Raw genomic sequence first — 72089 nt, 5'->3', positions numbered from 1 at the left:
TTCGGCAGCATGCTTTAGTGATATAGTATTATAAAAAGGGCAAAATGAATGTCTATGTTTTGGGAGGCTGTAGTATATTGTGTTGTACCTCCCTGTAGTAGTGAAACGCTTGCCCTTGTGTTTACTTGGGAATAGTTTCCACTACTACAAGGAGACACATTATGGTCAAATCCTTGTTAATTTCAAAACTGTTTCGTGATCTTGGCACCTTATCTCATTTTCTTAACCACACCCAAAGTGGTGTTTCCGCCTTGCATCTTCTTTAGCCGTTTAGGCTTGAAGTAGCTACACAAAATCCTCAATATTAAACAAAAGTTCCATATCCAAAAAATCTGATGATACAAAGCTACAAAATTGAAATTATACCCTCTTCACATTTATTCTATTTTCGTGTCACTAGGTTGTAACTGCGTTCGTCTTTGAGAGTTTTCAGAAAACATGAAGATTAAAGTTGTCAAAACTAACCAAGGTGCATACTTTAATGCTCCTTTTTATATTTTTCAATGCATTTTTCCGTTTCAGACATATTTCTAAATCAGTGCTGTGTTTTATTGCGTTCATTTCCTCGATATTATCGATTGGTGTCTTGTTTGATTAATTTATCTCACTGAAAACCTCTTCCGTTTTTTATGTTCTGATGATCCGCGACGAGATCCTGGCATAATCACCTTACAAAAATGACATCCGCAATACCTTCGCATACGGATTCATATTCGCGAGTCTTCTGACATATCACAGTTGAAATTAAATAAAACTGGGACGTATCGTGCGAATATTTCTTGAGAGTGTTTCCGCCAGCATCCGAGGTGTCCAATGCAATACCTTTTGTACTTAACCTAATATTGGTCACCATTACGACTTTACGGGGGGTCGTTTCCCCCAACACGAATCTGTCCAGTGGGACTTGAAAACCTAATTGTTAGAAAATAACTTGGCTGATGAGTTCGAGATGGCTTCCCCCTCCCCCTACCCTTCTTCTATCCCCAATGTCAGCATCGAGGCGATATACCGGGCCGGTGCCGTTCGGAAGTACTCTCAAGGGATTCCGAAGAGCAGCAAATGTTCTTACCAATTATTTCCTTATTCTGTGTGTTATGTTGGTTGTACTGCCATTCAAAGTCTACATTGATAAATAAAAACTGCTAACATAAGCTAGTTATCGTACAGTTCTTGATTATTTCCAATTCACTGCTGAGAATTTTTAGTTTCCAAGAGCATTGTAGCCGAATGTCGCAAAAAAACATTTATTTGTACATCCAATCGTGTAGGCGCTGTTAAGGCGCAGACCATAGCCACTTCCTTACAATTTGTCTCAAATTGAAATTAAACATATTTCATTTTGATATTTGACGATTTTTTTCTTGATTCCTGCATATGACGTCCTAAGAGGGCGATTTTTTCACAATATGCGAAATGCGAATATTTTCTAAAACACTCCCTAATGATTAATAAATCTCGGGAAGCATTTTTTATTCTTACTTTATTATTCTTTATATTGGTCCAACTTTAATGTGTGAAGTATTTATCTACGCTTGATGGAAATTAAGCAAAATTAATGACCAGATTGTGTACTACAAGATTGGGTAGGGTCATCCCACAGACTATAACAATGAAACTTGATCAGCCATATTTACATTGGAAGGTTGGTAATTATAGGGCTACAGCACCAGAAACCTTAAATCTGTCTGGCTGTTTTTGTCTTTATCACGGAATGGGGTTCTAAGGAGGCTTTATAAGACTCACACAAACATCAATACCAATTTGAAATACGTTTGTTACAATAACGAGACAAAATAGTGAAACAATTAAAAGTTTTTAGACATTTAATACGATTCCCATGTATACCCGTTTTGTTTCTTTATAGCAAATTGCTGTTGATATTATCAGATTATGTAAAATAAATTCAAAGACAGATATGTTTAAATATAATTTTTGACTATAATAAAGGTAAAACAATGACTGGACTGTTTTGTGAATACCATTGTCTGTTTGCCCATACATACTGACATTTCCTAGTTAATATGGAGGACACACGAATCTGCTTACCCATTGAAATAAGTTGAAGCATGTTTACATATGTTCGTTTGGGTCGGTAGTATATACTTATCAATTATATATCTTTGTTGAAGGTTCACGACACAAACGCATCACATTGCATTCAAGGTTGGCTGTCCATAAATAACATATTTTTCAGTGTAAATCTTCTACTGAAAACAGACATATTTTCAGTGTAGTAAAAACAGGCATATTTTCAGTGTAAAACTCCTTCTGAAAACAGACATATTTTCAGTGTAAATCTTTTACTGAAAACAGACATAACACCAGTGTAAATATTCTACTGAAAACAGACATATTTTCAATATAAAACTTCTACTGAAAACAGACATATTTTCAGTGTAGTGAAAACAGACATATTTTCAGTGTAGTGAAAACAGACATATTTTCAGTGTAGTGAAAACAGACATATTTTCAGTGTAGTGAAAACCAACATATTTTCAGTGTAGTGAAAACAGACATATTTTCAGTGTAGTGAAAACAGACATATTTTCAGTGTAGTGAAAACCGACATATTTTCAGTGTAAAACTTCTACTGAAAACAGACATAACACCAGTGTAAATTTCCTGCTGAAAACAGACATATTACCAGTGTAAATATTCTACTGAAAACAGACATATTTTCAGTGTAGTGAAAACAGACATATTTTCAGTGTAGTGAAAACAGACATATTTTCAGTGTAGTGAAAACAGACATATTTTCAGTGTAGTGAAAACAGACATATTTTCAGTGTAGTGAAAACCGACATATTTTCAGTGTAAAACTTCTACTGAAAACAGACATAACACCAGTGTAAATTTCCTGCTGAAAACAGACATATTACCATAAATATTCTACTGAAAACCGACATATTTTCAGTGTAGTGAAAACAGACATATTTTCAGTGTAGTGAAAACAGACATATTTTTCAGTGTAGTGAAAACAGACATATTTTCAGTGTAGTGAAAACAGACATATTTTCAGTGTAGTGAAAACCGACATATTTTCAGTGTAGTGAAAACAGACATATTTTCAGTGTAGTGAAAACAGACATATTTTCAGTGTAGTGAAAACAGACATATTTTCAGTGTAGTGAAAACAGACATATTTTCAGTGTAGTGAAAACAGACATATTTTCAGTGTAAAACTTCTACTGAAAACAGACATAACACCAGTGTAAATTTCCTGCTGAAAACAGACATATTACCAGTGTAAATATTCTACTGAAAACCGACATATTTTCAGTGTAGTGAAAACAGACATATTTTCAGTGTAGTGAAAACAGACATATTTTCAGTGTAGTGAAAACAGACATATTTTCAGTGTAGTGAAAACCGACATATTTTCAGTGTAAATCTTCAACTGAAAACAGACATATTTTCAGTGTAGTGAAAACAGACATATTTTCAGTGTAGTGAAAACAGACATATTTTCAGTGTTGTGAAAACCGACATATTTTCAGTGTAGTGAAAACAGACATATTACCACGACGACTAAAGTGAACGTTAAACCAATAAATAAACAATAACTCAAGTGTATAATTGTTTTTATCAATATAAAAGTAAGCCAAAATTTCGTACACTATTACTCAAAAACGTAAAATATGGTCAAAGACTTATAAATTGACTCGTATATCATATTAAAATCAATGAAAATTCAATACTGCGTTCGTAACCCACAACGGTAACCTATTGTTATTTCAAGGATATCGTTATCGAGAACGAAAAATACTTCGTGATATTTGGGATACTAAAACCCTCTCTGAGAAAGCCAGATTTAATGTTTGTAATCAGGGATTCAGGAAAGTCATGTTATCACGAAATCCATACTAAATATATGCATAACATTTTTTCTGTCATTATAATGAAACCGTGACCTTTGGAGATGTTTTTTTTTCATTGTTTAGATCAAGAGTATTTTTCTGGCATGGCGGCGAAGGGCCCATGGTATTTTCTTTGTGGATATAGAAAGGAAATAATCCTGGTGAATTTTTGTTTGAAGTGTATTCTTTATTAACTGACCGCGAAGGATACATTTGAAATTCTAATTTTGGTTAATGACTATGAAGCATTGTGTCAGAAGTGAATCACAAGTGATATAGTATTCTTTTTCATGTCTTTAATTAATTCCAAGCGGAGTATCAAGTGGATTAAGAATTCTGAAATGAAAATTAAAATCCGTGATTAAAACACTTCGCAATTTTATTTTTTCTTGTTATTTAGATTTTATTTTACTCTCATATTAAAATGATCAACTCGTCATTGCCTATTGTATTCCTAAATTAGAGCGATAAGACAAATAAAGCATACAACACTTAACATTATTTAATCAAGATTTCGATATAATCCTATAATTTGTGATAATCTTCACATTTTAATTTAAGATACACACTTGATTGGATTGCAAATCAATAGAAAAGAAGGTCAAATTAGTCTCTGTTTTCCTACTCAATCAGCCTTAGTTGAAACATTATAATGACACCAATATATCTTTATAATTACTCTTAGACAAAGTTTCAGATATGTATGGGTTAGTGTCTTTATTTCTAATCAAAAGAAGTTGTTTTACATGAAGAGTGTCAAAACTTGACGTCGACAATTAAAGGGTATTTACATATACATTTGTATGATCAACCGTCCAAGTGTACAATGATCTTCAAGAGTATTGCAGTTTCCCATGAAAAAATCAAAATCTGTTCAGTTTATAGGCATTTCTTACATGGTGTACATATAATGTTTTTTATCTTTTCATTTTGTCCTCTAAAGTTTTAGCAGGTTATTATTTTTCAATTTTAGCGACTTTTCGTCCTGTATTTTTGTTGTTTTTTGCCTTTTCGTGTCTTGGTTTTTTTTTTAAATGTATAATGAGCTTTTGTGTTTTGTGTTATGATACAAAATTCCTATATCTTGGCGATTTGTAGTATTAGTAACAGATTCATAGATTGTGTATTTAACCTGAAGTTCCGTGTGTTAATGGTACTGGTCAGTAGGTGTACACTGAGACGCTGTATGACGTATCAAGTGTCATTCGTCCGCGCTCCTGGCACGTGCCAACGCGCGCTCAATTTGTACGGACGTGCGAAACGAATGCGAGGGAGTTGGGGCTCGATAGGGGGTACACAGTATAGACTTCAGACAAATTAGAATATGATTAGTAAATACTTCTAGAAAGGCAATCAGTCGGCTTTATACATATACTTATAGATTGAATACCGCCATGACTGCCGCGAGGCGACAACACATTTAGATTCCGTAAGAGTATTTCTACATTGAATGAAGTAACAATTTTAAAATGATACCCAACTATAATAGGTAATCTCAAGTTATAGTGATACAAAGGAAAAGTTATAATCAGAATAAAGCAGGTGAAGCATTCAGTGTTTCTTTCATTTTTGTCTGTAGTATACAAATGATAAATGTTGTATGCCATGGGTATGTGACCGCTGGTGGCCAGCAAATTGCCGAAGTCTGACCGGAGTGTCAATTTGTTTTCTACATGTTTTCTACATCGTGAGACTTGACCATGTTCTATGACCACCTAGCTAATACATTACATCATGATTGTAAACTAAACCCGCATGACACGAAAACCGTACACAGTAAAACAGACATCTACTGTAGTCAGTATAATCTAATCTGGGGCTCTCATTTAGGTCATAAAGCTGTCGTAGATCACACTCCTCCCCCGGACTATACCCCCTCCTCGGCTCCTCCCACCGCCGGACACCTCCCGGCTGGACAGTCTGTTACTCCCGTCAACAGTATACACAACAGCTGTAACCATCACGGCGACAAGCACTGCAGTAAATTTAAAATTACTCCATAACATATCAAGTGTCCATGAATCCTGAGCCTTTTGTGAAAAGTCACCATTGTTTTGTTTTTCCTTTTCATAGACCTGACAGATATTTGTTTAACTTTACAGTTTGTTAATGCAGTGTAGGTATTCCTGTAATTTTGAACCAATTAATGTTCATTAAATGGCGTCATTACGAGCTTTATCACCCCTCTTATCTCTTCACCGATAGAGGGAGCTGCTGTGATATTATACAAGTTCAAAAAGTCCGAGAAAATGTAATAAATTTTGAAAGTTTGTAAAGGTATCAATTTAAAACTATGGCTCAGAAGAGCTGCTGTCGTATCGGGAATTTAAATCTCATTTATAAACTTGGGATAGTAAACATGGACAGTTGCGGCCTGTTTCCTAAATATGTAATGTATGTTCTTGCTTATGAACAATGCCGACTATAGAAATATTCTAATAGTTATCTATTTAAGAAGTCCATTAAAACGTATTTGATGGGTTAGAAAATCGAGTAGCCTATAATACTACAATAAAAAAGACCACAAAGTTATGTTTGACATTAATCTATCACTTTAGTCCATCTGGGAGTTTTGAACACATAAATTGCTAATCGATTATGTATACGGATCATTCACATTTATTCTTTTGTGTAGATTGTTGGTCATTTTCAGTCCACAAGTTTTCTTTTTTTATTATGTCTTCGTCTCAAAAGACGAGAGTTGGGAATCATTGAGAAGCCTATACAAAACATTAGCAGCATTGTGAAACGGAAAGGCGAACTCTCAAGCTCAAAAAGTTCGATATACATTACTATTAATAATAAGCCTCCTTAATCTTCGTCTTTTCGTGGCGTTCAAAATGTCTCCTACCCCGTCTTTTACTATTTTAGTACCTAGGTTGGTTTAATCCCGTGTTTTGGTGGCTGAAAAAATATTAATGAACGTCTTTTCTCGGGCATTTTTGGACAGAATTGAGGAATTCAGAAAGGATACACAATGATTGTTGTATTGATGAACTCGAGGGGAGGGTATATAATGAAAGTTGTATTGAGGACCCCAGGGGAGAGGGTACACAATGATAGTTGTATTGAGGACTTCAAGGGGAAGGTACACAATGATAGTTGTATTGTGGACTTCAAGGGGAGGGAGCACACGATGAAAGTTGTATTGTGGACCTCGAGGGAAGGATACACAATGATACTTGTATTGAGGACCTCGAGGGGGGAGGGTACACAATGATAGTTGTATTGAGGACCTTGAGGGGAGGGTACACAATGATAGTTGTATTGAGGACTTCAAGGGGAGGGAACACACGATGAAAGTTGTATTGTGGACCTCGGGGAAGGATACACAATGATACTTGTATTGAGGACCTCGAGGAGAGAGTACACAGTGATAGTTGTATTGAGGACCCCAGAAGAGAGGGTACACAATGATAGTTGTATTGAGGACCTCGAGGGGAGGGTACACAATGATAGTTGTATTGAGGACCTCGAGGGGAGGGTACACAATGATAGTTGTATTGAGGACCTCGAGGGAAGGGTACACAATGATTGTTGTATTGAGGACCTCGAGGGGAGGGTACACAATGATAGTTGTATTGAGGACCTCGAGGGAAGGGTAAACAATGATTGTTGTATTGAGGAACTCGAGGGGAGGGTACACAATGATAGTTGTATTGAGAACCTCGAGGGGAGGGTACACAATGATAGTTGTATTGAGGACATCGAGGGGAGGGGTACACAATGATTGTTGTATTGAGGACCTCGATGGAAGGGTACATAATGATAGTTGTATTGAGGACCTCGAGGGGAGGGTACACAATAATAGCTGTATTTAGGACTTCGAGGGAGGGGGGTTACACAATGATTGTTGCATTGAGGACTTCAAGGGAAGGGACACAAATGATGTTGTATTGGGACATGCGGGGAGGGTACAAAATGATGGTTGTATTGAGGACAGGCGGGGAGGGTACACGATGATATTGTATTGAGGAACTCGAGGGAGGGTACACAATGATAGTTGTATTGAGGACCTCGCGGGGAGGGTAACACAATGATGTTGTATTGAGGACTTCGAGGGGGGGACTCACAATGATAGTTGTATTGAGGACCTCGAGGGGAGGGTACACAATGATAGTTGTATTGAGGACCTCGAGGGGAGGGTACACAATGATAGTTGTATTGAGGACCTCGAGGGGAGGGTACACAATGATAGTTGTATTGAGGACCTCGAGGGGAGGGTACACAATGATAGTTGTATTGAGGACCTCGAGGGGAGGGTACACAATGATAGTTGTATTGAGGACCTCGAGGGGAGGGTACACAATGATAGTTGTATTGAGGACCTCGAGGGGAGGGTACACAATGATAGTTGTATTGAGGACCTCGAGGGGAGGGTACACAATGATAGTTGTATTGAGGACCTCGAGGGGAGGGTACACAATGATTGTTGTATTGAGGACCTCGAGGGGAGGGTACACAATGATAGTTGTATTGAGGACCTCGAGGGGAGGGTACACAATGATAGTTGTATTGAGGACCTCGAGGGGAGGGTACACAATGATAGTTGTATTGAGGACCTCGAGGGGAGGGTACACAATGATTGTTGTATTGAGGACCTCGAGGGGAGGGTACACAATGATAGTTGTATTGAGGATCTCGAGGGAGGACCTCGAGTGGAGGGTACACAATGATTGTTGTATTGAGGACCTCGAGGGGAGGGTACACAATGATAGTTGTATTGAGGACCTCGAGGGGAGGGTACACAATGATAGTTGTATTGAGGACCTCGAGGGGAGGGTACACAATGATAGTTGTATTGAGGACCTCGAGGGGAGGGTACACAATGATAGTTGTATTGAGGACCTCGAGGGAGGGTACACAATGATTGTTGTATTGAGGACCTCGAGGGGAGGGTACACAATGATAGTTGTATTGAGGACCTCGAGGGGAGGGTACACAATGATGTTGTATTGAGGACCTCGAGGGGAGGGTACACAATGATAGTTGTATTGAGGACCTCGAGGGGAGGGTACACAATGATAGTTGTATTGAGGACCTCGAGGGGAGGGTACACAATGATAGTTGTATTGAGGACCTCGAGGGGAGGGTACACAATGATTGTTGTATTGAGGACCTTGAGGGGAGGGTACACAATGATAGTTGTATTGAGGACCTCGAGGGGAGGGTACACAATGATAGTTGTATTGAGGACCTCGAGGGGAGGGTACACAATGATAGTTGTATTGAGGACCTCGAGGGGAGGGTACACAATGATAGTTGTATTGAGGACCTTGAGGGGAGGGTACACAATGATAGTTGTATTGAGGACCTCGAGGGAGGGTACACAATGATAGTTGTATTGAGGACCCCAGGGGAGAGGGTACACAATAATAATTGTATTGAGGACCTCGAGGGGAGGGTACACAATGATAGTTGTATTGAGGACCTCGAGGGGAGGGTACACAATGATAGTTGTATTGAGGACCTCGAGGGGAGGGTACACAATGATAGTTGTATTGAGGACCTCGAGGGGAGGGTACACAATGATAGTTGTATTGAGGACCTCGAGGGAGAGGGTACACAATGATAGTTGTATTGAGGACCTCGAGGGGAGGGTACACGGTGATAGTTGTATTGAGGACCCCAGGGGAGAGGGTACACAATAATAATTGTATTGAGGACCTCGAGGGGAGGGTACACAATGATAGTTGTATTGAGGACCTCGAGGAGAGGGTACACAATGATAGTTGTATTGAGGACCTCGAGGGGAGGGTACACAATGATAGTTGTATTGAGGACCTCGAGGGGAGGGTACACAATGATAGTTGTATTGAGGACCTCGAGGGGAGGGTACACAATGATAGTTGTATTGAGGACCTCGAGGGGAGGGTACACATAGTTGTACACACATGATAGTTGTATTGAGGACCTCGAGGGAAGGGTACACAATGATAGTTGTATTGAGGACCTCGAGGGGAGGGGTACACAATGATTGTTGTATTGAGGACCTCGAGGGGAGGGTACACAATGATAGTTGTATTGAGGACCTCGAGGAGAGAGTACACGGTGATAGTTGTATTGAGGACCCCAGGGGAGAGTGTACACAATGTTAGTTGTATTGAGAACCTCGAGGGAAGGGTAAACAATGATTGTTGTATTGAGGATCTCGAGGGGAGGGTACACAATGATAGTTGTATTGAGGGCCTCGAGGGGAGGGTATACAATGATTGTTGTATTGAGGACCTCGAGGGGAGGGTACATAATGATAGTTGTATTGAGGGCCTCGAGGGGAGGGGTATACAATTATAGTTGTATTGAGGACCTCGAGGGAAGGGTAAACAATGATTGTTGTATTGAGGACCTTGAGGGAAGGGTACATAATGATTGTTGTATTGAGGACCTCGAGGGGAGGATACACAATGATAGTTGTATTGAGGACCTCAAGGGGATGGTACACAATGATTTGTTGTATTGAGGACCTTGAGGGGAGGGTATACGATGATAGTTGTATTGAGGCCTTCAAGTGGAGGGTACACAATGATAGTTGTATTGAGGGCCTTGAGGGGAGGGTACACAATGATAGCTGTATTTAGGACTTCGAGGGAGGGGGGGGGGGGGTACACAATGATAGTTTTATTGAGGACCCTCCGGGGGAGGGTAAACAATGATAGTTGTATTGAGGACCCCGCGGGGAGGGTACACAATGATAGTTGAATTGAGGACATCAAGGGGAGGGAACTCAAAATAATAGTTGTATTGAGGACCTCGAAGGGAGAGTACACAATGATAGTTGTATTGAGGACTTCAAGGGGAGGGAACTCAAAATAATAGTTGTATTGAGGACTTCAAGGGGAGGGAACTCAAAATAATAGTTATATTGAGGACCTTGGGGGGAGGGTACACAATGTTAGATGTATTGAGGACCCCAGGGGAGAGGGTACACAATGTTAGTTGTATTGAGAACCTCGAGGGAAGGGTACACAATGATAGTTGTATTTAGGACTTCAAGGGGAGGGAACTCAAAATGATTGCTGTATTGAGGACCTAGAGGGGAAGATACATAATGATAGTTGTATTTGGGATCTCGAGGGAGGGTACACAATGATTGTTGTATTGAGGACCTCGAGGGGAGGGAACTCAAAATGATTGCTGTATTCAGGACCTCGAGGGGAAGATACATAATGATAGTTGTATTGGGGTTCTCGAGGGGAGGGTACACAGCTATAGTTGTATTGAAGACCTCGGGGTGGGAACTCAAATTGATAGTTGTAATGAGGACATCGAGAGGAGGGTAAATAATGATAGTTGTAATGAGGACATCGAGAGGAGGGTAAATAATGATTGTTTTATTGAGGACCTTGAGGGAAGGGAAGTCAAAATGATAGTTGTAATGAGGACATCGAGAGGAGGGTAAATAATTATTGTGGTATTGAGGACCTCGAGGGGAGGGTAAATAATGATTGTTGTATTGAGGACATCGAGGGGAGGGTAAATAATGATTGTTGTATTGAGGACATCGAGAGGAGGGTAAATAATGATAGTTGTATTGAGGACCTTGAGGGAAGGGTACACAATGATAGTTGTATTGAGGATCATGAGATTAGAAAAAAAAATCAGTATATATAGGATTTTTAAATGAAAGTACGTTGTAACAAGGATTTGCTTTGGTTTCTCGATATACTACCACAAGCCCTCCGCCTCTGGATTGGGAGTTTGAAACCTATTTGTGGTAGTTGGCAGGTATTGACCGCTGGTCGGTAGTTTTCCTCCGTGTATTCTGACTTTTCTGAATCTGGCACGTCCTTTGATGACCCTGACTGCTAATAGGACATTAAACCAATTAATCTCCCTTCCAAAAATTGTTATACATGTAGCTACTTTAAGTCTTTTTTGTGACGTGAGGGGAGGGATAACTATATTTTATATAAGGTAACAAGTAAACCAAAAGTTAAAATCACCGACAGGTTTGGGAGTTTTATCATACAGCTTCTGAGATATATCGCAACGTTTTGATCATTGTGTCATTTACTCGTATTACATTAATTTTCCACAGAAACAGAAAAAATGAATGCATATGAAAAATTATAGATAGGTTATTTTAGAAAAAATAGGTTTATTCCCTTGATGGTCAACATACGGTATAAATTATGGGATGTTTCCCTAATATCATGTATCGATTAGATCCACGAGGAACATATTCGTCTGCGGCAATTTAATTTTGTCATTGTTTCAATAAAAAATAAAAATAAGAGATAGATGATTTGTATTGAATGTCGTTCAGCCCAGAGTTCTAGTGTACTGGTAGTGAGTTCGTTATATAAACAAATTACCCCTCACCAAGGTTTATTATAGCAGCTAACGTAACGTTTTTACGCGAGAAAACACTTGTATTGTGTTTCGTTTTAATAATGGAGATATTTCATCGAAACAAAGCCATAGTTAGAAACCAGTAACGGAGAAAATCGGATATTTATATGTTTAATCATTACACTATAGTCTATACTTCAGGCCATCCTGCCGTGAAATATCATTGTGTTTCTATTGTTTTATATCGTCGGCACAGCAAAGTCTAACGTGTACATAACAGATATATACTATATCACCTACTGATAATGTTTTACACCAGAGGGAAATTCATTACGCGTAGATATCGTCTTTTAAAAAGCAGGAAATTATTGAATACCTATGTCTATCTATTCAGTTTTTTTTCATATTCTATTATTTGAAAAAAAAAGTTAATCTCAAGCAATCTAAACCGACGAAACATTACTTCATAATAGATTTCGCGTGAAATGCAATATATACTCACGGAATATATTTTCATTATATACATTCTCAAATGACTGTTTCATAAAAATGGGTATGTTAGGTTACTGTATTATAGTTTTATCTTGATAATATATAATCTACATTGTCAATGTGAGAAAATCTATTAAAATTTTGTAGATCATACAGTTTAGTACAACTCATCCTAAAGTCCATGATAAATCGCTCATAGTATTTAATTTTTTTTTTATTTTAATTATAATGAAAATAATTCGTTTAAAAATATTTATTTAAATTCAGGCAGACAAAATAATGGCACACAAAAAAACGTAAGTGAGAATTTAGTAACCTTTATAGGCGAGAATGGGGACGCAGCTTGTCCATCAATAAAATATGTGTGACATGTATAGAGTCTCCTACAGAAATACTGACCATTTGGTCAGTGATTAGACCAATGGTCATTTGACCTAATTGACCAAAATGGCACAAAAGAAACATGTCTCACAAATGTGTGTAACTAACTAACGGATCCGAACATTGTAACGGTACAGGCCATTTGTATGGTTAGATGTTAAAGGGGGCCCAGGTATCATTACCCACCGCTATCTCACGGTCTCATAAAAGGGTCAAACAATGTCACGTGATATCAATACAAAGCAAACACTCGAGCTAAATCAATAATTCATACCCCACAAGGTGACGTTTAGCATTTTCGAGTAATTCCGGATAATTTTCCGGTCCGTTAATTACACACCTGTTCCGGTAAAAGTAAAGAGTTAATGTGACTCCAATATCCTTTGTTTACAAACAAGTGACACGGAGGAGGTGTTAGAATCAGAGATCTTCATTGCCTGATCATACAGGATTATCTTTCATAATATGATATTGAGATTTTATGACAATAACTGAAATGCTTTGATGTTTTAAAAAATAATTTTCATTTTTAATTGCGTTAAAATCCATTTTGCTAAAATTTTCCAATAAAACAAATTCAAAGATTAACAGATCCTTTTCATAAAATTTCAAATTTTCTATCGTATAATGTCATAAGTTAGTTTTTTCTCTCGGATACTCGTTTTTATAATATATTACCCACTTAAATATCGCTATTATTTTTTTCTTTTTATAGAATTTCAAAGTGATATAGAAATATAAAATCCCGTCATATGTTAAATAAAATAAAGTAATCCAATATGAGTTTATCGAAAAAAAATATACATATTAAAAACTTGTTTTGTATCTATGTATGTTAACATAATAGCATGCCCAACCTTCACTAGATCACTGTTCCGAATCAAAATAAAAACTCTATATACTAGTCGTATCTCAGAGAGAAGGGACCGCTAAGCGTTGATGGAGCTCCAAGGGGCGTGGCCTGTTGTAGTTTGACATGCCGTGATACCACGTGCTATTGTTATGATACTTAGTCGACCTTCCGTAGCTTCAACCGTTCAGAAAATTCACTAAAATATTTCAAATCTCGCCATGAAAAATAACATTTAAGCAGACGTGCATTAAAAACCTCGTAGTTGACGCAGACGTTATAGAGAAATTATCAAGAGAAATTCATTTTTCAAAACCTGGTATCGTCTGATCGCCGCACAGCGCTAGGATCGATATCCGAGTAATTCCTCCGGCGGCGCGAGTGGATGATGGGAGCATGTGTTAGAAGATATTAGTGCTGACCCGCTGAGCCTTTTGATTGGACTGGGGATTCCCACGATTCAGTCCCGTTGGTCGGGAGGCGGGCGGTTCGCCATCGATGTCTGTATTACGGCATTTGATTGGCTGTTCGGGTGACATCTTCGGAGCAAAAGACTTTCCCGAGGGATATATTCTCTTCCTCTGGGACTAGAGAGTTACACCGTACACATGAATTCAACAAAACGAGTACCCGGGAGAGTTGCAAGCAGAAGCTGTCGAGAGCGCATCCAGAGTAAATGATACCGGTTATAACTTTATATTCGATCTCTGACCCGCATTCCTTCAAAACAAACAACAATTTTACACTGTGATTTTTGAAGAAAAAATATTCGAAAAAATATATATAGAAAAGAAATATATATACATACATATATATATTCTTTGTGAAGTATAATGTGGCAGAGTGTTGTGTGATTATATAGTGTGCAAGGATCACCAGTGACATGAGTTGTGGGTATTGTGTTTACTGAGGGAGATCTTACATGTTTGGGGCGCCAGAAAATAACCCACCGAGAATTCTACCGCCAACAGCATCAACACATATGAAGGAGGAACCGCTGCAGCAGTCTACAGGACAACCTGCCCCTATTAGGAACTGGATGCAGCCCACAGTTGTTGATCAGGGAGGGGGAAGGTAGATATGTATTTAATCAAACAAAAAAACAACTTGATTTGTGACATTTTTATTTCATTTTTCACAGTTTTTTTTTTCGAACCCAATTTTGGATGGCGTTCATTCAATTTTATCTCAATTTTCACACTTGTTTTAAACCGATGTCTGTCGTCTCAATCTCCGGTCAAGTTGTTTGTCTCATATGGGATTCAATTCGTCGATGTTTACTGACAAGACTAGCCGACGATCGGACGCTTATCGCTCTCGCTATCCACGACGAGATGCTATGTTTTTTGTCCCTTGATACCACCATTCTATGTATTACTGGTATGTCCGAAATTCCATCGGGTATTTTCTTTACGTTTCAGTGTTGGGTTTGGACGAGCACACTTTGAGAAACAACCCCCAAGCAATCTACGGAAAAGCAATTTCTTCCATTTTGTTTTAGCTTTATACGACAGACAGGGCCAGCCTATTGAAGTAGAAAGAACAGCTTTCATAGACTTTGTTGAAAAAGAACAAGTAAGTTTGCAGGTCAATATCATTTTCCTTTTTTTACTTATTATTATTATTAGACATACTAGATCAGAACGATTTCTGCGGTTTATATATAGTGACTCATTTCAGTATTGTACAATATGTTTTTAAATAATATATATCTGCTTTAGGTGTTACTATAGTCTGTATTTTATGACGTTTTGCTTTTTATTTACGACATATGGCATTCCCGTGTAGTCAATCTGGAATTCTCGTTAAAACGCAAAAATGGCTTGTTAGGGCGAACCCTTGGAATGAAATATTCATAAACTGTATTCTACTGAAAAACATGGGAAACTCAATGCGGAAACGTGCACAGAATGTCGTATTAAAACTGAGCGAGTATTTCCAATAATTGACCGATATAGACTGCTTCTTTTTGTGTGGGATCCGGTGTTGAATTTATTTTTCAAGGATAAAAATCGTAGTTTTTTATCAAGACTTTCTTAAGATGGGAATAAAAGAGTGTGTTTCTGAAGATATTCTGATTTCCTGTTTCAGGAACCCGAGGGACCTAAGACTAACAATGGGATACACTATCGATTACAACTATTATTTGCAAATGGTAAGTAGAAACTTAATTATTATTTCATTTTATTAATTTTGTTGTTATAAAACTCTATATAATTTATATAGATAAAACATGTTTTGATGAAGTAATGCCCAGTCTCAAAAAGTATTGGACGCTTTCTAAGATTATGAATATATGAAAACTTTATATTTTATATTTACGAATGTGGTGTTTCCAAATATTTGCCGAACAGTGTAATATATAAACAAACGGTAGTTTTATATGATATAACATTTATTAAAACTAAATACTTTTTGATACCTGAAGATCAGCGAATGCATATCACAAACAAATATTTTGTCCAGTTATAAGATATTTATTTTATGTAATATTTACCCACATAAAATGCGACCTAGAATTATACATACGGTCTGACCATACAAATGCAGAAAACAATTACAGATGTTTTTGTCTAGATAAATATAATATATGACCTTGTTGATTAATTTATTAAAGGTTTATATTAGTGAACTATGTAAATGCTACATCTATACCTGTCTGTATATTAGTGAGGATGATCCCTGTGGGGTTAATCATACCCCTGAATCCTTTGCCACCTGTAGGGGCCTCCTGGGAGTCCCAAACAAAACACAAATCATAAACAATATGGTTAGGCCGACACTTTGATAGCAATACTCAATTATTAATAAACAAACTTCGCGTTAGCTAGTCATTTCGCATTATTTAGTCATATTTTGTGCAGTTGTTTTCTGTTTTCGTCAATGTCTTGTCAAAATAGTCAACAGTTGGTTTAGGATAAAATATGGACATTTACTTATGTTAAAATGTTGGGGTTTTTTTTCAAAATGTTTTAACAAATGCTTGCATTCATATTTTGGTGAATAAATCATAAACTCGGATTTAGATAACAATACGTTGTGCCTCTTTTCTACAACGAATAAAAATATTTATTAAAACAAATAATGAACATAAATTACATCCAGAAAAGTCAACAGGATATCAACATTAATTTGTGTGCTCGTCAGTTTGTATATTTTCTTGTTTATCAATATGATTAATTACACTTAGGAAAACATCTTTATACAACTGGTATGGAGATACATAAGGGAGGTCACATCACAGACAATTTTCTCCATATATTATGACCAGTTTATGTATTTTTCTCTGAAATTTATTATATTGAGATAACAATGCAGTTGACCTGTTGAATATTACATTGTTGGATAGCGAGATCAAATATCCTGATTAAATATTGACACAACCATCATCACCCGGTACTCCAACACATTAGCAAATGATGGTATCGGAAAATTATTCTCGTTTTTTTACGAACAAAAACAATCGCCATTAACTGAAAAAAATAATCAGTCTGTTTGTCTGTGTTGGTCCAGTTAAAAAATGTCTGACTGTCCCCATGATTAGGGTTTGATGGAGAGAAGGATACAGGCCTGTTCTCTATCGCCCACCGACCGTCCGCGCCTCGATAACCCCCTCTGTCCTTTCTAATAGACCTAAAGAGTAAAACAATTAAGTAAACTATTTCCGCTTAAATGAATTTGCCAGAGTGATATTTGATTAATTTTCTGATATGACCACACATGGTAGCTAGGATAATTTAATCTAACTGCTTTGAATTTCGTCTCCAATGTGCATGTGTGGTGAATCGAGAATTATTACAGCTCTCAGTTTTACAATTCAATATGTGTTGTAAGAGAGAAAAAGTATTTCAAATACCTTACGTGTTTCGAAGTATTCTTAAAAAGAATAATTTAGATACAAAATATTTCACATAAATATTTTTGTTTGTTTTTCGTTAAAAGACGCATATCTTTTTAAAAATAATCATCAATTCATATAGAAAAACATATGTTTCCAAATTGTTATTTGAAATATTTTATGTGTCACTTATACCCAATATTATGCCAATATCATTTCTTAAAGAATGGCTAATATCCCCGACAATATGGTGGAGGTTTCTTGGAATGTTTTGTATGTAAACATAAGGGATGAGTGTTTGTGTAGATGGTATACCAGCCCCACCGACAAGGACGACTCGATACCTCACAGGTCGTCATTCGACTAACGAGATTGGTTGTTGATTGTTTTTACATAGCCCCGTTAACAGCTGTTGGTGTATACGCATTAACGATCCGGAACACCCGGTGTTGGTTTTAATGTTTATTTTCTCCTTTATTTTACAGGAGTTCGGCAAGAGCAAGACCTATATATTCGCCTCATTGACTCCGTCACAAAAGGGGTAAGCCATTTTATTAAATCCAAAATATCACATTAAAAAAAGAAAATGTAAACAAATTAAAATAAACAACATTATATGGAAATATTCAAAATAGAGTATTATAAAGTTATATATATACATTTGTGTACGAAATTGAATGAAGAAAAATATTTAACAAAATATACTTAAATACAACTAATTATGCTTCTGAAAGGAAAAGACAGTAAGCATATCTTAAACAAACGTTATGTTCCATGCGAACAACAGAAACCCATAAAACATTTCTAGGAAAATGTCAAAAGTCAGTTAACCCTAATTAACACGATGATTTATATATCATCATGTAACGGTAAACAAAGTCCGCGAGACAAAACCATTTGTTTAAATCAGCATTTGCTTTTAAATTGCTCTTAAAAAAGGCCTAGCGCGAAGACAGAGCAAAGAAAGGTGGACGCACGAGTCCTATTGTAGATTACACTCAGTCCTAACTCAAGGGGAGATGGTGCCCGCTTCCCTTATGATGTACGGTTTATTTACATTGTATCGCATCGTGCCGTGATAGTAATCCCTACTGGGAATAAACATTAGGAGAAAACATAATGTACAAAGGAAGTATTGAATTTTACAATTCAAACAAGTTGTATGTTTTCATTGTTATAATAGTGGTTCCGGATACATTTTACCCGGCCTCTGATTCCGACGTTAAAAGTTACCGACATTGATGGAATTCCTCGTTCAAAGCTATTCATTTTAGTTTAATTTGTAATCTGACTATTTCCTTAGTTGAATAGGCGTAATGTTTTTACAACACAGACTGTATCATGCAATCGTTATAACTCAATTTTTCATCAACTAAATCGATTTTCTGTGCTAATATAATTTGGCTCTATTGAAATTATGAGTTGTCGTCACCTGATTTCCGGAATAGCAGTTATTTCTCTCTCTTTCTCTCGGAAAATCACTTAATTCCTTGGATTTCCTATGTTTATATTTCTTAAGCTACACTATTAGTTATAATTAGAATTAAACTGCAGTGTAATCCGTATTCTCCGGACGCAGAATTGATCGGTATGCTTCCGAGACAGGAGTATGCATACACATAGTATAATGAATAATGGTCTGAAATCCGGATTTCTGGAATGTCGCACGCTGTCGGTTTTTGCTTTTAGTTCCCCATGCTATTTTTCCGGAACATATGGCATCAAAGCTTAAAGATTGGTTACTAATGTAAATGAAATTCTCGCGCAATTGTGTGATGCTGTCTACGGCACGTTCCGTGCGCGTGTCGCATGGAAAAATGTCTCGACGCAGAAAAGCGATATGATGCCGTCTGCCTTGAATGTTAGATCTAATTTACAGGGAAATGCTGCTAGGTAGCGCATGCGAGAGGGAGCAGTAGATCTGACCGTGTAGTAGGGGGACCGAAAACTGAATCAATTAATCCCGTCTCATTGTAGTCCTTATTACAGCTCACTTGCTCAATATTGTCCGTTATTCATTAGTCAGGCTTGTGCCGTCATTGTGAAGTATAAATATTTTATGGCTAACATATTGGGAACGCTAGGAGAGATACGATGGGGAGAAGCGCATTCAAAAGTACCCACCGAACATACGCACTATGGGGTCGCGAGCTTTAAAACCATAAACTCTATATTAGTATCAACATCATTAAAGTACTATATTGTATGTGTATTAGTGGAATCCAGATTTCTAGATAGGCTGAATTTTTGTATGGCGGATTAATACTCAAAAAAGAACAAACACCCTTTATGTATTTATCTAAAAAGTTGTCAAATAGCTCGAATAAATATGAATGGTTCTTTGAATAAACGTAGCATGTGTTACGTTTGATATTACATCAATATATGTGTTCAAAAGAATATCTTTGATTCCGTACGTACAAAACATAATGAATTAATTAGGTATAGAATTTCTACGGGTTGTATCCGGTTCAGGTTTTGAGAAAGTAAATATACTATAGTATAATCTGAATTTTGATCTGGATACGTATGCACTATGCCTGCGTCCAATAATATCATTATCATTAATATAGACAACAGCGTGATTTCGAAACACATTATTATTTTAGTGACCCATTGCATTATAACTTACACTATGACTAGTTAATCTATAAGTGACGCCCCGTATTGCCGACCCATGTGTGTTACAATTACAGGATAGAATTGAAAACAAAAGCAATAGGTATTTAGCAAGCTTTGTCAGCTTAGGATGATTAATAAAATATAATAATAAAACTTTCTATTGTCACGGGGGCGTATTAAAGATAACGGCTGAATGATGTTTTTATTATAACTTTGAATTACCATGATGTTTCATATAAATAAATATTCTTTGTTGATCGTTTTTGTTGTTTCACAAAATATACTTTTTGTGGCTTCAAAAATTATACTACCTTTATAAATCACAAAGAAGATCTTTGTAAAGTTCTGGAGATAATATTGTTTTTACTTCTTTGCGTTTTTCAAGATAAAAGATTTTTCTCTTTCTATAGATATATGCTATATCATACAATACCCACGTCTCTGAATCAAAACAGATATCGCGAAAAAGTAACCAGGTTGTATAATTACAAACTAAAGTCTAAGTAACCCTATTGTTTTGAATTAGCTCAACTGTATTAATGAAAATCTTTGATCTATTGCTCAATCGATATTTGAAATGTATACAATTGCATATAATAATATATGTATATATATTTAAGATCTGAGTGGATTTGATAAAAATCGATTTATTGATTGTTAGCCAGTTCTGCTAAAGATGTTCTAAAATCATAAACTCGTTCGTTAGGGAATTGGATTATTGGCAGAAAGCACAGTATGTTTGTAAGAAATGTTTTTCATTAACATTAACACACGTTGTTACTATTGTAAAACAATATCTATGAAATAAACATGATAATGTATGCTGATTATAGTATCTTTATTGAAGATGGTTACGATAATTTTAATTATACTACATATACCTGTCAGAACTCTAAAATGACATACCGACTTGACATGATCAGTATCTTTGCCGATCTATAATTAATTCTCCCTCGGGAACTACCTGCATATATACACAATTCTTACGCCAGCTAGGATTTGGTTTTAACTTCATTGATAGCTTGTAAAATAAGGGCATGTGTCATATTGGTGCCATTCACTACAACTATCGATATATATATAATTAATTTTTAGATCAATCCATATTGACATCAATGCTAATTTCTATCAATTTTCAAACATACCGTATGTGTTTAATTTGAAAGATTAAAGCTTAGGAAAGAGAAACCAACAAACAATTCGACAAATATGATATACTGGTCACATACATATTTTTGTCTTAAATCATTTAATGTTAAAGAATGAAGGCAAAAAGAAACAAACAGACAACGCGATAGATACAATATTACTCCGCATATAGAGACTGATGGATGATATTAAAAAAACCCGTTTGGTTAGATAAATTTCCTGAGAAACTATTACCTTATTTCTAGACTTTCTACATACCCTCTGTCCTTTTATACGGTGTTGATAATGCCGTTTTTGGATGGACCCCAATATCTCCATTGTCCTCGTAAGTGAGTTACCTCCAGTGTCAGGTGTGGATAAGGCATAATACTGCAATTAACATTATCTCTGTAACACAATTGTATATATATATATATATATATGTGTATATATATATATATATATATGTGTGTGTGTGTGTGTGTGTGTGTGTGTGTGTGTGTGTGTGTGTGTGTGTGTGTTATCACTGTAACCATTTAATTTTATTGTTTTTAAAGGTATCTTAAAAGCATGAAGGAATATGATCTAATATATAGACCTATCCTGACAATTTAATGCATTACATAGCAGTAAGATGCAATAATCATAATGTAAAAATATTGCAGGATAAAACCGAAATACATAATATTGTAAATGGTTGTAAATTGTATCATGTTTATAAATACATTGGTGACGTGAATTATGTTTACACATATCATAATGATCTAATACCAAGGTATAAGATCATTCAGCATTATATCACAATATGTTATGCACAATTCTTCTCATACCGAATTTGACGAGGCGTTTTGAATATGATGTGGTATCTCTTCTATATATGTAATAAATGTCGATTTCTTCTTTTTCATACAGGCAATCGTGTACGAAGGTCAGGATAAAAACCCAGAAATGTGCCGAGTTCTCCTTACACACGAGGTGATGTGTAGGTGAGTAGATATTGGAAAAAAGCAGTATTTATATCGGGAAATGTGTGTTAAGGTTCTAATTTTCAGCTTTGGAAATCAGTTACAAAAATAATTATAATATACAGCCGTTAATAAGCTTACAATCAGATTATGAACGAGAGGAAAGAAATCAACAATTACGTCAAAAACGATGAATGTAACCTTACAATAGAAGTTAGAAATACAGAAAAGATATCAACAGTTACATCAGGAATGCTGAATGTAATTACAGTCAAAACATAGATTTTTCAAGCATCGACTTTAATTTTTTTTATTATCACTGGAAATTAAATTTGGGCAGAAAAGTTATGCAACAGTTATTAGACGTCAATTCTGGCTTTATATTGGTTAGCATTAGTGACCGACTTTTCCAATTGGTTCAATTGCATAATGTAGGTTATCAGGAACGTTAACTCCATATTTCATTAATGTATGCATGTACCGGGAGTTATAAAATCATCTTTGATTATACAAGGATTGAAGTATCAATTGTTTAAACAACCGCGGATATTATTACCATACAAATATAATACATACACAGCTTACAAAACATATTCATCACACCGAATTTCCCCAGGGTCGTACGAAATTAATATTCTATGAGCAATATCTACCCGTGTGAAGATAAAAAATTATATCTTTTGATGTGAATACTAAAGATAAGTATCTGTGCGAATGATATGAGTACACAATATGGACGAGATAACATACAACTGGGACTCCCTAGGGATCTATTCACGGGGCCGGCTGGCGAGACTGAAAATCAGATCCGTTTGTAATAATTCATACTAAGTCAATGGGCCTATAAGCATACCGGCATTAACTAACTTTCATAATTGTGAGATGTTGATTAATTCATTAGCTTTTGTTCACTGAGGTGAATACCACCCTACTAACCATTAACGGGTGGCCAGACCCAGAGGGACTCCTTATAAAACAAAAACATGACAGCATGTTTTGTTATCCCCAATAAATTAAACAAAATATGTTGTTTCGATACTGTATCTCTTATTTTATTAGAAATCCGCTTCAATTTTCAAACAAATAAAGATACCTTCGTGTGAAATTGATTGTATCATTGCTCATTTGGGAACTATTTGGTATTGTGTTCAAACACAGTAAAGAGTTTTGCGCTCGTACTAATATTAATTATAGATGAAATAACTTAGAATGGTAAAATTGTAATTATCTGTTCCTGCTACTTTTTGTTTCATTATTTATACTAAGTTGTTTTTTTCTTTTAGTTTTAATCTGTTGTGATAGCTGATTCTAAAATAGATTTTACTTTTGCAACAGACGACTCGTTTTTCCTCTGAAATAAATTTAGACAAGAAAATATTAACACGAGTATCAACAAAAGCACACAGAAGTTGATTTGCATGAGCGGGCCAACACACAACTAATTAACGTGTCTAAAATACATAGGAGGTTAATGGTTTAAAAGCACATCAACTCTAATAGAAACCATTCGATCAATTCAACAAAAGAATTCTTGATTCCTGCCTTGTAGCACTGATCGTGTCACGGAAGCCAAATGTACATTGTACCTTGATATAACCAGACATAGAACGACTTTTCTGGAAAATAAACTATTTACGCGCCGTTAATTAGTTAATTAGCATTAACAATAATTTGTTATCTGTAAGCCACTGTTTTAATTAGTATCCAAATATAGTCAGAACAGCGTTGCAATGATAAACATTGTTGTTAGCAGATAGATAATAACTACATTATATTGGACAAGCGATAATAAGTGATATATATAGACACGTGCAATAAGGTTACAATTAGTATCAGAGGTCAGGGTCACTGACATGTCGCACCTGTTGTACGACACCGCCCCCTACCGGTAGCCCTGCAGGTCTCAGTATCGTGATACCTATCTCGTGCGAGACACGCGTCCCCCAGCTGGAGTGGGGGATTGCAGGGGATAGGGTTGGATCGGGAGGTGGTAAAGAAACAAAGATATGTTACTGATAGAATCTCTACCCGATTCGTTACACCTTTGGATTGTCTTTCCCCGAGATAGGGTATCCGATAAGTTGTCGATGTCCAAACTCCTCCTGGGACGTCTTTGTGTAGACTGGCCTGCATTTCCTTACGTCACTGATGACTTTTAAACCGATAGTATTCTGGCAGTTGGTCTTTAAATTGGCAAGGATACAGCGCTCACACAACAAAGTGCTCAATCAAATATATACAAAAATAAACATAAACGATGCTTTATCTCGTTTTTTTTCATCTCGAAGTTTTATTGTACCATAATACATTTAGAGACACCAAATACCGCAAGTTATTTGAATCACTATTAATTGTTGTTCAACAACTACTATCAATATTGTTTGTTCTGCTGTCAATATCACTCCTGTTTGTTTTAGTGTTTACATGTTAATTTACATCATTCACCCCTGAAGACACATTTGGACTCTTCTGATTTAAAGTCAGGAATAATTCATTACGAATTATCAGGTGTGAATGAGATAAACAAATGCAGATAAAAGTATAGATAATTTTACATAACCTTCGCGAGTTATATAGGATCTAAAATTAGATCTGATGCCAATCACGAATTATCCTATTTCTACAAAATTATAGGTAAATCTAGGTATATTACACTCAGGTACCTGCATCTAAGATTAAAACTGCCATAGCAAAATTGATTGCAAATATTTTATTTTCTTTAAAAAAAAGATAATGTATTAATCCATTCGCTGTATCTAGAACTCCGGCCATAAAGGATTGTTTATAACGCATTTAGAATAAGGGAATAGCACTATAACAATACTGTTGTCTATTTGAGTAAAGCTGTCAACATTTCCAACGTAACTGAGTTTAGTAAGAAGTTCTTTCTATTTATTTCAGCCGTTGCTGTGATAAGAAGAGTTGTGGAAACAGAAATGAAACTCCATCAGACCCAGTCATAATAGACAGGTAAGCACTCTACTCAACATCTTATAATTGGTGAAAGCTCGTAGTTACAGCATAGTAGCGGTCAGAGGTGTTTACTACGATTGCATTTTAAATTGCTCAGAACACAAGCGTTTGCCTAAAAAGTCAAAATAATTCAAAGGATAACAAAATTTGATAATGCAAATAAAAAGCACAAATGAATAAATAGATAGATAGTTTAAAAGAAAATACATAGAATATTATGTTAATTGTTAGTTTTTCTGACACCCATTTATATCATATGGTTGGCAATATTAGTCTTACAAAACATATGTCATACCGAATACAGCGTCGAGATGACCTGATAAAGATAGAAATAATTGTAAACAGAAATAATCGGCATTTACAAGTCCATGAGTACTAAAATATTTTGTGTCATTATTTTCACTTGTCTTCAAAACAGGAGAAAAAAAGATGATTTTTTTTTTGGTTTATTGTGGGAATCAATAGATTCCCCTATACACAAACATTAAACTGCATAGGTGTGTGGGGTAAACAGTGAGATGATGGTGTGATATGTATTGGTATGTAAAGTACAGATCGATATGGTCAGAGCTTCTACCAGCAGGGACAGACTCGCCGTGTGATGGTGGACATATACTTTTATTCTCGGATAAAAATGGCTAAAGCGTAGTAATGGAACCGGACCATTATGCTGGTTTTACTAGAACTGTTAGAGTTATTGATCTCATTCCTGTCCGACTGACTCAACATTACTATATCATCTACAAAAATACATGATAAAAAACTCAACAGAATGGAAATGTGCTGTAACCAGCCAGGGGAAAATATGTTAATTTGTATAATGTATTCTGGGTATATAGTATTTCTATGAATTATTGAATATGATAAAAATCGTTAGCTTATTACAGTTTAGAAATGCACATCTATCCATCCATTCATCCATTTTTCCGTCCATCTAATTATTCATTCATCCATTCTTATCATTACAAAATCACTTGATCATTCATATATCATTGTGCATTTATTGTATTTTTCTGATGTCGGTATTTAAACTCACACGTATATGTAATAAACAATTACAACAAATTTAAATGAAACTTCAACAGCCTTGAAATATGCCAGTGCCTTCTGTACCGGTTCGCGCACTGGTGTTTGCAAATTTAGCTCGTGCAGTCAACGCTTTTCCGGAATTAGGAAACTGCTTGTTTTGGACGTTAGAGATCGGTGTGTCATTTCGCACCAGCAAATGGCGATGATTATATGCTAAGGTTTAATTAGACCAATTGATAATTATACGTCTGTTGTGACTTTTTAACCTTTGCACGTGCGTGAAGGTCCTCAATTTGCCTAAAAGGTTATTTATAGTGCAACATCCCTCTGTCTCCCTGAAGCCCACAGCACGAGACTTTGTAATTTGGTGACATTCGTACATCCCGTGCCATGTTTAATCCCGCCCTTATTGTTAGAATTAATTGATATTCTCTCGATTTTCTTTAACGATTTTATTTATAGATACCATACGAAAAATCGAGTTTAAGGCTAAAATTATCTAGAACTACCTATTAAAATATGACATGAACATCTTTTTGCATTTTTTTCTCATCCCCCTTATATTTATGTAACCTTACAGTATCTATAAGAAAAACAATGAAATATCATAATTTCAATTTAATAGCATATCCGGTCCATTATACTTCTCAATATAAAACACATACCATAAGAATAGTACCCGGTTTATTAATATCCTTAACACCACTGAAGATATCCGTTATTCCCACCCTGTCCTAACAGCCTACCCGGTTGACAGCTGGTACTGGTCTTTAGCCATTGTGACCCCCTACATCCTCTGTGTCGGTCTGGTCCTAATGTATCGATGCTTGCATATTAGTCTTACACGCTTAATTAAAGTGAACAGGGCGAGTCCGGGTCGTTAGGGTGACTGATGTTGTCCTGTCTATATCCTTGTAATAGCCAGCTAACCCCTGAAAGGCAAAATAACGGAATAATTAGCTGGGTTCCTAACGGAAAGCACGCTGATTAATTAGTATTTCCGCTTTTTTTCATGTAAAGTGGAAAATCAATAAATCCCATATTATTTTATTCTCTGATAGAAATTTGTTTGTTATATTGTGTATGTCGATCGCTACAAGGTCTGTTTCATTTCACAGAGTAGGCTAACGATATTGTGGCAATATAATGTCTAGGAATTTAATTTATTTATTGGATATTCCAATTTAGTTATTTATCTATTTGATCATTTTCTTAATTTTTTGAAATATCAAGCGATAAAACAAATAATTATGAATACTTATTTAGAACATTTTTCCTTAGTAAATATTTGTGATTTTTATATTTCTAATGTCATTATTAAAGGTTTCTATTTTACCCGTGTGCTTTTAAGTATGTATGATATAAGGATTCAGGAATAAAAAGAAGAATTTACGATTATAGCTAAAAAAAATCGCGTTATGTTCATTGTTTTCGTGTCCTCGGGTCATACATTAAGTGTGGGTTATACTTTAATGATCCTGTTATATCTATGTTTATCACGCGTATGTATACGATATAATCAGGCCAGTATCACATCTCTGTATCATGTTAATTATATCGTCGTAGACCTCTGTGTCATGAATATAAGATCATTATGGTCATCATCGTTATCAAGAGGTCTTATCGCAGACCAGCTGGATTAGACAAGTGGAAATTATTGCGAAATTCTTGTCGCACTTTCTTATCGGGTTCATTACGCTTGACGTATGCTATAGTGAAAATCTACAGGCGCATTCGAAATAAATAGTTAAAATCGTGCCTTGGGCGAGGTATACATAATCTAAATTTCAAATACATTCTGCAATGAAAGAAATTGGTTTTTTTTTATGTGATCACTTTTTTTAACGTTATGAGACAAATAGCACTCAGATGGAATACACCAGCATTCATTTTGTATATATCATCGTTCAAATTTATAAAGGAACTCGTTATTTTTTATACCATCGTTAACATTTGTAAATGAGTCCTTTATTGTTTATATCAACGTCAACATTAATAATGAATCCGTTATTTTCTATAACAACGTTAACATTATCAATAAGTCCGTTGTTTTTTATATAAACGTTAACATATATAAGGAGTCCGTTTTTAGTACTATAGCACTAACGATCAGATAACTGTATTATCTTGTATTTGTTGATAAACAGAATGGATAAACATCTACGGGTGACGAGAGGGCAGGCTAAGAAGGATATCATTGTTGTATTATCATCCGTTTTCATCATGATTTAACGCCACTATAGTCATTTTAGCACAAGATAAAAATCGAAATATTTCACAAAACAGTAAAACTAATGCTATTATTTCAATATTTATCTTGGAATCCATCACCGTGTACCGACATTATAATTTCTGTCACCTCATTCTGTACGTAGCTTTTAGCTGATTCCATCTCGACCTCTTGTACTCACTAACACACGAGATCGAATCTGAAACATCACGGCCATACCTCAGACAAAAGGAAGCTGTATTCCCCTGAAAAAACTGCTTTGAGTAAGCAACAAGCTTGAGTCAGTCTGATGTAATGAGTCTATTAGTAAATTGTCAAAGCATTCACGCTGTCACAGAGCACGGGGTGGCATGGCAACGATTTCGCTTTATCTTTAGGTTTATTTTAATCCTTTATTAATGGCTGCTGGAGAGAGCGTCGTCACATACCGTTCTCGAAACTCTGTAAATGTATAGCATTATCTTACGTTTATCCAACAGTCATTCTCATTCAATTTCACCGTGCAGTAAGATAGCGATGAAGAATGATAGTTTTGATGACAGATCGAAACATTAAAAATATTGTTAACTCAGTGTGCTTTATTTCTCAATGTGTTTCGTTGACGTTCTAGTTACTGAGTTAATCTCGTTAAATGTCTAAGGCCGAACAAAATGACATTAGTTATAAAATACACGGACACATTACATAAAAATGACAAAATACGAGGGTCAAATGAGTTCTTGATATAACTTTACCAATAACGTTGAATTATAATTTGATGTGTGACTTTTACTACACGAGGAAATGTAATTACATTATCTATCCTGCGGGTTGATGTTAATGTAGTATCAGTAGATCATGGTGGTTTAGGTACACAAACATAAGTTATAAATCTTTTTTTGATATTGTATTATTTATTTCTTATCGACATTGACATATTTGAAAAATAAATAAGATATCTCGTAGTATGACGGGGTTTCTAAGCCAATGTAATTATTCATTAGAACGTATTTTTACATTGTACATTATATATGAATAATGTACATTGTATTTTATTCATAATTTAATTATTATATTCTGTTTTAGTCAAAAGATTTGTGATATCAGTCCTCACCCCTTTGGAATTCATTTGACTAGACAATTTACAAAACTGCATTTTAAAATTACCATCTTAGTGAAATAGGTATAAAGCACGGAAATCAATTTCATGATATATTTATGACAATATTGTTATATATTTTTTAATCAAAATGTCTTTACATGTTGTATACCTTTATAGGCAGAGTTTGCAATAATACAAAACCAATGAAAAAATTAAATAAATGTTATACTATATTAAATGGCCTCATACAAATTATACAAATGTACAAATTACATGATGATCTTTTAAAATATAATCATAGAAATATTATATATAAAATAAGATATCCCAAAATATCCAAATAACATACTAGTATGCAATTTGGCATGGTAAACAATTCAAGTTCCTGGAAAATATTCACTATTTTAAACTGTGTATACATTGAATAAAAACAAATATGCATAAAAATACATAATGTACAAAAAATTATGGCGCATTCCAGCATCACCTTAAATGTCCCGTCCGGTGCAACATGTACACTATGAAACACATGTTCCTGATACCGATTGTGTAATAGATCAGATTTCATCAAACAAACCATGGATTTGTAATCGACCTTCGATTTTTGTCATGTTGTAACTATGTAACATAAAATCGATACTGTTTGGAATAAACCACACAATTAAACTGCCTTGTTACTGGGTGAATGTGTCTCGGTCCTTACGTATGTCATTAGGTCGATATCGTCATACAACAACCTCGTTTATACAGAACTTACTTACACAAAGGTCACTTAGGCAATCCGACTAGTGATCATAAACTGTTTGATAAAATCCACAATTTTCATCGGTATTTATTATAGCCGAATCAATTAATTCTTTAATTTATTTGATACCTTGGCTAGTTCCAATTTTTATTCGCATATTTAATATGTTAAAATATTTATTTAAACCATAAATTAAATATAACATGTTTATATAAAAATTTTCCTTCCTTATATGTTGGTGTTGCATTCAATCAGTGGTTGCAGAACGTGCAATTAAAATACTAAACGAAATATAATTCATCGAATATATAAATTATCAATATTTACATTATATAATTACTGTACATCCATATAAAATATTAGAACGAACCAGCAAAATAATATATAACTGTTTCAATCATATGTTCTGAATATAATTATGGATGTTTATAATATATGCAGAAGTCGGTGTCTACAGAGCTGAGTTCACAACGTAGGGTTGTCGTTACAACTAGTTGTTACGCGTTTACTTGATTGTCGCTTGTGGTTTCTCTCTTTTGATTTCAAAAACAAATTTCTAACTTTAAGCCATTTGCTGTTGATTGGAAACACTAATTAACGCAGATAAAATCTCACTCATTCATCACACTAGCCGAAAAAATAATGAAATTAGTTCCTCATAAACTTGACAAAAGCCTATTGTTCTTTAGAAGACGTGGGTCTATAAATAAAGCGTACTCAAGAGAGTCGGCAGGCGAGTAGGGCTATAACCCTCCGAGTTTGTAATTATTGTTTTTATTTTCGAATGATTGGAGCTACAACAGTGAGACAAAACCGATTGATCAAAGGCTTTCTTCAGCTCCGGCATCACGAGATCAGCCCAGCTCCCAGTGGGTCGTTAGGGCAGCGTTACTGACAACACAGATCGTATATATCTCCGGTAAAGGTGGGGTCTCGCTTCATACCTAGTTGTACGAACGACAGAAAATTAAATGGTCTTCACTTTGTTTCAATCCTTATGGGAGAAAATAATTCCACTTAAAACGCGAGAGTTTGTCACGCAACAATGAAAATAAGAGTTCTACTGGGAATAGGGATGTTTCGGAAACCCTTCAGTAATCCAGGCTCTCGAGGGACTATTGATAGTCGCCCGATAGACGATATCTGGATACAGAGTTAATTGAAAGAAACGACTCTATTTGAAAACTACACGTTTCAACTCCCAAAAGTCGAGTCTGTCGCAGGGATAATCACCCAGTGCCGTAAATTATTTCTGATTATGATAGGTTGAGTGGGAGCGTTGGGATTAGGTGTAAACAAACAGGTGTGTATTTATGTAGAGAGATACGGGTATAACCACAAAACGCTTGTGGTTATGTCAACTGTAAATGGCAGGTATCTCATTAAATGGAATGCGCCAAACAGGTGTAGTACAACTGTAAATATAAATAGAAAACGAAGGGGCATGGCAACAATAGAGCTTCCTCGGGAGGGGAAGTCATGGGTTAGAGACTTTAGGGGATGGTATGGTCAGAAAGATAGGGAGCATCGTGGAAGAGATAAAGTCCTGAAATATGCACATGGAATGGTAAATAGTGGCTAAGGGGGTATTATAGGGGATGGGGGAAATAGAATTAGGAAGGAAGGGAAATGCTTGTTATATTGTAAGGTAGTGATGAATTAATCGGGACTCGGACAGGGAAATGACAGAATATAGGAATCGGGGGGGGGGGGGGGGGGGGGGGGTTCGCCATGATGGAATTATGGACGGATGCGAAAAACTTTAAATTTTCACTTAATTCAGTAGCACACCTCGGTAAACTGTTTTAATTATACGGTATTAGGCAGCTAATAGTAATTTCGATTTCGATTTATTATTGAATATATTTTTATACATTGTATCTTTCATAATATATCCATGAATATGATATGGCAGTACAGTTGTACATATTACACATACGGGGAACAGTCATTCCGTTGTGAATTATATACTGTAAATTATCTGCTGTAATTTCGACACAACAAGTGTCTGATTATGTGTACCGGAAGTGTCAATATTCTTAGTGTTTATCATCCTGTATTTTTATCCCCCTCTCACCAAATCTTTTTCGATGTGTATTCTGTATACAACCCGTTGTTGTGTCCTTTGTTTGTACCATTCGTGATACCGACTACTATGTTTCATAGACCTGAAAATTAAATACATTATTAATGAAGATATTGGCAACTGTATTCCTCGTGGCCAGCGTAGCATTGACGCTCCGGGTAGGGAGCAGGGCTTGCATTGTGTTACAGCTAGTCCTGGTTTAGACACACTAATGTTGGTATTGAGTTTCCGAAGGCGTGTTTCGCCCAGGTGATTTTAATGGCCTCTTAACTCTGATCACAATAATGATACAAGCTATGTTCAGTTTGTCAACACAATTAATATTTCATCACTAAATGACGTGACTGTCATCCATGGCCGACTTTTGCAGCGAACAAATTGTCTTTTCAATTTAGAGGATGAGTCTTTTCAATTCAATTCTCCATTGTCACTATGGTAACTATGTGTAATACATGTTCAGGAAAGCTGTAGGCAGTTTTGAAATAAAAATAATTTCAATAACAGCAGTAGAATACAGCAACTATAGCATAAGTTTCAACAATAACAACAATATCAACAGCAACAATTCTATTAATAGTACCGTTCTATTTAGTTGTAAGCATGCTCAGGTATAAAGGTACAAATTTCAATGAATTATTTAATCAGACAGAGGAAATAATTCTATTAGATTGAATAGGTATTGTTTTATAGACAAAAAGTGTGACTACATCATGAATTTATAATGATAAGGATGCCCCATAGGTATTAAAATAGAATCAGATACATGCCTCCTCTTTTATACATTATTACTCACGTCAACAAACTTAGAGACACTTACAATGTTTCTTCTTTTAAAAAACGCAAGAAATTAATTATTTGTCTACTTTTTGGCGTGGCGGTTTGGTGAATTGTGCATACTCGACTTGATAATCTCCGTATAGATACAACTAATACACATTTCTCTCAAATATAGTTTAATACATTAGGGACCTTTTCGTCACGCTTGACTGACAACTGCTTCATATCTGATCCCGTTAATGCCGATGCGCACCATAGAAATCCAATACGAATAGGAATTATGACTTTAATAAACAATGTCATTCAGTGCTGGTCCGACCGTGGTCCCTTTATATTCCAGGGATGTGAATCAAGTTTAATTTGAATTAACGCTGAATCTTTCATATTATCGAGAGCGATATAGAGCTATGTCTATCCTGTTCCTGGTGGCATCACCTATGCTCTAGTAGGTATACTTGTCCGGTATTCCCGGGGGTACCACCTGTTCTTTCCTCAACAGTCTTGTAATTTTGTTAATGAATCACATATTTGAGGGAGGGTATAGGCTAAGCTGTGGCAATGTATAAAGGTGGAATCGACCCATTGTAAATGACAGCTGTCCATCGTCAGTGTTCAACAATACCTGTATTTACGGCGAGCATTAACCTGGAAAAATAAACAAAATATTTTTATTGAAACATATGATTGTGAAACGTACTTATAGAATTCATAGAGGCAACCTGTTATTCAAAGCTATTAATTCTGGATAAACAAACAATTGACATCAATAATTAATTTTCTTTCTTGCAATTCTTGGTTTTTTTTTCTTCTATATTTTGGTCAAAATAGCCAGGGGTCGGGAATGCATAAACCAATGGTTCTTTTTTACTGATTTTTTTAATGTAATCTAAGTGTTATAAGATATACAAAATGTACGTATTTTGATAAAAAAGAGTATTGTGCAATGTTTTAGAAGATTTAGTCTACACACAAATCAATATAAATGCACTTATTTTGATATCATTAATAATAAATTATTATGAGCTTTATTCTAGGAATGAATTTTGAAAAGATAGCGAGTATAGATGTAGATGCATAAAGGCGGCGATGTAAAAATCATGCACACAGTATTGAAAAGGAGGAAAGTGATGAATCATGGAAAAAATCAACGGAGAGGCAAAATGTACGTTTGTCCATTCGAGTCTTCATAGTACGTAATAAAACTGTAAGACTGAATATTTCATGTGAGTTATCACTCGAGAGTATAGCCATGTCTAGTCGGTATGACCCGGGACAGTCGCACCAAACATGGCCATCTCAATCATCACTCGTGCGATGAAAAATTATATTAAATCTTACCAGTCGGAGATAAAATTGTCTTTGTATATACATCAGTGTAGTTTTTCTCTATCTATTAAGGCATGAAAGGGCTCTAAATATTCGCTGGTACATATAAAAAGGCACGAATAATCGGCCGCGTACACCTTTCTGTTGACCCTAATCTAATAACGGACTGTCGGAATTTGGCGATCACATATCCTGAAAACTGGCCTTTCATGCATTTTTAATATTGTGATTGGTTTTTATTTACTCTCGAAACTCGTAAAGCTTCATCGTGCGACGTTTTTGCAGGCCAGATTTATGTGTCTGAGGGGGACTAAGTATGTTATTGTAGGGAATTTGGCCGAATGGTTGACAGTTATGAAGTTTTGTTGGTTTTTCCCCTATTTCGCTAATCGTTATTGTTTGTGCCCTTACTCGTAGACTGGTAAAAGAGAAAAGTCAAATTTGTTTTTCTAACATATGTATTTCTACGTTGGAAATATTTCATTACAAGAATACGGAGGTACGACTCGCAGTTAGATGGAGGTGGAGACCCATTCCTACTGGCATTGTATCTCTTTTACTGGGAACAGAGAACCATTGATACGATTGTAAAACTCCCTCGATCTGATCTCCGCATTAGAACATGTATGAAGAGTAATGACCATATCTTTAATGGCAATCGGCTAACTCGATTTACAGTAAACTATATTCCTCTGCTCTCATCAACAGTACAAGGGCGATCTCGGCATCACTGAGTAAATTAAATCTAGGCAAATCTTTATCTCGGAAATGTCTTTGGCTCAGAAATATTGAAATAAAACGAGACATTATTTAAACAGCAGGCACTGTTTTTATATATTCAATGTGGATGTGTGATATTTGTGTATTTTCGGCTTTGATTTTAGACATTACGTTTATCTAGAATTCAAATATGTGGTGTTGTTACCAGCACCCAGACCCGATAAGGACACATACAGCTCGGCTCAGTAGAGTCATTTGACGGTAATTCTATCAACTGTTTCCCGTTTGTGCTGTGTCTAATGCCACTTTCCTGTTTCACTTGTATCAACAGATAATTATATTGTCCAGTTTAACTCAGAAATGATAGCGGGTAATTCCTCTGTCACCAGTGTCGTTCCTGGTCATGGTCGTCCTACGGAGCCCTAACTCCAGCGCTGGCTTTATATGACAAGTAGTGTGCTAAAGGAAATTCTATAATAAATTGGGTTCTAAGACATATTAGGCAGTTTTGTTGGAAGACCAGGCTACTAGTGATGTGAATAATGACTCTTCATTCTTCTTGGATGCTCTTCACAATAGGGCTGATGAGGTCTTGCCAAGCTCAAGTGGCTCTTGGTCTAAGCAGAAAAAGCGGCGCTACTGGCAAGGGATGCGATATGCTGGTTTCTGGTCTATTAAAGTCTCCCGTTCCATAATACACTTTATTCTGCTATAGTTATAAGTTGTTCCCGTCATATAAATATATTAGCAAAATATTGATTTTTTCCCAAAAATAGTGGTGTTTTGTTTGAAATGGTTTATCTTGTTTAATTCCAATGCTAACTAAAGATTTCAACAGCTGTCAAGTGATTGCTGAATTGTTCATTGATTTCTAATTTTTAAAAAATGATTGACTGATATCTACATACGTAAAACTACCTATTCTGTGATCGCGCATTATTGATATCTGTATACGTTATTAACTTAAATTTTGTTTTCTGTGACTATAAATTTATCATTTAGATATTAATAGGTAAATTAGATGGATGTAAATTCTGTGTCATCCTCGGTTTGAATTTAGTTTACTGGAGATGCTCATTTTACAGCTGAATATAAAATAATTATTAAGAAAAATTGTTGGTGTGGTGAGTCGATATAGTAATACAGTTAAGGAATATTTAACAAACATTTGCAAAAAATAATACAAATTAATCGAACAAACAAAATTTGTTTGTTATTTTTCGCCAATAAAATACAAACATTTCATATACTTTGTATCAGGGTGTATTTAGTATTCTAACTGAATGGGGTTTAATGCGTTTTGAACGAGAGAAAAAAACCGACAGTGTGAGTTTTTCATCTTTGTCAGTTAAGAATTAGTACGGTGGATAGGGTCAGGCTGGTGGAAGCGTGGTAAAGTGATGATAGCACGGTGTCACGCCCAGGCATAAAACTTAGCGTTTTATATAGAGGGAGACATAACCAGAATTACGGTGACATAAACTGACTGCGAGAGCAAGACTCAGACTAAAACAAAACATCGATCGATATAGCGATACGGATATTAAAACACTGGCTTTCCTGAACGACATTCTTCTTTTGTCTCTGGCCATTGTGTAATTACCGTTTGTTTGATGGCGTCCAGTGATCCTCTCATCAACAAACGTTTGTAGGAACAGGTTAATATCACCTTATGGTTCACTTGTTTGTCTATGTTTTCCCATTCTTGTTGCATAATAATTTGCCCTCACTTTTATTCAAATGTTTATTTTTTTCTTTCTGTGTCAATTTATCACATCCCTTAATCAAGTTTGACTTGTTTTGTAAGAGCATAAATCTGCCATTTGTTTTTGTTTTATATCTATAATGCGGTTGATGATATAATCGATTGGTGCGCGTTATAAGATGATCACTTAAACAAACGCTATCAGCTATAATACATTACCACGAGGCCACCTATTATATTCAAATTGCCTTATTTTGTTGTTCTTCCAAATTTCCTTTTACGATAGGCCAATAAGAAGTATACAGCTTATGCATATGAAATCGGCCATTGTTAGGAGGGTCAAGAATTGGTTTCCCTTGTGGACTGTTTCTATCCCTGTGGAACCATTCGGGATAGGACCTTTAGTCGTAGCGGTTACTAAATGGATAGGCACAAATTATTTATATATTTCATCATCTTTTATTCATACGGAGAGAAAAAATCGATTGGATGCTAGGAAAAGTGGACGACTATCATTGGATGGCTTGTATCACGACACTACGTTAGCAGGTGACGCTAGAATAGCTCCGTAGCAAACTCCTACAAAATTCATATCTTGACTCTGTCAATTCAAAAGCTCATCTGTTTTAACCGTTAGACGATGAATTACGAATGTTTATATAATTTGGTATTATAGTTGTAGGGTATTAAAAAAACAACATCGCGTGTGAGGTAAGTTTATATATAGGAACTATCGTTATTTTCTTTGGAACTGAGGGTACCTGGAATAATGAATAAAAGTGTAATAGTTTAAATTGATGACAGAAAACAATTAAAGCAAAAAATATCGATACCAATACCATGTAATGTCACAGATAGATAAATTGATATAAGATACATAAATGTATTTGTATATGAATTTAAGTTAAATATCTTGTGAACCGTTCCGGTGGTTTATGTGGTATACAGTGTAAATATTATCGAATTATTCTTAATATTACGGACTATTTATGATAGAATGATCTACACAATGTATGTATTTTTCCCAGTAAATTATTGACGATTATTAAAATCGCTTAATTTACCTCACTTTCCGGCGGAATTACTGTAAAAGAATAATTTTTCGTGACGTGGAAATTTGTTTAGCTTACTTTGCTTTAATTCACGCGCGAAAATTTTTACATGTGAACAATTTCAATTTATATATATAAAACAAATCAAAAATATTTTTTATTTGTTATTTTCATACAAGAAATTATAATTGTAAATATGACATTTTATAAGATAAAACATAAATATGATATGTATGAGATAAAACATAAATATGATATGTATGATTAATAAATCTTATTATAGACAGTTTATTTCCCATAAGTGTTTTTAATGTGTGGTTTAGATGCATTACGACCAGCGCTACATGCTTGTTTGTATCAGACCCACTGTAAATAGTCTGGTAGGCGATTGGTGATCAAGTTACTACCAGTAATAGCATGTCTTCAGGTACTCCGCGTCTCTGACGATTGAGCAGGTAATCACTGTTTGTCAGTGGACTCGAGAGTGTTGTAGGCCCGTTTTCCAAACAATTTGATGATGCTATTTTGGCTGTCTAACGCTTTCATGATCGTTATGTTGTGTTAAATGTCGAGTGTTTGCTACCCGACTGGGGTTATATCTACCCTCCAGGGAGAAATTTAACAAATACATAGCCTATCTCTCCTACACTAAGGCTTAGCAAGCTGGCCGTCGATTAGGCGAGGCTTAATTTCCCCCGTGAGCTCATCGTTAGCGCAACAATACGCATCTACAGAAAGGCACACACACTTCACCAAGTAATTCCAATTCTGGATTACCTTAACATGTAGTCCCAGTTGGAATGGAATTCGTGAATATTCATCAACCTGCTTTCCCATCTCGTTTAAGGGAAGAAGACTATTATCTTATTAGTTACAATATTTAACTTGCTTGGACGTTACGTCCCTTGTGGGGTGTACGTTTAGCTTTCGACGTCTGTGTCTTTCAACTGGCCAAGTAGGCGAAATTCAATTGACTGTGTATTGGAGAAATCTAGTGGTGGCTTTATGGTGTAAAGGACCATAAAGGATTCTAAACTGTCTAACTTTCTGCATATATTCGTTCTATTTCCAGCAGATGCACACTGATAGTAATGATAAATTCCGTTTAGAATTATTTTCAAAGGACTATTGTTTATTTTGTTTCATTTAAATATATCTATTTGATTCATTTTGTACAATTCGTTATTCAAACTTCGTTAGTAAAGTAAGTTGTCGAAAGACGAAAATAAAAGATGACTAATAAAAAAAACCTGACCACTAAAGTTAAAGTATTAATAGAAAACACATTTACCAAAAGTTAGTAGATATACGGTTTCCCTAAATGAAGATTTCCCTTCGTTTTTATCTTGAAAGATTGTAAAGCGAGTTGTTGTATATAAGCGGGAACATGTCAAAAATCAAAACCTATTGCGCTTATTCTGAAATATTCATGATTCAAATAGATATCGTTGAACTGCCAGCATTATAGTTACGTAACAATAGACTATAGGTAGACTCTATTACTAGGAAGACCTTAACCAGCTCTTTGATCCCGGAACCTAGTGTGACAAATGTCCTGTAATTGGGCAACCGTGTTTGTCTAGTACTATGTTAAAAATTTATACATTTGGCAGATAATTATAGCATCGATCTGGCGAAATGGACCACCTCAAAAGGAATAAGAAATGACTTGATAGTTCTGTTCTTCGGAAAAAAATCCCATTTAAACGGAAATGAAAGGAACAAGGTGGTTTTTTTTGTGTTCGTTTTTACATCCACACAAAAGGATAGAAGTTGATATGAATATTATATAACTAGTTTCGTCTTCACAAAAATTGAAAGCTGTGTCATTTCAGTAAATCTGGTCATGAATTATGAATACATAATTTTCTATTGCTGAAGTACCAAGAAATTAAACAATGCAATTAACAGTTAACGTAGCTGAAAAGTAACAAAAAAGAAACAATTAAATGTAATTTATGAAGAGACGAATTCATGAGATAGCGTGTTATTCTGCATCAAAAGATTCGATATGTCGTTAAAAGGGCGCTGGGTATGGATACAGCGTTAGGGAGAGTCGCCGGCCCGTCTACTACTCCAGCTGTTCGCTCCAACTATACAGAGAGGTACCCTAATTAAAAGGTTCATAAAATAACAATATCAGAAAAATTTATATAGCAAATGTTAGATCCTCTGGGGCAAACTTTGGGGATCAGCCTTACCACAGAGACCATCGATAGGGAGATCATAAGGCTGATGGTGCAGTGGTGGCTCCTTAGGGATCTAATTGGGGGGTCAACAATGGATTAGGTGTTACACGGGGACATATAGGGTCAGTATTTAGTCTGTTGTCTTGAAAATCCACAATGGGATCTATAGGGTCGGTATTTAGTGTTATTCTATAGTACTGGCTCCTTAGGGAACCATTAAGGTGGAATCAACAATGGGTTAGGTATAACACGGGGACATATAGGGCCGATATTTAGTCTGTTGATTTAGTGTTAGCTCCTTAGGGGTCCACTGTTGAAAATCCGTAATGGATCAGGTATTTCACAAGGACCTATAGGGCCGCTATTTAGTCTAATTGTATACAAACCGACTGAAGAGCACCAAGACTATATAACGGGATGATATATACTGATAACGGTACAATTGTACTGTCTGATTATATACAATATTCCTACATCACCAGATACGGGTTGTTTTAATATCAAACATGCCTATCTTAATAGATATGTAGAAAATGAAATGAGAAGCTTGTACTTTTGAACAATAAAAATAAAATGTATATAACTACTATCTCTGAATCTAATCATGTTAAATACTACTGTAAATAATTGTGCAGGAAAAATATGATTTGTTTTTGCTTATACAAAAGTTTCGTGAAAAGCAGATATGGTGGCTAATAGCCATTGACACTGATCACACGTGATTAGAAACACCGGATGTAGTTATGTTAGTATAAAATAAAAGTCTATTTGGGTTGCCTCAATTCCGGTACATAAAGTGACGGTCCATGATGGAACATAATTCAATACCCACTGATGGTCTTCCAAACGTGATATCCGTTTGCTACTTTAATATTTCTTAAAGAGTTTCCATAAGCCATTCGTATTTTATTTCGAAACAGGCTTTTAAGATATGTGTGACCAAGATACAGATTAAACAACTCAATGACCGGCTAATGATTGTCGGAATGACACTCAAACATTTAAAATACTATTACTTTCTGTAAAGTCCTTAAAAATCAATGAGAAATGTTTAATGTATAAGGTTTAAGTTCACACAATCCAAATTGATTTTTTCATTAAAAACGATCAACACTAAAAGTAACTGAAAGGGTAATGCAGGCAGAAAAAAACCACTTAATGATTTTTTTTCGACAATAGAAAAAAAGTGAAAATGGATATAAGAAGATAAATGAATGTTTCTATCCATTTTCCATCGATTTGGATTCCAAATTACATTTCAAAGTACTGTGATCGTGAACTAAGTGTGCTGTTGGTGAGCCTGGGTATTGACGGAGAAACGTCATGGCTGTATAGCCTGGGTATAACACTGGTGATACCAACGTGTCAAAGGTGTTTACACCTCTACTCTCTCGACCAAGTACCAGGACGGCGCGCGGATCCTGATGGCGACCGTTCTCCACTGGTCACCCTCATTCATCACTGCTATCATTCAGCTTACTAATGTGATTAAGGCTTCGATTAGGGTACTGATGTCATGCCGGTTCTAGTGCCAATTGCCAGCTTTTTTCACCACCAGATCGCATTTTATAGTGCATTTTCCACGGGCTGCAGATGGGCTCCCAAGAACATACGATCAGACTAAGACATGATTGAAATCGTAATGACAATCATTTTTCACTGGGAAAGTTTTCCTCGCTTCTATTTGTAGGAAAAACAATAGGTTGTAGATAGCGATAATAGGAGAAGATCGTCCCCTTGAGACGGACAATTTATTTGGTATAAAGGAATTGAATTCTGCAGGTATTAAATTTTCCGCTTGTGCTGTTAAAAGACGTATGACTTTAGTATTAGAAGAGACGTATGTTTTAGGAGATGGGGACAAAGGCTTGCGTTGACAATACAAAACATTATACCATAACGAGGGTTATGCGTTTTGCTATCAAGGACAAATCTAATCTGCTTCCTAGTGTGTGGCATGGCATTAGAGGTCTGTCATATACAAAACATTCCAGGGGTTGAAAATCACGTCCCCTGGGTCCATGGCGATGTTTAATGCGGGAACGGTATCCTTTATTGTACTATTCGCCTGATTATTTGTATAAAATGCCAGAACAGGCGAAAATTAAAAAAAAAAAAATAGAATGAATAAAATAAAGTAACGCTTGGAATGCTTTCAGAGTGCAAATATTATTTTTCACAATTTGTAATTGAACAGTAAACCTAAATTAAGTCAAGATGAGTATCTATATTTGACCTTATCTACTATTGTCTGGTGATCTATTGTTTTATGATATTCGGATATTTCGGCCTGACATCATTAACATATTAACTGTATCTAGTATTTAGCCATCAAATTATAATAAACATCAATATGATAACGCATAACGAAGATTAATTTCTGACTCGCATAACTGTTAACTACTCAATCATTTAACTTATTTACCGAGACAATATGTTACAGTGTTTTGTTTAAACGGTATTACCGCGCAGTGTGTGAGTTTGAACAGTACAACGGTAAAGTTCTGAGCAGTGCTATCGAGCAGTTGGATTTTGTCAATTGTCCTTTCTGGAGACGATAAATCCGATGATAGAGAACATGAAAATAACTACGGAAGTTGGACTTGGTCTGAGCACGCGTTATAGACGACTTATTACACCGTTACCAAGGGAATAATCTCGACGACCAAAACATTAGATATAAACCTAACCTGAACTATAAGTCGTAGTCGTCTGTCTAGGCAAATTGTGCGGGGAACTGGAGGAATTCTGGAGTTAGGAGCGGTCGCTAATCGGGATACAGATAAGCCATTCTTTCCGGATATAGATGATAATATCTGCACGCGACTTTAGCGCATTGTACCAATAAATTACATGCTATCATATCATTAAGTCATCGTTTTCCTGGCCTCCGATCCCGAGGTCACCTCTTTCGGTTGCTCTAGATACTACTACGTAAGACAGTGTATTCATGTCCAATGAACAGTTCCATTGAAGTATGTCTTCTCCTAAAAACGACACGTCTGCGATTTGTTGTACCTAAATAATCATTATATTAGCATATAATTTAAACTAGAAATTTACTTTATATCTTACACGTAGGATACTTTTTTTCAAAACATACCTTAAAATATAATTTTGATATTTATTATGGCACAACTGATTGGTTTTCATATCAATTTCAAACGTTATCCCCTTTATATAGAACACAGTATCGGTAGACAGCTTCTCCATTTGCTCTCATGACCTTCCATATTCTTCCTATACACTCCGAGCAGGGATAGTGATTAAGCTGAGTGAATTTGAATTAAGTGTACTCGTCTCTTGATCATTGGCGATACCAGAATGGATGACAAAGGCAAATACATGGTGGGCATCAAGAGCGTAAGGCTGTAACGCGATTACAGTATGGGAGGGGGAGCGACTGATCTGCTAGATCTTCGCCTCGTCGTCACGGACTCACATACCCTCCATTCTCTCGTTTATCCACTCGACTAATAGTCCATGTATTCTCTCCGTCATCGCCTGAGTGGTCAAGGGACCGTTAACAGCTGATCTAAGGATTACAAAATGTTATTTTCAGTTCATTATGAAAACACACAATCATTGGCTTATAGGTTTTCTTTGTTTCATTTAAATGAAAAAATACGAAAAAAATACAAAGTAAAAAAATATTTCATTTTTGTTTTGTTTTATATTCTGTAATACTGTACATATTTTGAAGATACAGTTTTTTTAAATTCATAAGGCAATTTTGTTTTCTAAATTTGATCTCGGTACATATATCGAATAAGTACATGAAACAAAGTAATGTTATTAGAAACTAACAATTAACTATATGAATCGTGAAAGTCTCCTGGGGTCTCATTTAAAAATGGATTTCAAGGATTCCATCAATCGTATCCCTTTGACAAATATTTTCCCTAATATAACGACAGTGCAAGGATACACGATAAATAATATATGTCAATTACCCGTTAATCAGCTAACAAACCTTAACCTTGGATTTGCCATATGTTTATTGATATAATGAATATTTCAAAACGTGCTGTGCTACCTTGATACGGCCTCCCTGTGGAGGTATATTAGCACTGTAAGATTTGTGTATTAAGTAAAAATGACGTTACTGTATGACATAATCGTGATGATTGACTTTTCCACTTGATGGTAGCTCCTATATGTAAGGGAGGACGCAGTTGACAAGCCACTGTCGGAGTCATACTTTATCACTCTACCAAGCAGTGTCTTGTTTTCATAGCAAGGCTAATTCTAGTGGAAAGAACAACCTGAAGAAGCGCTCACATTTGTAAGAATGAGCAACTTGCATCTCCTGAATGTGGCGTATGACTAATTAGGAACAAAATTCCCAAAGGCTTTGAAACGCGAAGAGGACAATTACCCGAGACATTCAGTATTCTCCTCCAACTCTGTGCGTGACATTGCTAGCCTCCCTGGGGAGTTCAAGCCATGATGTACGCTCGCATGGGGCAGAAAATCATTCCTAAACTAGCTGCCAATTTTGCTTTTCGTCAGCGTCTGATAAACGACAATATTTGAAACCAGGTTTGAAAGAAGTTATATGTAATGGAGGAAAAACGTCGTGTCGCAACCGATCATCGGATTGGCTAACAATGTCTTACGTTGGCACCAGGGTCTTATATAGAAACACCTCGACCTACGTGTTGGAGGAAAGACCTATCTGAATGACATTGACTGATATGGTGAAATTCAGACCAATGTGTAGAAGCATTGTATAGGGATTTATACCAATTTGTAGGTAGTTCACCAATAAAACAATGATAAGTAAGAATAAGCTATTAAAACGAGAAATTATATTGACCAAAAAATTATAAAGAAAAAATATGTTTTAAGGTTGCTAAAACAATTTCTTATTGTAGTTTGATCAGGGTATACTTATACACGCGTTCCCAGGGGTATATCTTTTCACTAATAAAGTAATGCCGTTTGACATAAAATTTCCAACGGTTTAACGTTCTTGATATGATCAGACGCTATGACAAGTCTATTACCGTGCGTCAGGCCTGTATATTCGTGCGCGTCACTATCAAACGTTTAGTTATTTCTATTTATTAAGGCACATACTCTCGATTGAAAAGAAATGAAAATATAGACACGTTAAAAGGTTTAAATTTGAATCCAACGAGATTCGTCTGGGGAATCCAACTGGAATTGAAAAAGAAAGTAATCGTGAAGATACTGTTACTTCGTAGGACAGTTTATTTTGTTACTATGATATAAAGTATCAAGAATTTGATCAGAGGAGTACTGCATTAAATTGCTTTAATGAAACAGTCCTATAGACATAAAACATACATATATTTCCTATAGATTCTTTCTGTTAATGATATTCATATCTTGAAAAATATTTAAAATAGTAGCAGTCACGCAGTAATTTTCATCTCATCAACTGTGTTTCATCAGACGAATGAACACATTTATTTCGATTTAAAACTCGACAAATCTACCATTACTAACGTCCCGAGAGAACTTGACAGGTGAGATAATGCATTGTTACATAAACTGATCTGTATTACTCTGACGCTTGGATAAAGAGAAGTTACAGATTAGCGAAAATTATATGTTTGTTTAGGTATTTCATCATCCACAGGCCATAACGCTGTTCCCTTAAGGGAGTTCCTTCATTCAATAGGCCTAATGGTAAATGAAAACATTTGTTCCCCGATTCCCCTTAACACCTCTCGTTGGCGGTAACCATGACGGATAGCTCTCGGAGGAAATAAATAGTCGACCGATTGTTGTGATGGTGGAAATAGTCCAAACAAACTCTCGGTTCTACACACTTGTTACCCCAGCTGCAAATGCCATCATTAGCAGTTAGCTACTTAATTTACTTATTTACCTAACGTCATTGGTAACCTACTCGCGAGGCTTGAGTCGGTGTCTCCCTACAAGTAGCCATTGTTTCTCTGCCATCAGCGACGTAATACGTGTCATCAGGTTCTCACCGATTTCGAGATTATCCGCGATTTTGGCATTTATGACCGTAACCGACACCACTGAAGTTGTTTGTGCTTGTGTGTCAAACATTTAATTTCTGTTTTTATAAGAGATGCTAGGGTAAATGATATATTGACAGTAATTAGTAGTGGCATCCTACTGTTTTTCGTTAGAGTCACTGTCCCATTCTCACACTGTAATGGAAGAAAGCTTTTCTTAATTGATGTCATAACTTTTTATTACACTTCATCTTCATATTATAAAATCATATATGTAATATATATAAATCATATATGATACTAAGGGATCATGTCTTCTACTAAATGTACATGAATATTGTGTCTGATTTCATCGAATTGATGATAAATGTGGTTCTCTGTCAATTACTCCCTTTGACCACTGTCCGTTGACATTAAGAGGAATCATGATAATTCGCGATAGATCATTTGACTGGTCCACCAGTTGGCGTTCTAAGATCAATGGCCCAGGCACAAACTCAATTTGGGGGCTAATTGTTTAGGTGTGAAATCTTCTGCCATTTGACTACATTAGAATCTATTGAAGGCTCGAGTTAATAGACTTGACCCCTCTATCCACTACTAGGTGATGTAATCAATTCTCCGGGGAGAAATTATTCATTTAAGGAATTTACATCATTGAGCCAATCAAGCGATGCCCTAGTGTAGCATATCAAACGAGCCTGATTGCCCAGCATGAAATCGATACACGGCGTTCCGGATAATGAAGACCTGCTCCGGTTTAGTCAAATACTTGACTTATGCTCGCTGTATCTTATTTTCCTGATGACAAATGGTGGCTGTTCATCTTTGATCCTATCTTTAACTGACTGGTATCGCTAGTCACATTCAAATTTATTTTGTGTAGTTATGTCTGGACATTTGAATTTCTTTCTTTTATAAGAAAAAAATCAAATAACTTGAAATATGTTTTACAGTTCAAATGGATATATTATTTTAAGATAATTACATGCACACAATTCTTTTTCACTTTTTTGTTAATACATGTTTAGTTTGTAAAAGTGATAAATCCGTCGTTCTTCAATACAAAATAACTTCTGTAAAGTATAATCTATAAAATACATAAATACAGGTCAGTTTGGAATTCAATAAGTAATATAATATTGTATATCATTCAAACAGAATATAATTGAATTTGTAAGCACGTGACTTTAATTGCTAAACTAAATGCGTATTTTAATGCATTATTATTTTACATTAATTATGTTATTACAATGGGTTTGTTCAATCAAATGCACATCTTCCATAAAATTACATTTTGTCGTTTACTATTTCATCTCCCCTAATACTGACATGGCTTCCCCAGGCTTTTTAAGAGATGACGGTACTAATTGCCGGTTGTCTAATTTTATATTTATAAATGAGACATCCTTTATACACTGACGGAGTGACATACCCGCCAATACACTTCCTCTTATTGCCGGCAATCGATTTCACAACTAATTTAATAAACGAACGATGTCACCCGATCTATTTCCGGAATTACTTCAACAAAATATCATTAGTTGATTGTTAATGTTCGATGTTTCCGTTTTCTCACCGACCGGATTCTGATCCTGTTTTTATATTCACCTCTCCTTTCACTGAGTTGATGGGGAATGTTATTACGGTATAGAAAATCAATGTACAGAAACCACAGGTAAATTTACCCATAATCAAATATTTCCGTTAGCTCATGGCTTCTATTATAGCTCAATAACGCCGTATAATTGTATCTCCCTATCAGAACGGTTGACGGGACCTCCTCTGAATGCGGGACTTTTGTAGTTAGGTTTTAATTCATTTGTTGAAAGAGCTAGCCTGAATCTGTATCATTATTTTATCTAGACATGAGCGAGTGGTTTCTAGTTGCAGGACATTCATGTGTTAGATTTTAATTCATTTGTTAAGAGCCCTTTACAGTATCCACCTAACGTTTCTAGTACAGGCAGACGTTGACATTCTTTGCCTTTGGAAAATAAATCGTCTGTTTCATATTGTTGTGATTTTATCAGTAGTCTTGCTAATGGATCGTCGGCCATATTGAATGGCCATAAACACTCTCCATTTGGCTAAGGTTACCATCGGTTGGAGCACCGGGGCATTTACTGTCAAAATATAAACTACTTTACAATTTTGTCATTTGTGTTATTAAAATTTTGCCTTCCAACGATGTTATATTTATACTCTATAGTTACATATCTCAGCGTCCATCTGTTATTGGTAATTCAATATTAGAAGTGATTTAACTGAAATCGTGCATATGCTCAAGGTTTTGATTCAGTTCAAGCCGAACCTGGGGACAAATCTGTGGTTATAGGTTAGAACAGGGAATAGAAAATGGAAATATCATAGCTATCTTATCAAACATCAAACATATCACAATAATAAACATAAACGTAGATTGGAAGAATTTTCGAAATAAGATTACAATACTGCAAACGGCCTTTTGAGTTAAAATATTATTCACATAAAGATGGGATTCTTCCATTATCAGATGTATTTCAGATTTATTATTCCGGAAGAAAACAAAAATTGGAGAAGCATTGCATTGTTCTTATTATATATTTCCTTTTTGTCTTTTATTTACACTGTTTTTAAATATGTTTATTAACAAAAAGGTGCTATTTTACCAAATAATGAAGAAAGCATCTATTAACTGTACCAATAGATCCACTGATAGGTTCACCAATAGATCCACTGATAGGTTCACCAATAGATCCACTGATAGGTTCACCAATAGATCCACTGATAGGTTCACCAATAGATCCACTGATAGGTTTACCAATAGATCCACTGATAGGTTCACCAATAGATCCACTGATAGGTTCACCAATAGATCCACTGATAGGTTCACCAATAGATCCACTGATAGGTTTACCAATAGATCCACTGATAGGTTCACCAATAGATCCACTGATAGGTTCACCAATAGATCCACTGATAGGTTCACCAATAGATCCACTGATAGGTTCACCAATAGATCCACTGATAGGTTCACCAATAGATCCACTGATAGGTTCACCAATAGATCCACTGATAGGTTCACCAATAGATCCACTGATAGGTTCACCAATAGATCCACTGATAGGTTCACCAATAGATCCACTGATAGGTTTACCAATAGATCCACTGATAGGTTCACCAATAGATCCGCTGATAGGTTCACCAATAGATCCACTGATAGGTTCACCAATAGATCCACTGATAGGTTCACCAATAGATCCGCTGAAAGAACGCTGTAGCCGAATTTCTTAATTGTCAACAAGTGCATGTTTACCAACTAGCTGTCAATTATTTAACCACAAGAGCATGAATTCTAGAAAGTCGTTATAGGGGTAGGATTTAGCACAGTAATATAACTTACACTTGAAATGTAATGTACACTGTATGTAAAATTTATTTATTCCATAATATTGTTTTAAATACCTCATGATGGCATATAGATAAAACAAATATAAATACGTGCTAGCCAAAATATTCTAAATAAATACGATAACCCTAGTGCGCTTATAAAATTCATATTGTCATAATCTCAAATAGTATCAGAATAAAATAATGTGTATATTAGTTTGCTATGGAAAATACAGCAGCCTTCTTTTTATTGTGCGTCAATAGTAATATATATTACAGAATAACTATGTAAACAACCATAAAACTCGTGTGTTTTCCTGTACACACATTATACAAATGAATGTATATAGTCAGTCCCCAGTGGTTTTAGGATCAGACTAGCTATAACTATATTGATAATTACTGTGAACGCCTTAGACTTTCCGTGCGTAACAATATCTTATTAGGATAGTCAGATGTTTTACTGTGCCTGTTGTCTACACCGAAAGTGGTGAGCCCATCAGTACTGTGATGGAGTCATAATGACTTATCTCGCAATGCATTGTTGTTATTGTTTTATCTGACTCGGCAGTGTCATGCATAACTCAAATATACTATTCCGCTGATCGCGTAACGGGCACATGTCAAATTCTAGCTACGAGAAGGACCTATGTAATATTCATTAATTTAGATAAAATCTCGCACATTTCACACCCAGTCGAAGGCCGGGGTAGTAGATGGATAACACTACAATAAACTTGCGGAAATCCTGACGATCGAATGGGAAGTGAAATGGTATTAGTAGGTTGATATCACATCTATTAACCCGTGAGCCCAAACGACATGAATTAAAAATTAATCCCAAAATAAATTTTAAAAAACCCATTTCCGAGTTCATATATCAATGGCTTGTTGTATTTATACTATACGGTTACCGAATCTCATTTTCACTCAAATATGTAACTAGGACTAACATTGATTTCTAGTGGTACATTCGTATAAATATTAAACACTCTTACAAATACACATTAATTTATCATTGGAGAACCATAATTAACCTAAAAAATAATCTAATTTTACATAAGTAGCGTTTGAGAAAAAACAAGGAATGTTTTGGAGATAATAGTGGAATAAGTGTTTATGAAAGTTGAGACGAACAAACAGAATGAAGTAAAAGTTCTCAAGATACATCTAAATGTCACGATGAGGACCAGTCTAACGGTTAGATTAAAACAACAGAATCTTCATGATTTCATACCAATCAATTCTATTTCCTTTGATTAGATTCATAGATAAAGAAAGTGTATTTCGTATGTGTAAGCAGGGTTTCTGTGATGTAATTTTTATGTTTTGAAATATCTGTGTGTTTCAGATTTTTCCTAAAGTTTTTCATGAAGTGCAATCAAAATTGTTTAAAGAATGCTGGTAACCCGAGAGATATGCGAAGATTCCAGGTGAGTGTTTGACTGTTTGCTGTGTAGACCGGTATTACATGTTAAACAATGTGATATTGTAATATATGGCTTAAGTGTGAATAACTGATGACAAATCAAATCTTAAATGTCAGCGAACGTTTTGTAATGGCGTTATATACTTATTGAAATTAACGATGTTTTTACGTCATTATTTCTGGGAAAATCACTGAATGGAATGTCATAAATTAATTAATCCCGATTTTGTCTCTTTAACCTTCAATTGTACATAACAATGTGTTTATTTAAAAAAAACCTATTGTATGTGTCTTGATCTGACAAAATGTTTGAATTTAAGAAAGAAAATAGTATCTAGAATACATTTTTTCCTAACCATAAGTCTGAAACCATTCAGAAATCCCCTGGTGTGCCCCTGTTGTCATTGATTTTGACGTACCACGTGGGTGATAATGGCCCATCAATGGCGGAGATACCCCCAATAAACGATGACCTGTTAGGGTCATAGCCTTCCTGGCCTTTGATCAATAGTCCTTCCACTTCCGCTACAGTTTGTAAAAAGAAACACAGTTTACTATAAACAAACACTGACATGATTATGGATGGCGGGAGTTTCTGCCTGACTGTAGCACAGAGACGTGATACGACTCGGCTCTACATATCCGGATTAATGTCCATGGTTGTTCCATTAGGGAGAAATGACAAGATTTTGTGGATTACGTTGAGTAGAATGTTATTAATACCGCACGAGAGCGATGTGAAGCGAAGGCAGACGATTATAATGTCCCGTAATGGTCGGCTTATTCCCTCGTGGCGTATTCCCAACCGAAATAGTCAGCAAACCAAATGTATATTAAAAATATCTTGACATATATGCACACTCACGGATGTAAAGAAGCAAAAAGTCATGCAAATATCGTCAATATCCACAAAATCCGATGCTATGTTGCCATGGTGATATGTAAATGATCCCTGTTAGTAATTAACTGAAAGTCCTCTTCCGAGATAATGACTTTCAAGTATGTAGGGACCTTTAACGTAAAAAAAATAACAGTCATCACATTTTTGTTAATATTAATTTGTTTTCTGCTCGGGTAGCGATATACTGATCATCTCTAATATCACGGTAAGAAAACGTACGGTGAACTAAAAACCATTGAAGATAGGTCATTAATCGGTTTTATACAGTATATTGTGTTTATGGACTAAAAAAAGGACGATTAAAACTATATCAGTGTTCCAGTATACATTATACAGGTATTTTTATAGTATGAAAATCGTACATATTAATGATAAAGGGCTAAATGGGAATTGATTAATTTGAATACATGTATATTTCAACGTGCATAATCAATTATTGTTTTTAGGTAACAGCGCTGCTTTAAAAACAGTAATCGAATGGAACAATAGAAATATTCGGTAGTAGATATAGATGTAAATTGACAAATTAGACAAAGATGTAAGAAAATAGAATGTAGAATGTTTCGCGTACGCATCTCTGTAATCTGGACCTGGTAGTGCTATAATTATAGTAACTACTAGTAACGGCATTGGATCATTCCAGCGGAATCCACAACAGAATTAAGAAGAGTCATTATATATATGGTGGATAGATCAGGTGACAGACTTGAATTAACTTATTTTCAAAATATAAATTTATCGAATAGATTCTAATGAAATAAAAGAAAATAAATGTCAAGGATGAGTATGCTAAAATGTCTTGATGCAGACGAATTAAATCAAATTAAATGTAAAAACAGGTTAACTTATGAATCGTCGAGGGTGTTTATACTTCCTGGTTGACATGAGACAAAACAAAAGTCAAATTAATTCAATAATAGGTCATAAAATGTGAAATTTAAGTCGTTTATAACAATGTTTATGTGGTATTAAAAATATTTTTAGGAGCCAACCCAAAATACATTAAATACACTTGTTGATTGGCTGGCATTGCAAACCAAACCAAACTTCGGTTTTCATTTTCAAAACATCGCCTCTCTCTGATTTATTGTATGTTTACCATGACAGACATTTAAAAAATTCTTTTTCTACGTATATATCTAAAGATTTCCTATTGAATCTAACCATCATTTGATTCCTTGTTTTTTTATCGAAATTAAGACATAAATATATTTTCCTTTTACCGTCTTGATGATAATAATACGATAATATTTTTTTAAATCTACCGGTAAAGAACCGATTTACGCCACATGTTAGACACCATACGAGCCCGGAATAAAGATGGCTGCTAACGACATTTCATTATTGGTGACGCTCGGGGACTCTTTCGTAGTTTGTCGGGAATAATTGCATCGTTTGTATTTAAATGTCTAGGGTACTGGGAGCGATCTAAATGGTAGCAAGCAAACAAATAAACAGCTTCATTGGGACATTGGCACAATGGCGTTTAGTGCTAATGAGATGGTCGAGGTTTACCCAATAAACATTGGCAAGTTTATTATAGTCCCAACGGGGACACAAAACTGGGATACAGAGAGATTCCGACTCGGTTTGTGTGTACGTCACGGAGTCAAACATCGTATTTATGTACGGAAGGCTTAAAACACCTTTAATCACCATCATGATTAAGTCTTTAAATCTGACTTCAATGTAAAAATGTTTCAAATTTTTTTCAGACAAACAAAAAGGAAAAAAGCAAATACAATTTTCTTAAATCAATTATTTAAAAAAAACGTAAATACTTGTTTCTCACAAACAGTTTTTCAATAAGTAATTATAAATACATTTGCATTAGAATAAAGAGATGTAATGTTTACGATTTTTCAACTAAAAACTCATATACGATAAAATGTCACTTGAATAAAAGAAGTATAAAATGATATAAGACGCGGTATGTGAATATTCGGCCGGATAGGGCACAAGTCATTCACTTGTCTTTCTTCCCGACACAAGTGTTACTGAGAGATATTATATTATCTGATATACTGATATGTACCACTTTCTACAGTACCAATTTTTCTATGTGAACAGATATCGTTATTCTGTTTGGAGACAATAAATGAAAATAGAAATGAGTATTTTAATTATTATATTTCTTTTCTTTACACTAGGTGGCCGTTTGCTCCACAATGTCAGTTGAGGGTCCACTGCTGGCGATTTCGGACAACATGTTCGTACATAACAACTCAAAACATGGCCGTCGGGCGAGGCGGTTAGACCCCACAGAAGGAGGTACGACACTAGATAGGCTTTACTATCCTAAAGTGAAAGTGAAAGTCAGTGCTACTAAATTCGACAGTCTCTCTTATGTGAAGGCTTTTATGTATTAATATCAGAATTATCGATAAAATTTGCTTTTGAACCTGACGAAGAAGAGAAAAATTCGACAGTTTTATACAGTTGTCATCCAAAATAAAAATAAAAAAGATAGTATCATACAGAATATATTTCCAATTGATGATGAACCCTATTATTATCTCAAATTCACTACCTCTGGTGCCAAAAGAGGTTTAACTGTCGAATTTAGTCACTGACAAGTTTCTCTTGCCATTGTTTTTTTATTTTTTATTTCTTAATTTGATTAGTTAGATCTATTGCATTTCATTTTGTTTTGTTTTTCTTTATTTCGTATATTTTGTTGCGTTACTTTTTGCTGTAGCTAGTCTATTTCGTGCAGTTTTGCTTACAAATCCCAAACGAACTCGTGAAAAATGGGCATGTTACCTTTAAGCTAGTTATTTTCAATTTCAAAATTCCAGACGGATAAATTTAATCAAAAGTTCATCAAGAATATTTAAAATTTATTTATAGTTTAGTTGATCATTTAGAAGGGGAAAAAACTTTTAACAAAAATGATCGCTGACAAACTAAAATAATTTCTATATAAGTTACTCTAATATAATAGAAAACAAAAACGTCGTTGGCAAATTTAGAACGTTTTCTATATAGTTTTGTTGATTATATAGAGAAGTACTATTTTAGGGTGTCCACCCGCTGCTCGTGTTCCTCTCGATTCGAATTAATTAAAAACTTGGACCTCTTTAACCACAACCCTTACTGGAATCTTTATGCAAGAAATCTATTGAACGTTTGATGAGAGCCGATTTCATTTTCATCCACGGTGGATTGTCACCTCTCACACGGGTCAGATTACCTAAAGACAATCATTCACTGATGGAAGATTATAACTTTAATTAGAATGACAAAGGAAAGCGTTTGAGTGACTGTTGTTGGCCAGCTGTCTACTTTTCGATTGTACCGGCCCATCTGGCTTGGCCCGACTCAAACATCTGTGGTACACTAGGCATTTCTTGTAGCTTAAGGAAAAGCGAACACTCTTAACTTTTTCCAACCATAAAAGTTGTTTTGATGTTTCGTCATAATCTTGGTTTTCATTCATTTTGCTCCTCGCTAACGAGTTTTAGAAGGACTTATTTGTTAAGCCTATATTATCATTAGATAATATTAAACCATATAAGGGACTTATAATTGCTGTCGTATCTTTGAAAAAAAATCATATTTATGGTCCGTTTATAATAAAGTTAGAAAATCAAAAATTGATAAATTCAGAGAATCCATATCGTGAAGAATTTTAAAGTATTGAAATTCTACATAAAAATGTTAATCAGCTTTAATAACGTGATCGAATTCAGCCGACCCCTAAACATAAACCGATATTCTAAATAAGATCCTTTGAACCTTATTTTCTGCGTGACAGGTTAGTTGGCGTCAGTCTTATTTCTGTCCGGGTCCAAACAATAATTTGTCACTAATTTGTAAGTTTTCAAACACTAACGCTCGATAAAATTGTTTGAATTAGCTATAATGGTCGTGATTAAGTACTGGCCAAGGGCTCAGGATACATAAAAGAAACCCATTCTTTTGTTCTTGTCCATCTTGCTTTTAAAGCTTTTCTGTTGTTTTTGGTTCAATTTGATTTTCTTGTTGATGTTACACAATAACTTTATTATTTAGTTAGGTTCAGTGAAACAATGTGATAATTACGTAGACGATGATTTTTCTTGAATTAGGTTAAGGGGAGCGCTGTTTATAGATATATAATACGTTAATGGACGCTAATACGATGATAATAAAGTAATATACTCTATGAAATGCATCGGGATGTAGTTCGGAATGCTAAATGGTTCGTTAAAACTGCCTGCTTTCATCTTAACTTAACAAAGAATTCCCCCATTCTTCATAGATGCTTGGTTTCTGGCAGACTCATATGGCAGATTCTCTAAGTACCCCAGGGACACAGCCATACTTAGTAAGTAATGCTTTACATCTTTTGATTGGTTGATCATGAATATTCCTGACCAATTGGAATAAACTACTCAAACTACTCATTGATGAATACCTAGTTTATGATAATACATTGTATATGGAATATAAATCATATTGTATCTTTTTTACATATCTTGTTGATTGCTTCGTTTAGTTACTCTTTATTTGTTTTCATTTAAGTTACCTTTTCTTTGCATTATTATCTTTAACTTTGTAGCTTTTTTTCATTCACTCTCTTTTTTTTGTTTATCTCACATCTAGATAGAGCAAACACTTACATTGTCTTAAGAAAGAATCTCTAATGCGTTCTTATGAACAACAAATTACAAGTAATTATGTTTTGCTTACAGCGACACCATGTATCAAAGCGATCTGTCCTAGTGAAGGCTGGACAACAGGGGGGACAACTGTCATCATTATTGGGGACAACTTTTTTGACGGCCTTCAGGTGGTGTTTGGGACAATGCTTGTATGGAGCGAGGTAAGTTACTTGTCATAAATTAATTATGAAAGAAATTAACATAATTAATTTTGTTTCATATTTTCGGATTCTCGATAACAAATTTGAAACATTCATAAAGAAATGCTGCCCAAATATAAACCTTAAATAAATATAATAAAATAAAACGAATTCAATTTAATGATAGGCTCAAGTGCAAAAAAATCACAGAGTTTCCTATTAAACATTAGTTGTAAAGAAATTCATTTGGCGTAATTTTCTAATTTACCTGTGTTTGGGTAGATGATTAAGCCACCATAGAAACATTGGCTAGATTTAATTGTAATGGAAATACAAACCACACTGCTGGATAGAGGAGATCTAATTTCTGATTTTCCAGCCTATTTAGTCTCGGATCTAAGCATTCCTTTTATACACAAGGATTGGCGATAAACAATGAAATTCAACCATTAGACGAAAGCCTGCAAATCTATTACTGGTAACTCAAACATTCAAATCCAGTAATGGAAGAGAAAATTAATTTTTGATGCGCAACAAAAGGAGGCTAGCTTAGCCTCGGATCGAACGCTATCAAAGGTATAATCCAGCATGCAAACTGCTATAATACACTCACAACGGTGGTGAGTGGGGATGCGTTATGACTAAGGCCAAACCAAAAGATTTTATGTTTTTCTTTTCATAGGCGTTGATGATTTTATTATCAGAGAAAACCCACATTAGATTTTTATTTTCTTGATATATGTTGTCTTTCAAACTGGCGTGCATCCAATAGAAAAATATTCAGTTCAAGATTACATTTGTTTTAATGAAGTAGTCCAAGTTTTTCACTGTTTTTTTTCATGTTCTTGGTTGATTATGTGTTCATTATTGACTAATTTCGTTATTATCTTCTGGTTATTAAGAATATGACTAAACCCAACAAATCAACACACATGGCCTATCCTTTGAATTGTTATATTTACCATCCATATATATCAGTTCTTTACGCTTCTTTCATTTCAATAATAGGACTCGGTATCAAAAAGCAAAGGCGATGCTACCATAAAGTGGATTTTCATTGCGTACTCTACCATCCGTTAATAATTCACTGTTTTCGGTACAGCCACAGAGACAAGTGCAAACATCCAAATAGGAAACTAATTGTGCTCCTTCTTCCCGAAAATAATTTGTAAGCTTGCATTTCCAAGTCCGGTTTAGAAATAGTCTTTTACCTTTTAACAAGAGACGGACTATTTAAAAGGATGCCATTTCGTATGCAAATAACAGGCGATGGATTTACTGGAATGGAACACACGCACGTGCTATTGTTTACCATCCTGCGCCTGTGTGGGGCGTTGGAGGGCGGACAATTGATCGACATACTCTATGAATGATTTATAAATCCCGGTACCTAGCCGATGAATACACCTTGAGCTTATAATTAACTATGAATTAAGACCAGCAATGTGTCACACCTTAACAGAATAATGCCCTCTTAATTTATAACCAAATCACATTATAAATGTGTAATGTGAAATTTCAGAGAATGTCTATATCGAATTATAAATGAGGCTGAAGCCGTGGATAGTAAATGTAAAAAAAAAAGAAATTATTCATAATCTATTTGACAGCCAAGTATGTAATTTTTGATTCCAGATAACTAACTTTTGTCTTTCACAATATGCAGTGTAATGAGTTGCACAAAATAACACGATTTCTTCTTATCTTTTTATAATAAAAAAGTTCTAAATTGAGTCGATCGCCGTCAATCAGTTAGCTAGCTCAAACGGTAGATCATTCAGCTAGAGGTCGAAGGTTCCGAGCTCGATCCCCGGTCTCGTCGTGATTTTTTAGCTCCTATTTCAATCCAAATACATTTCAGTTAAGGTTAAGATTTACATTCATAAGTGACTGTCCACGAAGTACAAATTACCCAGTGTGTCACCATGAATTACCATGGCTAATAATGGCAATGCCGACCTAGATTGTACTTAATCTCCAAACGAAAGTCATTGAAGTATGTGCCAGTTAGGGAGTCGCAGCTGAGTAGTATTAGTCTACTTTAATGATTATCAATGTTACGAAATTGATCTCCTAATCTGCAGCACATGTAAATGGCTTTTGACATTTCGAAGTCTTCCAATTATATAAAACATCGTTTTGTACCCTGGAGTGAAGGCCACCATCATATACAACACGTCTAATTGCAAAGCATTGAGAGAAAGCGTGCCGGTCTACTACCGAAATTCATTCTAATTACTGTTTGAAATGCCTGCCCGGGTTTTAGTGTGTATCGCTGTTAACAGGGAAATATGGATTGTTGTAGACACTGTATCACCTTTCTGGAGTATTTAAATCTACTCCCGGGGATATTTATAGTTCCTGCAGCACAAATGTGTGACAAACCTGCCTATACTCCAATTTCTCTGTCCACAGGGACTCGATGTCCCGACCACATTTTCCAGCGATTATGATGGGTTTAGAGTACGTCTACATGTAATATAACATACAAATTAAACGTATGTCTACATGTAATATTGCACGTACATATCAACTGTTCCTAGGGATTTATCAGTACTATCATAAACAATAATTAATCCCGAGAATCCACTGAGTAACTTTTTTGCGAAAAGTGCTTCTTTTAGATCAACTTGCAATGTTCGTCAGTGGATTGGGGAATTAGGTGTATCTTACATGATGTATGAATGCCATATGGTACTAGCTCTTACCAGTCAGTGTCTTTAAAAAGACAATAGCAATATACTTTTAAGTTTTGGGTAAGGTTGAGTGATATTCAAATAACGAATAAACTTCTTTGGTGTTTTTATTTGAATAGTTTTATTAATGAACTAATAAATTGTCTTGCTTTTCACTAAAAATACACGTTTCTCTTCTCATTTATTTTTTCGCATGACCAATGTCGTAATATTATATATTGTAATAACTATGTGAGAGTGTGTAGTCAATCTCATTTAAATATTTCCCGTCATGTGTTATTTAGAATATTATTTCCTTTTGCAGTTGATTACGTCACACGCCATCCGGGTACAAACGCCACCTAGACATATCCCTGGGGTCGTAGAGGTTACACTCTCGTACAAATCCAAGCAGTTCTGCAAGGGGGCGCCCGGCCGCTTTGTCTACACAAGTAAGTTTATTTATTTTATTTTACGGAGTTGCACGTACTTGTTCGAGAAAAAATATAATTACATTGTCTACTTTTTATATAGGACAAGAGGGGTGTGCCCCAGTGAGGGAAAGGACAAGAGGGGTGTGCCCCAGTGAGGGAAAGGACAAGAGGGGTGTGCCCCAGTGAGGGAAAGGACAAGAGGGGTGTGCCCCAGTGAGGGAAATATAACCATCGCTACTAGTTAACTATCAGATAGATAATTTACACCAAATGTTGTCAGAAACATTTTTGGAAAGAATAAGAAATTTTTAATTAAAGGCATCAGTGTTATTCACGATATGTCTACAGCACTGAAAGGTAAATTTATTTGGTAACAATGCTCCCTGTTCACCGAGTCGGTGTTGAAGTACAGGGAAATGAAATAAAATAAAGGTGTCTGTATTTGTCTCAGACAATCCCATACTAGTTTTAGCAGTGATACTAATTAGTTTACCTGCCATTTAAACTCTTACATTCTTTTTTTTACGACAAGCTGTTAAACGTGAACTACTAACCAGCCTAATAAACCTTCGACACAATTAATCAATCAATCAATCAATCAGCCAATCGATCAATTAGTCTTCTTCGTCGAATGGTTGTAATTGTCAATTCGACTACATTTCATCGACGTGTCATTTCTTCCTATTGTGAGTAATCAACTTTAACTAGGACGCAATACATATAAACATTAAGAACACTCTGTCAAAGGCAATAAATAAGATTCATTGAATAGGCTTTTAAAATGTAAAGAACCACACTTCAATAGCAATGGAGTTGTTGTACTCTGCATAGACTGAGAACATTAAGGATACATTACGCTATAAATCATCCAATTTCACGGTTTCGTTTCACAACGGTTTTTCAGTATGCGTCACGGTACTATTCTTAGAAAGTTTATTTCACATTATGCAATTAACATTAGTAATTAAAAACCACAGAAGAATACATTTCTCCGAAATGATAACATAAATTTGATGCGGCGCCAGAAACATAACACTACCGTCTTCCTGTTTTGATACTTCCATGTTATGCAACTTCTAATTGCTCAAAAGAATAGGTCAAAATGTCAGAGCCACATTCAGAGCTAAATTCAATCTCATGATTTGACTGGCTATCGCATTTTACATGTTTCTATGTGACATATGGGCTTATTAATTCGCTGTCAAATAGAGAACAATCGACTATATTTCTATGACATCTGTATCTTTCGGTGCTGCAAAGCTCTATCCATCACATTGACGTGGGCAATGAGAGAACAGCCTCGTCCTAACGTTCATTGAATGGCTACATCGCGACATGATATTAGCACGGATGTCAGTGTCGAACGATGATTTTCTAATTCCTGTAGCGGTAATGGTAGAACTTGCAGTATTAACGCCTGACGAACAAGCTCAAAGGTTCCAGGAGCTTTCATTACTTCAATAAAACTCTGCATCTCGCAACGAGACACCGTCGACTATGGGGCAAATTACTTCTCTCTCTTTAATTATACGGCGGAGTGATATGCGCGTGAATCCTGATAATATATTGTCGTGTTACTGTGTTGATGAATATCAATATAACATTCATCTCGGACCAACGCAAGGTGCTAAAAGCCGTAATTATCTTTCAGGCGAAAATGAAACATATTTGTGATCGAGTATGATTTTTATTGTATGATTGAAGCATCATTTGTTCCCAAGGTTTATGACAGATGAGATGAAAAATGAGATTAGAATGTTGTCTATTTATAATATTGATTTGTCCAGCCACAGAATGGATACTATTAATAAAAAAAACATGAACTATTTAAGTGATGACGTATGATTATGAGGGGATTAAGGGGTAGTAAACAATGCTTTGATTATCTCCCCTTTTTGGAATGGAATTGTTATTCGGAACTATGCTTTAGTTATTAAACCTTATCACCATAGTTTTATGGTCATATGACAAGTCCCGACGCATTCCTTTACTGTAGCAGTGCTATTCTGACATTGAAGAGATACAAATGTCAGTCTATTATCAGATACGGAGATCAATATAGAATCAATTGTGAAAATGGAACTAGGTATCCTTTCGTAGGATATTGTCCCTATTACGCATTAGACGCCAATTAGAGTTACTTTTACCGAAAAAAGTAAATGTCGATGGTTTACCAAAGGATTGTGTTTTCATATGTAATACATACGCTTCCAAGGACTGATATGTATAATTCTTTGTGTTTACGCTGGCAGATTATGTGTAAACATGCTTTGATTACAACAATACGAAACGTTCGTGAACATTAGGAAATGCATAATACCGATCGTAATCCCCACTATTCGAGATCTATTTTATCTATAAGTCTCTGTCTTCTCAGAGTCATATATTGCTATGACAACGGAAAGACGTTCATCATGATTCCTGAAACATATGTGTCATGTGTTGAAAATGCGTTAAGCTTCGAATTATTTCATATGTCGAATGCCTGTTTTGATTAATACTTAAAACCCAATGCTTCCTGATCGCAATTATCGATACGATTAGACAAGGCCAAGACTGAAAATTCCATTTCAAGTCTTATATCTGTAAATTTCAGTCTCCCAGAGTGTATGCCAATGTAATCGTCAATGCCTTATTTGTAAATGAAATGGTTACGAACTCTATTTGAGACGGACCATTTATCTGCGTTTTTTTTAAACTGAAATGAATTCATTTGTCTTCCTTTTAATTTCAAAGTTTGAACCTTAATTCCAAACTCTATTTTGAACGTTACATCCTATGGAAATCAATTCCGTGGACGTTGAACTAGATTGTTAAATTTGATTTCGTTTCTTTCAGCACTGGCTGATCCTACTATAGATTATGGATTCCAGAGATTGATGAAGCTAGTACCACGACATCCGGGTGATCCTGAGAGACTTCCGAAAGTATGTAAACTGATGTTACTTATTTATCACTCACTAATGAAACATCAAACGTGTCATATGGATGTCTTTACATAATTTAGTCTACATGGTTATATTCTGACTTTCTATTCAAATCGTGATTATATTTTTTTACTTCGAATTTAAAATAACATTTATTTATTTTCCAAAATTTATTTATGTCCCAAAATTTATTTATTTTCAAAAAATTATTTACTTTCTAAAATTTATTTATTTACAGAAAAAAAAATATTTTCCAAAATTTATGTATTTGTTTTGTTTTTCTGTTTTGGATGGAATACTGTTATCTAAGTTGTCATATACAAAAGTTCAAATTGCAGTAAAGTAATTTGATTTTCTTTTTAATTTCTTATCTATTTAATTGTGAGTTTTGGAGTAAAAACTGTAAGGTCATTTTCATGAATACAACAGACTCAATCACAAGGAAATAAAATATGTTTTTACTGTTGAATGCATTGAAACGCCTATTAAAGGAAGGCACACAGTTTGTTTTCGCTCAAACACAGAGGTTAGTCGAAGGGTTATAAAGAAAATTACAAGATTACGATTTCTGATCTAATAATAGATAGAACACAGACGAGAACCAAGAGAGCGTTCCACTGTCTTTGTTTTTAAAAATCTAACCAACATTTATTTTATTTATCTTGGTGGATATTATAACTTAGACTATATATTTCCCATGTTATAAAACAATATATATTACGAGCGTGAGGACATCAGGAGTTCCCTATGGAGACACATTAATCCTTTTTTATTATTTGGGTACAGACATTCAAAGTGCCATAATTTAAACTACTTGTAATTTAAAACAGTGTTTAATCATATTGAACGATTATAACCTGCATTTGCTTACTTTTTGTGATCTATTGTTCTGGTTCAACTACTTTTAGAGTAATTTAACAGTCTCAACGTTTTACCATTGTTAATATTTTTTCTCTCTCTTTCATAGGAGATTATCTTGAAGCGAGCAGCAGATTTAGCCGAGGCGTTGTACAGTATGCCACGGAATCATAACCAACTTTCTCTCCCTCCTCCCCGGTCTCCAGCCATGAACAATGGCTCACCTATGTCCAGTTTTAATTCATACGCCGGTCAATTAGCGGTCAGCGTACAAGATACCAATGGCCAGTGGGAAGAAGGTTAGCATTAATTTGAAATTAATGAAATTATCATTATAATCATAACAACTAATAATTAATTTAAGTATTACTTCTAAAATATTTTATTTTTATGTAATCATGAATTTTAATTTATTTTTTTAAGAAAAGCTTTGCTAAACAAGTTTTCGCGTAGTATGTGTTAAATTAAAAAAAACTCACATATTCAATATACTTTGTTCTTAGATGAGGATAATAGTTTTTTCGGCCTCACTTACGTTTCATTATTCGATATGCATTTTGAAAATTACGTAAAATATCTTACGTGAATTGCCAGTGTTTACATCTTCTGTATTGAAATATACCTTTTAGGTTACACAAGAGGTCAAGCATCAAGCGTGTCCCCCAGGGGTTACGGCTCAAATGGCTCCACGCCCCATAGCAACGGAAGTAGTTACAGCTCAACAGCCATGAATGGTTATCACGGCGGAAGTCTGGGAAATATGGGTAAGCATTTGTAGTCCCCAAACATTCATTGATACTGCTTCAATATGACTGTACATCTCTTCAACCAAATGTAAATGGACATTCAGTACCGATGAAGGGTCCCTGATTATTCTGATTCTCCACATAAATTGTGCACCTTTATCATTTACCCCAACATTGAGCATTAGCATTTGTGTCTCGTGGATATTCATATAGTATAGGACTATTGTGTTGTAGTATGCATTTTGTCTTATCTATCAAATGTATTTTTTCACACATACACAAGTACAAGTACAACACAGTTGTTGGATTACAAAGCTGTTGGAGATATATTATTCGAAAGGCTGAGAGATTAAACTCTATATAAGCAATGGACAGTATTAATTTGGGAGAGCTATCACGTAGTTGATTGGTAACAGTTCTAAGGCCTTGACTGGATATTAATTTGTTCAGATCCTATCAAAATCCGTTATGATAATTAGTTTTGTGAATTGGATAAATCATCACAAATCATTATGAGTATTACATTTGGTTTTATCCTTGTGAATGATGCTGGATTTCCATAATCAAATATCAGAGAATGCGAGCCAGATGCTAATAATTCTTTTCGGCAAACATAACCCAGCTCCCCTACTCCCCTCTCCTTCTTAGTAGCAAATGCTTTATATTTAGCTGCACGCCTCATCTGAAACCAATTGTCTAACTAACTAACCTTAAACACTGTTACTTGTAATTTCCTCTTTCAATTTGCAAACAACATGATCTGTTCAAACAAAATAACGCCGTATTTATTAAGTTGGGGCTCTATCGGTGTCTTCCGCATACAAATTTGTTGTCTTTTGTGACTGGATCGAGACACATTACTCGGTGTTCCCGTTGGGATAGACATTTTATTAGTCAAGAAACAAATTTCTTGTGGAGTCCAGTCTTCGGGGAGAGACGTGATATAGTCCAGGCATGTTAACACCGCCAAACCTTTACACAAATCTAGCTCTGTATGCCCATATAGAGCATAATTGCTGTCGGGATTAAATACAATGTATTGTCCTGTTTTTCATTGTACCCATCCGGTTTCCCGAACAGAAAATCTCTGTTTTATTTGATTAGTAATGTCTTTATCCAAGCCTGTTTAGGACTCATCCGTCTGAGTAAGGGTTATCCCCTATTACTGTTTGCTATCTAGAAACAATTACAATGAATAGATGTTAAAACTGTTAATTTACTACAATTATACATTTGTTGTGAATTTTGCAAATGGATTGCGAAAGAAGTAAACAAGTGTATGATTTACATATATTTTCTTTGGATTCTTACACATCAGATGTTTTCATAGCTATACACAAAATACACATAATATTTTATTACAACATTGCAATTAAATTAAATTGCAAACTTAAATATTTGCATCGATCCAAGGTTAAAAATAACTGTATAACTTGAAAATATGGTAATTCGCATCCAATTATTAGCACATAGATTTCAGTTTCTTACTTGAATGCATTCGCTGATTATATGCCTTCTGAAGAAAGCTAATTCATTTCTATGTGTATTTATTGTTTAATGTTCATGCTATTTCTATAGCTAACCGTAATGATAGCCGCACTTGTGATCATAACATCACTGTTGTCTCGGGGAGTTGTTTGTTTGTTATGTACAGGCTGTTGTTAGCTTTTTTTTTTGCAATGATTAAAATACAGACGTCTTTGCCCTGACGAGTTGATCCGGTGCGATGTTTCCTAGCTGAATGGCTCTGTCATTATTTCGCCTGGTTTTGGGGTTGATAGTTTCACATCTATATTTGGTCTTGGCTGGCATCCACCTAATTTTGCTGTGTATCATTTTGTTTTCTGCAGTGGGTCCCTCACATTCACCCTCCCTGCCCCCTCCTGTACCCTCCTCCGGTTATCAAGGTGGAAATGCGCCAGGGATATTCTCTTTTTCACCAGCCAATATGATCTCTGCAGTGAAACAGAAAAGCGCCTTCAATCCTGTGGTGCGGCCTCCGGGTACGGGCGAAAGTCCACCCACTGCGGGAACCATACCGTCAGGACTTGCTAGTGGGTGGGCGCACCCCATTCTCAGTGTTAGTATCTTCGTAATTAAACAAAATTATTTTCAATTAATTTCATCAGCTAATCGGAAATAGGAATCGGTGATACACTGCAGATTGGGATATTTTTTCAAAAAAGGGAAAGAAAGAAAATGGAGAATCAAATGAATAATTCATGAGTAAACAGAAAAGGTGTTATGGAAAGGCAGAGCGAAATCACATCCAATCTACAGTGTAAATATTTCCATTATAGTTTCAACACACATTACTTTTCAAGACGCTTAATTTTACTGCAAGAACATATTGGCTGATCATCTTTAGGTTGATTTCTATATGATAATGTCATTTGATTGTTTGCCGTATGCCATTTGGGTTTTGTTACGTTTTATGGAAACCTTTTGTCATGTGTATGTGGTTTTAAGACATTATGTATAGTGGACAATGTATTTTGTTTATTTTCAGGAATGAGCAGTATAGTGGCATCACCATTCTCAGCTGTGAATCCCTTCGCTCTACCGACGTGTAACGGTCAAACGTACGGCAGCTCACTAATATCATCGGCAAAATGATCCTTCTAACCCGTTTCTACGTAGTAACCGACTATTAAGACATGCCGCGAAGTGGACCATACTATGTGTGACGATATCACGACACCTCATCTTAACAAGACATTGGCTGAATGGGAGAATTGATGTTTCCTCTAGACATCATTTGCCCTGATATTAACAGACTAGTTTCAGACATGACTTTTTGGGGTGTCTCAGTGATATACGGGCTAATATATGTAAACATTGTTGATTTGCAGACGAGAACGATGAATAAGTGTGAGCATTTCCATTATATCACATGGTCAAATCACGTGAGAAAGGAAAGATTGTTACAAACAAATGCCTTACTATGAATTGCTCATTTTAATTAACAGGGATTTACTCATCTGTGACCAGTGTGCACCCATGTGTAAGTCGTTTAGGTGACTTAGGTTTCTGATTTAATTTTAAAACTACTGCAGGAGTCTCCAGCGGTCATCACTAATCACAGTGCTATAATTCTCGTCTGAAATCTCTGAAATCACGGGACTGCAACGTGACTTGGCAGTGAACGTCTCAACTAGGTATCACATAGACTCACAAGTCTTGATTGACTCAGTGTGATGGGAATTGATGCTACCTTACAGTGCTGTGAATTCATTTCATGGACTTTATTTAAATGTGATAATATGGAAATACAGATAGCGTATTTCTGTTTTCTGTTTTTTATGATTATTTACTTACCATTGATACAAAGGTATTGTGTTTTATCATTAGATTAATACTTACATGTTAAACCTATTTCAATATTTATTTATAAGTTTTACCTTTATCTAGTCAACCTTCTATATCGTTCTGTAAATTTCTAGTCACTATTGTTATAAGTTAAGTAGCATTTCTTTTTAATGTAATATAACAAAATATAATTTTACATACATGCATTTTCATTCTGCTTTGTACACATGAAATTCTCAAAAAGCAAAAAGAAAAAAAAACATGAAAGTTCCAATGAGAACTCGAATTAAATTACTTTCAAACTAGTGGTATGCCGTTATTGTAATTCCGGTTGTTTCTGGGTTAGTTTGACAGTGTTTGACCTCGGCTGTGTTCTATACATTAGTACAGAACTGGTTAACACTTTTCCTTGTTTTTTTATAAGAACATTTCATAGTATGATATTGAATTAAAACAGGACTTAGTGTAAACCAGTCGTTCGTGAATTCTTTCTGATTTTCGCGGGCGATAACAAATCGCGAAAATCAATCACCGTGAAATGGTTGGCAGCAAAGACAGAGTAGATCGATTTGAGTCTACAAATGTAATTAATAAAGAATCGTCAGACATGAAATTGTACAACGCCGCGAAAATGTCTTGGTTTACAGTATGTCTCCCCTGCTCAATACTCACACAAACACTCAATGATTTATTTATTTGTGTGCCAAACTAATAATTCTAACTCATATCCTATCACCGGAACCTTGTTAGTAAATGTTATAATTCTGCGGATATTTCATTGTCAAAATATTTACATAAGTTCATAATATAAAATTAAAAGTATTTAATCATTTCATTTTTCGTTTTTTGTTTCAAAATTAAGATTATCATAGTTAACTTGTTGAATGAAAAAATAACAAGAAAAGATGGACTAACAAGGTTCTGGTATGTTGAAATATTAAATATTAAAAACGTCGATAATTGTTATAACTTATTTAATTTATCTTCCATTGATTTTGCTATTATGACGTTTCAATGTACTTTTTCGAAAATATATCTTTCTTCTTAAAAGTTTATTCTTTCGAATGTTTCTGCCTTTTTTACAAACTTTGTTATGACTTGTTGTGACAAACTTGATGCTAGTCTGTATGTGTGTTTATAGTCCTACCGTGGTATAGATCGTATATGTGTTAGACGTGTGTTAGCGATGGCCATCAGGCCATTCCATTCACAAAAACTAATTACTTAACTGAAATGAAAAATTCAAACATTGAACAAAATGACAGTTTGTAGCTTAATTTTTATAGAAAAAATCTGGTTGCATCTTAGACTGAAATAATTTCCAAATAAATCAGGAAATATATCGAGTTTAAGTTAGTTTATATAAACCTTTTTATTTCGAAGTTATATATCTCGAATACTGTTTAACTAAAAGTATTTTTAACCACATTTCAAATAACATATTCATGTAAACTTGAATAATGTGTTAATGTGGTCAAGACCACATAGAAATAACGAGGTTTGACTGCATTTTGATTTAAATTATTTGCACATTTAGAAGTATTAAAAAAATGCATGTTAGGTCAAAATATTTGCCACAAATTTATTTTTACAAATTTTCGTATCAAGTCATTCGACATGGAGCCTGCCAGTGTCGATAGTAGAGTATTTATCTCTCGTTCCGTCCGAATGGAATATCTGCTTCAATCTGAAATTGTTACCGTAAAGTGTGTGTTTTCTAAGGCATGTGCCGACTTAAGAATTTATTTATAATTCTCGCTTAAAAGGGAAGTAACTCTTATGATATTTTATTTGATCAGATAATTTTATTTTATAGACATTGTACAAATGTTTCAGCGTATCGTTCCTATATGTCACTCTCCTAGACTACTCAGCTGTTGATGTTTTGTCTAAATTATGCCTAAATCATGGAGTATTTTTATACACGTCATTTTACACGAAAACGATCTTTGGTTTTATTCCATCTTTAATCTTAACAATATAAAACTTGCACAAAAAGCATTAGTTATTACCGCATAAAACACCATCTCTAAAATTTGTTGAATGAAGCTTAACTCTAATGCTTGTATTTCCCCAAATCATCAACTTTATGAAATTTCTATATTTGAAATCCTATTTGAAACGTGTCTAAGTAAAATAAAAAATTTTCACTTATTCGACAATACAAAGAGTTAGGGAATATAAGGGAAAGCAAGTGTATTGATATAGACATTGAAAGTAACATAACGTGTTCCAATGAAATACTGGTATATTTGTCTTTAAGTACATGTTCAGCAATGTGTGCAATATGTTAAACACTACACATATCGTTTATAAATCAAACTTATGTATGAATTAAGTTTAGAAGTTCCGGAATATCGGAAATGTCGGAGGGCGTTATCCGAAATCGTTTTTCATATTACACAACACTGTTCAGAATGAAAGGTTCACTCAGGTTTAACTGCATATGTCAACTTATTTTAATTCTTTTGCATGTTAAAAAATTATAAATATTATTGTATCAATTTAACTTTGTCTAACTTTGATGTAAATTATATTTGAATCTTTAAAAGTATGAAAAATACGAATAAAAAAATTTAAAATCAAATGAAAATGTTTTTGTTTAACTATTGATGGGTACACAGAGTGACCATGATGTGGTTGGATATGTTTCACGTCTTATTAACAGCTAGGGGGGGCATTTGAGGAGGTATCAGGTTTAGATGACAGCAGAAATCCATATTTATCGAAAATAAACAACGACCAGCGGTCAGTGACTTGCACCTGTCCCACAAGGTATTCGACCAAAAGGTGGAGGGATTGAGGTAATATGTCGGGACATCTAAACACATCGGCCGAATTGAAGTCTTGCATTAGTGTACAATTCAACTTATTTTAGCTAACGTGTTCTTTTGTCTTCGCACAGAAAATGTACATGGCAGCAAGTTAATTAAAACATTTTACAGACAGATACTAACTTTGATGTCATCGCCATTTTCCCATAGCTAAGATCATTTGCAAGCTTCTATCATAACTATTTTGTTGTTTTGGCAAGATAGGGATGTTTAATGGTCTGTTACACCTATGTTTATAAGAATTGAACGAGACATTAATTTGGGATATCAATGAATAACCATAAAACTGCACTCTAAGTAAATCACTTAGTGTGTATATATATAAAAGTTGCGTAGAAAATAAGTGTAAATTAGTTACAACTTTAATATCCGGCAGAGCAGACTATTATATCAAAAATTTACAATAGACGTTCAGACTGATTATTTGTCTATACCTTCAGCAAAACTTATTTTTAATTTTTCGATATATCAATTGAGAGACATGAAAAGAACAAATAAGTTTCCCATCACGACCACAAATCGATAATAAAGACATATTTGTGTATTTAAATATCACTTATGGGCCTTGTTGACTATATATGGTACAAAATATGATAGAGCCAAAAAATAAAAGATCATACGAAAATGGCGTTTCCTACTTTCATCGCATATTAAAAATGATAAGAACCAAAGAAACACGAATCGCAAATTCAACACCAATCGCTGACAATCAAATTCAAGTCATTCGACAATAATTTCAAATAAGTGCAAACGAATGATTTTAAAAAGTGTTACTAAAACATTATTACATCTCAAAAGAGATACGAAAGAACTTTGTATAGTTGAGTAGTGAGACTTGTGAATACTGCATAATGGCTAATATTCACGGATGTTTAATTTCGCCAAATTCGCGAACCCATCCAAATTCCCTTACTTTATCAAAATCATGGTTTCACGTATTAGGCATCAATTTGTGGAAGGGATATTTATACTATTTAATCTTTATATATATTCTCTACAAAGACTACGAAGATAATTTACAACGAAAATATACCCCGCGAATACGTTTCTAACAGTAAATCGCGAAATTTTAGACCCACAAAAACTTAACAACTATACAGTAATAGATCCAGGTGTTTCGAGGGAGTGAGTGTTCTCTACTCTTTCGATGACAGCCTCTTTACCAACCTGGGTCAATCGCTGGTACATTTGTAATCTTAACAGTAGATCAGGGTGGAGATGTTGCTGAGCACTTCTAGTGTCTGACCTCATCACACATGAAATTGATATGTTTTGTTTGCAATGTATCAGTAAATACTTGTGAACTATATATTAAACCAGTATATTTCCTGACGCATGTAATTGTGAAAATAAGAGGAGTTTGGTAATCATGTCTTCTCATAGATCGAATTGACAAAATCAACTATGCTCCTCTTTTCGTCACACTGTTTTTTTATTCTCATCTAATGCTGAATATGTCAATAATTCATCAAGACTTAAAACCGAGGTTATGCGATTCCTCCCATTTTAGGTATATGTAGGCT

At 35.1% G+C, this 72089-nt stretch overlaps 2 protein-coding genes across 7 annotated transcripts; one reads left to right on the top strand and one right to left on the bottom strand.

Moving 5' to 3' along the window:
* Nucleotides 1-7696: 7696 nt before the first annotated feature.
* On the bottom strand, nucleotides 7697-10103 carry LOC138334437 (polycystin-1-like protein 3). The gene is made up of 3 exons (XM_069283100.1): nucleotides 9525-10103; nucleotides 8783-9405; nucleotides 7697-8510 (listed from the first exon to the last, which is right to left on the bottom strand). Exons 1-3 carry the CDS (start codon nucleotides 10101-10103, stop codon nucleotides 7697-7699), a joined length of 2016 nt encoding a protein of 671 aa, XP_069139201.1.
* A 4264-nt stretch (nucleotides 10104-14367) lies between these two features.
* LOC138334873 (transcription factor COE3-like) lies at nucleotides 14368-70319 on the top strand. Of its 6 annotated transcripts, none has more exons than XM_069283685.1 (16): nucleotides 14368-14946; nucleotides 15294-15459; nucleotides 15964-16027; nucleotides 18196-18251; nucleotides 22373-22446; nucleotides 25327-25395; nucleotides 51019-51100; nucleotides 54148-54268; nucleotides 56241-56306; nucleotides 56674-56804; nucleotides 59784-59910; nucleotides 62731-62819; nucleotides 63787-63976; nucleotides 64307-64441; nucleotides 66274-66503; nucleotides 66933-70319. In XM_069283685.1, exons 1-16 carry the CDS (start codon nucleotides 14795-14797, stop codon nucleotides 66936-66938), a joined length of 1758 nt encoding a protein of 585 aa, XP_069139786.1. In that variant the 5' UTR covers nucleotides 14368-14794; the 3' UTR covers nucleotides 66939-70319. The 6 variants fall into 6 exon arrangements, with proteins under 6 accessions (XP_069139786.1, XP_069139788.1, XP_069139787.1 ...); XM_069283686.1 differs by having other exon boundaries at nucleotides 14369-14946; nucleotides 15294-15447; XM_069283687.1 differs by lacking the exon at nucleotides 56241-56306.
* The last annotated feature ends 1770 nt before the right edge of the window (nucleotides 70320-72089 follow it).

The sequence above is a fragment of the Argopecten irradians genome, chromosome 11, assembly GCF_041381155.1.
Source record: "Argopecten irradians isolate NY chromosome 11, Ai_NY, whole genome shotgun sequence".
Taxonomy (NCBI): Eukaryota; Metazoa; Mollusca; class Bivalvia; order Pectinida; family Pectinidae; genus Argopecten; species Argopecten irradians.
Note: the sequence above shows the minus strand (reverse complement) of the source record. Positions and strands in the feature narration are given on the sequence as shown.

What these genes read in the sequence shown, in the direction of transcription:
- LOC138334873 (XM_069283685.1), top strand. Translation starts at nt 14,795, where the DNA reads ATGTTTGGGGCGCCAGAAAATAACCCACCGAGAATTCTACCGCCAACA. An exon ending in GTTGATCAGGGAGGGGGAAG is followed by an intron (nt 14,947 to 15,293) that starts GTAGATATGTAT and finishes TTTACGTTTCAG; the next exon opens with TGTTGGGTTTGGACGAGCAC. An exon ending in ACAACTATTATTTGCAAATG is followed by an intron (nt 16,028 to 18,195) that starts GTAAGTAGAAAC and finishes TTTATTTTACAG; the next exon opens with GAGTTCGGCAAGAGCAAGAC.
- LOC138334437 (XM_069283100.1), bottom strand. Translation starts at nt 10,103, where the DNA reads ATGTACCCTCCCCTCGAGGTCCTCAATACAACAATCATTGTATACCCT. An exon ending in TTGTGTACCCTCCCCTCGAG is followed by an intron (nt 9,406 to 9,524) that starts GTCCTCAATACA and finishes CTCTCCCTCGAG; the next exon opens with GTCCTCAATACAACTATCAT. An exon ending in TTGTGTACCCTCCCCTCGAG is followed by an intron (nt 8,511 to 8,782) that starts GTCCTCAATACA and finishes CCTCCACTCGAG; the next exon opens with GTCCTCCCTCGAGATCCTCA.